At 40.5% G+C, this 70,149-nt stretch overlaps 1 protein-coding gene and 4 long non-coding RNA genes across 6 annotated transcripts in view; 4 read left to right on the plus strand and 1 right to left on the minus strand.

Moving 5' to 3' along the window:
• Nucleotides 1-4,049, plus strand: part of LOC138968341 (iduronate 2-sulfatase-like) — a 43,379-nt gene extending 39,330 nt beyond the window's left edge. Inside the window, exons 7-8 of the mRNA XM_070340898.1 lie at nucleotides 97-223; nucleotides 719-4,049. Of these exons, the coding sequence (XP_070196999.1) occupies nucleotides 97-223; nucleotides 719-1,851 (1,260 nt within the window). The 3' untranslated portion in view covers nucleotides 1,852-4,049. The remainder of the gene's footprint in view (nucleotides 1-96; nucleotides 224-718) is intronic.
• Nucleotides 4,050-27,010: 22,961 nt separating this feature from the next.
• Nucleotides 27,011-33,423, plus strand: LOC138968342 (uncharacterized). 2 transcript variants are annotated; one of them, XR_011456143.1, is made up of 4 exons: nucleotides 27,011-27,531; nucleotides 28,196-28,358; nucleotides 28,836-28,947; nucleotides 32,178-33,423. It is a non-coding gene; the product is annotated as an uncharacterized lncRNA (long non-coding RNA). The 2 variants fall into 2 exon arrangements; XR_011456142.1 differs by having other exon boundaries at nucleotides 27,011-28,358.
• A 3,423-nt stretch (nucleotides 33,424-36,846) lies between these two features.
• Nucleotides 36,847-40,560, plus strand: LOC138968343 (uncharacterized). The gene is made up of 3 exons (XR_011456144.1): nucleotides 36,847-37,022; nucleotides 37,409-37,459; nucleotides 40,116-40,560. It is a non-coding gene; the product is annotated as an uncharacterized lncRNA (long non-coding RNA).
• Nucleotides 40,561-43,220: 2,660 nt separating this feature from the next.
• Nucleotides 43,221-45,487, plus strand: LOC138968344 (uncharacterized). The gene is made up of 3 exons (XR_011456145.1): nucleotides 43,221-43,584; nucleotides 44,726-44,900; nucleotides 45,339-45,487. It is a non-coding gene; the product is annotated as an uncharacterized lncRNA (long non-coding RNA).
• A 94-nt stretch (nucleotides 45,488-45,581) lies between these two features.
• Nucleotides 45,582-49,753, minus strand: LOC138968345 (uncharacterized). Its single transcript, XR_011456146.1, has 3 exons — nucleotides 49,114-49,753; nucleotides 48,351-48,514; nucleotides 45,582-45,721 (listed from the first exon to the last, which is right to left on the minus strand). It is a non-coding gene; the product is annotated as an uncharacterized lncRNA (long non-coding RNA).
• Nucleotides 49,754-70,149: the final 20,396 nt, after the last annotated feature.

The raw sequence follows: 70,149 nt of genomic DNA on the forward strand, positions 1-70,149 counted from the left end.
GGGAGGTTCCACTGTATGAAATTTGTTTTCAATGAAAGCAGAGAGAACAATGGTTTATCAGCAATGGGTTCAACAAGCATAATGTATTTTGTGCAGTTGAAGATGCGGCAGGCATACTACGCAGCGACCAGCTATATGGACGCACAGGTTGGGAAGGTGCTCGCAGCGTTGGACAAACACGGCTTTGCTGACAACACCATCATCACCTTTCTGGGAGACCATGGTATGATGAAGCTGTTTCTGTCTGTTTCTGTCTGTTTCTGTGTGTGCTGGCACGAACACTGGCTGTCTTGACCTGTGTAAAATGTCATATTTTGTTCAAAAATACAAATAACATAACATATGATATGGCTTGATTGCAGGATATTCGGCCAAGAAAATAAAAAGCAGTGTTTGTGATTCCCTGACCGCCCCTGTTTTTCCGTTCGCCCCTTGAATTTTTTTATGATCCTTCACACACAAAAAAAGAACAAAACAAACCCCCAATAAATCAAAATTGTCAACAAGTTAACATTATTGTTGTTGTTGGCCCTATTTTTACAATTCAAAAATAGATTCTCTCAGGGTTTTTTTAACATGCCATTATTGTTTTATTTTATGTATAACAATACAAGTTGGACACCTAAGTTATGACCACACATACAGACAAGTATGCAAGCACTCCTATGGGCACAACTAAAACATTCAAAATTCTCTCAGAGTTTTTATTTTTCTACAGGCTGGTCTTTGGGAGAGCATCAGGAGTGGTCCAAGTATTCCAACTTCGATGTGTCCACCAGGGTACCCCTCTTGTTCTACGTGCCTCGAGTTACTTCCCCTGTCGACACCCCCGGCAACAACTTTCCCTTCCAGGATGTGATCTCCATAAGTAATTTCCCCAAGGCGCAGTCGCTGAGAGAATACAACCCTCATCAAGCGGCACAAATTAAATCACAGATGTTGACACGACTGAAGGGGGTGAGACGATTCAAACGATTCATGGACGCCCATTACGAGATTATGAAAAGAAATGACAGTCTGGGCAGTCCTGCGGCACTCAGCAGCTTCCCTGTAGGTGGAAGCGGTCGGTCGGTGCTCGGCAAACCGCACCCGCAGCAAGACCTGGTTATTGTGAACGGAGGATGGCGAAGAATCTTCCAGGGAAACGTTCTGCCGTTCGTAACGCGCGTCAACACCGGCGAGAAGACTAGAGCAGCTCCCAAAGCGTCGTTAAACTATCGTCTGTCAATGCATGTGGATAAGCATATCTCTCTCCACTCACACCCACAGCGAGAAGAGGAGGCGTCGGATTACCCGCTGTCCACTTCAGCCCTTGTGGAGCTTGTCGACGTTTTCCCCACCCTGGCTGAGCTGGCGGGTCTGCAAGTGCCGGACACATGCCCGCCTGATCCCTTCAATGTTCTCCTTTGCACCGAAGGCTCCAGCCTGGTCCCTGTCATCATGAACGTTACACGGACGTACGCCGCGAGCAATCCCGAAGCCGGAATCCTCTCGGATCCAAGCCTCAACTCGAGAAGTTCTGATCTGACGTCGTGGAAGAAAGCGGCTTTCAGTCAGTTTCCGCGGCCCGATGTGAAACCGCAAAGCAACAGCGACAAGCCGAAACTCAAGGACATCCGCATCATGGGGTACTCCATGTGCACCGACATGTACCGCTACACCGAGTGGATCGAGTTTGACCCCAACAGTTTCCGTGGCAACTGGTCAAACGTGTACGCCAAGGAGTTGTATCTGCACAGATCCGATGCCATGGAGGACCACAACGTGGCGTACTATCCTGAGCAAATGCAGCTGGTCGAAACTTTGTCTGAAACTTTAAGAAACGGTTGGAGATACGCTTTTTCTTCTTGAAGCCTCAAATTAACTGGGTGCAGTCAACTTCGCCAAGTCTGCTTGACGAAGCTGGCCGCGCGAAGCTTTGGCACTGAATTTTGGTAAAGAGACTAAGAGAAGTCGACTTTGGACTTGGTCAAGGACAGCCTTACGGGTTTGGCCGGAGAAGACGGTCAACCTCTTGAACAAGAAACAGCGCTTCCAAAGTTGATTTGTTTTACCAGTGCACATTTCTTTCTGCAGGGATGTTACATTATAGAATTTATTTTGTTTTAAAGGTTTAGGCAGTTCTTAGTGTTGTTACTCCCACTAAAAAAGTTTTCACCGATTTGAAATAAGTTTTGAGACTGCTGACGCCAACGAAATCACTGTTCTGTGAACAGTGTTAGGTGGGGTGATGTTATGAAAATTCACTGTATTTGGTAGAGTCGATGCAAGATAAAGTTGAATTGTGTGTCAGAGAGCGGCTCAGTTTAATCCAGGGTATTATATTTTGCACCAAATTTTACATTCATTGAAAGCAGCCTTGTACTTTTTTTGGTGCGTGTATGTGTGTGTTTGTGTGTGTGTGTGTGTGTTCATGTGTGTGTGTTCGTGTGTGTGTGTGCGTGTGTGTGTGTGTGTGAGAGAGAGAGAAAGATAAACAGTTAGAGAGAGAGCCAGAGAGATAGAGAAATGAGAGAGGTACATTTTTAACTAACAAAAACAAGTTTTACTAATTTTTTCATAACTTACAATGCTGGTTTTGCTCTTGACTAAAAGTTTGGAAGCCATGTATGTATGTGGCACTTCTTCTAAAGCCATTTAAATTCTTGGATGAAAAAAATAATTCACATGTGGGTGAACAAGGCATTGTCATAGTAACCGTAAACTACAATTGATAAAAGTGGAAACAATAGAGAGAAAAAAACTAAAAACACGTTTTCTACATTGAAGGGGAATTCAGACTCATGGTAAAAATTGAATGACCCTTCAATATGATGAAGGCGGTAATCAAATAGACAAACTCTGGAAATAACTCTCTAGTGACTGCATGGCCTATAATGTCACGTGGGAATATTTGACTCAATAAAAGCAAGAGTGTTCACTCTTTCACAACCAATACAAACCCGACAGAGTTATTTCCGAGCATCATCTATTGGCATTACAATTCCTGTTGATCTGACATCCCATGACTAAGATTTATTGTTTCGTGTTGTTGTTGATGTTGATATTGATAATTGTGTGAAATGTATGTGCTTATACATTTCAGTTGATTTTACTGCAATGTTATTCATTGTTTTAATACTGTAGGAAACTTGATAAGACACGAACACAAAATAACATTGTGCCATGGATGTATGTAGTATGAACTCTTGAATGGTACAGTCAAACCTGTCTGAAATAAGCCACCAACCAAGAACGGTCATTCAGACCTGGAACCCATACAATTTCTCCATACTTTGTACACATGATTGTCTAGAATACGACCAGTACGGTCAGTGGCAAAATTACCACAAGAAAAATTCCTAGACTATACTTTTCTTCACTAGCGCATCTCAAAGCCGATCCAGTATTTTGACACATGGTTACAGGTTTTTGGCAGTAATCATTGAAAGAAGCATGTGTTTAAAATGTATTGGTAAACTTAATAAACGGTGCGAAGGACGCGTCTAGGATGTTCAAATGCTGTGTTGAGTACGCTTATTTTTCTGAAAATACACCATGTTTGCTTGAGAAATACTCTAAGTGCAAAACAGGGGTAAAATTCCCAGGTCTGGTTGTCATAGACAGGTGGTTGCTATAGAAAGGTGAATTATTTTGAACAATTACTTGTTTGGGTGGTTGTTGTGGCCGAGTGGTAACGCACTTGCGCTCGGAAGTGAGAGGTTGCGAGTTCGACCCAGGGTCAGGGCGTTAGCAATTTTCTCCCCCCTTTCCTAACCTAGATGGTGGGTTCAAGTGCTATAGTCTTTCGGATGAGATGAAAAACCGAGGTCCCTTCGTGTACACTACATTGGGGTGTGCACGTTAAAGATCCCACGATTGACAAAAGGGTCTTTCCTGGCAAAATTGTATAGGCATAGATAAAAATGTCCACCAAAATACCCGTGTGACTTGGAATAATAGGCCGTGAAAAGTAGGATATATATGCGCCGAAATGGCTGCGATCTGCTGGCCGATGTGAATGCGTGATGTATTGTGTTAAAAAAAAAAATCCATCTCACACGGCATAATTAAATATGTGCGCGATATAAATTGCATAAAATAAAAATAAAAATAACAAAATAAAAAATCCCTGCGCTTAGAACTGTACCCACGGAATACGCGCGATATAAGCCTCATAGTGATTGATTGATTGATTGATTATCAAGGAGTGGTCATCAGGGCAGGTTGGGCTGTACTTTTTATTGGTTTGAATATTCTCTTGTAACTCCATTATTTCAGGAAAACACTTTTTATGCTGTATGTTGCTGAGGCCAGAATTTTACATGCACAATCTGGTTTAGTAGGTTGTGGCACAGTCACGTTTGATAAAGGCAATCATTTTATATTTTCATGTTGAAGTATTATAATGGCAATTGTGTACATAAGTGATATTACTGAAATGGCATTACATAAAAGGTGATTGATGAATTTTATTTCAAGCAAGAGTGTTGTTTGGATACTTTTTTTTTTAAAGGTACTGTATAAGTGATCATAAACTATGAACTTATCAGGCTCAGTGTTTGAAAAGACCGTTGTTGTTTTGTATCATTTTGATAGCTAACTTTAATAGCTTATTTGAATTGGGATTATGAAAATTATGAAAATGTTTTTTTCAAGGATGCATTCCTTCCACTGAAAGCCATCATGAACATGAAATCAGATCTTCCAGGAATGGGACATGAGACACGAGAATCCTTCCACTGAAAGCCATCATGAACATGAAATCAGATCTTCCAGGAATGGGACATGAGACACGAGAATCCTTCCACTGAAAGCCATCATGAACATGAAATCAGATCTTCCAGGAATGGGACATGAGAAGCGAGAATCCTCCACTGTAATACAGTTGGACCCCTTTTCACACCTCCAATAATCCGAAAAAATCAGGTCTTAAAAAAGGGAGATTGTTAAAACGGGGGTACATGATGTACACAGGTTGAACAGAAAATCTTAAAAACTGAGATTTTAAAAAGGGAGAAATCTTAAATGGGGGATGGGGGGGGGGGGGGGGTCTTACAAGGGGGGTTCCACAGTATACCAACAATCTACAGGCTGCCTGTTTTCTGCACAAAATGATCATTTTTCATTGAGTTGATTTTGTAACTGTAACAAGTGTCAATTTGCAGAATTGATTCAGCCAAAATAAAGAGGAAGCAGCCACAGGCACAGTGTTTATATTTGATTTGTGTCCAGATAGATGGATTCTCTAAACCACTCTGAAAGCCTGAAGAGATCTGTGCTGATGAACATAATATGATCATGTATGTGGGAAGGACTGTATTTTTGATGATTTCTTTGATCACTGATTATGTCTGTGTACTAGTTAGTTAGAATTTCATTTAAATGACATTTCATGATTTTTTGTCAAAGAGGTTAATTTTGTTTTATTTTGATTAAAAGAGAAAAACAACCACAACAGTATTATAGTGTGATTGTCAATACAGTAATGTAATGATTTGGTCCTGTTTGACTAATACTTGTGTGTGTGTGTGTGTGTGTGTGTGTGTGTGTGTGTGTGTGTGTGTGTGTGTGTGATCTGTCTGTTTGTCTGTCTGTCTGTATCTAACACACACACACTCACCCCCCCCCCACACACATGCACACACACACGCACGCACACACCCGTGCTTGCACGGACAGAAAGAAATGTGCACTGTAAACACCCCTTTTACGAAATCAGCAGGATAGTTCTATGCTTGAACATCACAATCTAAAACCATTCGTTTTGCATTCACAGTACTTTGACTAGTTTCCTTTGTCATCAAAACACTTAAGAGGGGGGCCTCTTCAAAGTATTCGCCGACGGAACTTCAGAATTGAAAATACATTGTTATCAACATCGCTTTTTTGTTGTGCAAATGGATTCCTGCCTCATTCCAATTAAAGGAACACTCCTTCCCGTGTTAACGATTCATCTCTCAGATGTGGCCAGGGTTTTACAGGGCACAACACCATCCCTCCACTTGGTCACATACCGAAGATCAACATCTGGACTGCTTCCGGTGCAGAGTAAAACGATTTGGATCAACTGCCATCAGAAATGAATGCATTAACAACAACAAAACTCCCACGCTACACAAGAGCACCGAGGTAGTTGGTTGTTGTTCGTACGTGTGGAGGGATGGTCTACACGTGTGGAGGGATGGTCTACACATGTGGAGGGATATGGTCTACACGATTTTTACCCTAAAAGCCCACAAAAAGTGACGCGAAAACAAGCCTTTTTCGGCTTCTGACGTACGTGGCTGACACCAAGCTTCTTCAAAATGGCAAAACAACACTGCCATGGCAGGCACAACAGCTGAATCAAATAAATGTGTATCATGGGTAGAAACTGAGTTGTTCTTCAGTTTGAGATCAAAAACGGGGTCACTCTTGCTTATTTAGCTTGTTTGTGTATTTTAGTGTCTGCAAGTTTGCTTTTGCGATTTTGACTTTGGGGGGTGTCCTAGGTTTCTGGTCCACTGCATAAACACTACTTTATAAGAAAATAAAACTCTTTATTTCATACGGTAGGGACATGAATTACCTTTCTGGCAGTATACTTGGTTTTATTCTAACTGGTCGCATCACAAATATCTGCAGCTAAATTGTAGCTGTGTACTTTTTTTTATGACGGGTGGTGTACATGTATCTTTAAAAGCCTCATACAGTACACCCGAATACCCTATATCTGTACGCGATATACGCTTCTCCCGCAGAATCAATTTGCTTTGATGTAGGTTATTGTTTCTTTTGTAAGACCAAATGGTTTACAGGAAGTCGAGGGGACAAAAAGGTGAATAGGGTGGGTGTTGAGTGAACGAGTGAAGATTTTGCAAATGAATAGTGAGTAAAGGAAGTTACTTTTTACATTTAGTCAAGTTTTGACTAAATGTTTTAACATAGACGGGTAATCGAGACGAGGGTCGTGGTGTATGTGTGTGTGTGTCTGTCTGTCTGTGTGTGTAGAGCGATTCAAACTAAACTACTGGACCGATCTTTATGAAATTTTACATGAGTAACAAGTCGCGTAAGGCGAAAATACAACATTTAGTCAAGCTGTCGAACTCACAGAATGAAACTGAACGCAATGCAATTTTTCAGCAAGACCGTATACTCGTAGCATCGTGAGTCCACCGCTCGTGGCAAAGGCAGTGAAATTGACAAGAAGAGCGGGGTAGTAGTTGCGCTGAGAAGGATAGCACGCTTTTCTGTACCTCTCTTCGTTTTAACTTTCTGAGCGTGTTTTTAATCCAAACATATCATATCTATATGTTTTTGGAATCAGGAACCGACAAGGAATAAGATGAAAGTGTTTTTAAATTGATTTCGACAATTTAATTTTGATAATAATTTTTATATATTTAATTTTCAGAGCTTGTTTTTAATCCAAATATAACATATTTATATGTTTTTGGAATCAGAACATGATGAAGAATAAGATGAACATAAATTTAGATCGTTTTATGAAAAAACATTTTTTTTTACAATTTTCAGATTTTTAATGACCAAAGTCATCAGTTAATTTTTAAGCCACCAAGCTGAAATGCAATACCAAAGTCCGGCCTTCGTCGAAAATTGCTTGGCCAAAATTTCAATCAATTTGATTGAAAAATGAGGGTGTGACAGTGCCGCCTCAACTTTTACAAAAAGCCGGATATGACGTCATCAAAGGTATTTATCGAAAAAAATAAAAAAACGTCCGGGGATATCATTCCCAGGAACTCTCATGTTAAATTTCATAAAGATCGGTCCAGTAGTTTAGTCTGAATCGCTCTACACACACACACGCACAGACAGACAGACAGACAGACACACACACACATACTCCACGACCCTCGTCTCGATTCCCCCTCTACGTTCAGGGCCGGACCAAGTTCGTTTGAGGGGGGGGGGGGGTTCCAACTGAAGGCAGGGGTCCAAAGTCCACTTTTTTTCTTTCTCTGAGAGGTACATTGGATGGCCAGGGGGGGGGGGGGGGGCGTTCCGGAACCCCAGGACCCCCCTCCCCCCCCCAGATCCGGCCCTGACGTTAAAACATTTAGTCAAAACTTGACTAAATGTAAAAAGTAGTCAGGGTTGTGGACACGTAAGACAATGCGTGTGTCACGTTATCTATTCTATTCAGTCGCAAACTATCCCCTGATATCAATTCATGAAATTGGCAGCGTTTGCTGGAATCATGGTTTAATGCTATTTTTACCAGATCTAAGCTTTTGGTGGATGTGCAACCGGTAAGGTAAACAGACACCTGCATGCTAGAGACAAGAAGATTACGAATTGTGCAGTGAATTAATCTTTCTGCATTGACTGAGAGACGCAAAACCAGTCTAATTGCTACAACATGGATACACATCCAGACGACTTCCAGAGGGTGTCTAAATGTTCAGTGTACTGTATAGATGAGAAGCATACTTTCGAATTGATTTATACTCACATTCATTTTCTCTCTTCTTTTACTTCCAGACCTTATTCTAGCTTTGCAAAAAACGAGAAAGTGTCTTTGACAGATACCATCCAAATAATACATTATGAAAACAAGTACAAGTTCATTTCTACTCATGTTAATCGTTTATGCTTTCTGTGCTGAGCGACAAAATTATGGATTGAATTTCTTTCGTAACTCACCTCCCGTCAACCTGCAAAACTATATCTGTAGAAGTAACGTAAAATCCCTAGCAAACGCCCAGTATCTAGCAAACGCCCACCCCCCACTTTGGGCCAAAAGTTGTGCAGATGGGTCGCTACCCCGGTTTTTGGGTGTTTTTTTCGGGAGAGAAACGGACACATTCCACCTCGCGTCCTACCCCAGTTGAGAGTACCCGACAATGTGCGTTTGTATGCATCCACAAATGGATGGATGACGAGGAACACCACCCTGACCTGGATTCAGCGTGTTCTTAGGCCAGCAGACGAGCGTCGCATCCTACTTCTGGACTGCTACAGAGCTAGCTCACAAGACCCAGGAAGTCAGAGAAGCGGTTGCCGCACAGAAAGTTGACTTGGTCTTTGTGCCTGCAGGCAGCACAGCTTTAGCCCAGCCAGTCGATGTCGGTTTTGCCAAACCTTTTAAAGATGGCATCAGAGACTGCTGGGTTGAGTGGACTGAGAGAAGCAAGACCACCGACGGCTGCTGGCATCCCGGCTCAAGCAGCCCAGAAGTCAAGACGTCATCAACTGCGTCAGCAGGGCGTGGGAGAACATACGACCTGAAACGATCGTTACGCGTATACGTCCTTTCTCAGGTGCGCAATTTCAAACGCCATGGACGGTTCCCAAGATGATGAAATACTTAAGTGGTTTCCAGATGAAATCGGCGCTATCATGCCCGCAATCACGGCAATGGAGATGCTCCAGAAGAAACTGAGAGTGGAGACGACAGTGAAGACGATGATGTTGACTTCCAAGGACTAGAATGAGCCCACGATCATCAACCCTACCAGATCTCCAAACAAGAGAAGAAGCTGTGTTTGTGCTGACGTTATTCTGAGAATTTAAAGAATCAAGGTCACTTGTGTTCTTCTTTTTTACATTTAGTCAAGTTTTGACTAAATGTTTTAACATAGAGGGGGAATCGAGACGAGAGTCGTGGTGTATGTGTGTGTGTGTGTGTGTGTGTGTGTGTGTGTGTGTGTGTGTGTGTGTGTGTGTGTGTGTGTGTGTGTGTGTGTGTGTGTGTGTGCGCGTGCGTGTGTTTGTGTGTAGAGCGATTCAGACTAAACTACTGGACCGATCTTTCTGAAATTTGACATGAAAGTTTCTGGGAATGATATTCCCGGACGTTTTTTTCTTTTTTGCGATAAATGTCTTTGATGACGTCATATCCGGCTTTTTGTAAAAGTTGAGGCGGCACTGTCACACCCTCATTTTTCAATCAAATTGATTGACATTTTGGCCAAGCAATCTTCGACGAAGGCCGGACTTCGGTATTGCATTTCAGTTTGGTGGCTTAAAAATTAATTAATGACTTTGGTCATTAAAAATCTGAAAATTGTAAAAAAAAAATTAAAAAAAAATAAAACGATCCAAATTTACGTTCATCTTATTCTTCATCATTTTCTGATTCCAAAAACATATAAATATGTTAATTGGGATTAAAAACAAGCTCTGAAAATTAAAGAAATTAAAACTTATGATCAAAATTAAATTTCCAAAAAAATCGTTGCAAAAACTATTTCATCTTATTGCTTGTCGGTTCCTGATTCCAAAAACATATAGATATGATATGTTTGGTTTAAAAACACGCTCAGAAACTTAAAATGAATAGAGGTACAGTAAAGCGTGCTATGAAGCACAGCGCAACCGCTGCCGCGCCAAACAGGCTCGTCACTTTCACTGCCTTTTGTACTAGCGGCTGACTACGTTCAGTTTCATTCTGTGAGTTCCACAGCTTGACTAAATGTAGTAATTTCGCCTTACGCGACTTGTTTACATTTAGTCAAGTTTTGACTAAATGTTTTAACATAGAGGGGGAATCGAGACGAGGGTCGTGGTGTCTGTGTGTGTGTGTGTGTGTGTGTGTGTGTGTGTGTGTGTGTTTGTGTGTGTGTGTGTGTGTGTGTGTGGAGAGCGATTCAGACTAAACTACTGGACCGATCTTTATGAAATTTTACATGAGAGTTCCTCGATATGATATCCCCAGACTTTTTTTCATTTTTTCGATAAATGTCTTTGATGACATCATATCCGGCTTTTTGTAAAACTGAGGCGGCACTGTCACACCTTCATTTTTCAATCAAATTGATTGAAATTTTGGCCAAGCAATCTTCGACGAAGGCCGGACTTCGGTATTGCATTTCAGCATGGAGGCTTAAAAATTAATTAATGACTTTTGTCATTAAAAATCTGAAAATTGTAAATAAAATTATTTATTTATAAACCGATCCAAAATTACTTTTATTTTATTCTTCATCATTTTCTCATTCCAAAATCATATAAATATGTTATATTCGGATTAAAAACAAGCTCTGAAAATTAAAAATATAAAAATTATGATTAAAATTAAATTTCCGAAATCGTTTTAAAAACAATTCCATCTTATTCCTTGTCGGTTCCTAATTCCAAAAACATATAGATAGGATATGTTTGGAATAAAAACACGCCCAGAAAGTTAAAACGAAGAGAGGTACAGTAAAGCGTGCTATGCAGCACAGCGAAACCGCTACCGCGCTAAACAGGCTCGTCACTTTCACTGCCTTTTGCACTAGCGGCGGACTACGGTCATTGTGAAAAAATGCAGAGCGTTCAGTTTCATTCTGTGAGTTCCACAGCTTGACTAAATGTAGTAATTTCGCCTTACGCAACTTGTCTTCTTTTTTTCTATCACATATGTGACCCTCCACTACGAAATGAGTCGCATGTCACCTCGCGCGGTTCTGCGCTAGGCGTAATATAAGTCCGGGGAGTGTCTGGTAACAGAGTGAGGGTCACCTTAGTCACAGGCTTATAACTCAAACAGTTTTCGCTCTTTTGTAACACGGTTTTCACCACTGGATAGAGCATAAAAAACTCTGTAGAAAAATGTAAAAATGTGAAAATCATGCAAAGATGACATGCGACTGATTCCGTGGTGGCGGGTCACATATCGTTGATCTTAAGTTGTGTAAACAAATGGTGTGTTTATTTTTCATTAAAATTGCACAAATCACATGGTTGTATCACCTTTTTTTTTCTCGTGAAAATGTGATGACACTTTATCTTGCAAAGGGGTGTATACCTAGCAAACGCCTACCCCTTACTTGTACCCGAAATCTGTGCGGAGGTGGTGGGGGGGTGGGCGTTTGCAAGGGATGTTACGGTAGTTTCAAATAAAGTTAGTATGCTTCCGAATAAAAAATATGAAAGCATTTTCTGAAATGTTCAATTATAGACCAAAACGATACATTCACGAGTGTGTTGTTGACCTGATGGTCTTTATGGTAGACAGCAAGAGTTGCATGTTCAAGAAGTTTAACTTTAAGCAGTAGATTTGAAAGAGCAAGGTAATTTAAGGTGGTATAATTTTAATGGTAGGTTCCATTGTAAGGCGACATGGAGGGTATCTTTGACGGACTCAGTCATTCAACATTCATACCCATGCACATCACCTCAAACACATAAGCTTAGTTCTTGAGTCAAATTTATTGGCTTCATAAAATAATAATGTGAATTTTTGTCCGTTTGCAGATTGGCTTATCTATGAATTTTTTCGAAAATATCTTGCGATCTACGTACGCATAATGTAACACGTGAAGCAGAACATAAAAAGTTCGTCAAGAGAAATCTAATTTGCATTTGCCTTCCTTATTGTTAATTTTTTCTTCATCATCAGTAAAGACTACTCGAAATAAACAAAATGTTTAACCATTTCAAGGCCTCTGAACACGTTTAAAAAAAATGCAGGTCTTTGCTCACTATATCAGATCTGTCAAGGCTCAGTTTACACAGGAAAAATCATCTGTCGACTTGAACACATACCAATAATCAACAGCCTCACTGCTTCTTGGAGCTGGAGTTTGTGTGTGGAATGAATTACACATGTGGCGTTTTATAAATTAATTCATAGAAGATGTACCTTCGTGCAGAAAGGCTTTAATTTAATAATTAGGTCTTCGTGATGTTCTGTTAAAATAACTAACATGTGTTCCCTTTACCGGGCCTCTGAACCAGTTTTGTGAATATGCAGGTTAAACTCGTGCCTTTTCTGTGTTATCAGTGTATTTCTCATCCAGGCATGGATGCGTCCTCTTAAATGGACAGCCCTTCGACAGCCCTTTCCGTGTAAACGATTGGGTTAAAAATCTCAAATCTTACCAGGCTTTTACATGGGATATGGACATCCTTCCGTTTTGAAAAATACCAGAACTGAACACCCTGTATGGGTACTCTCTTTGCGAATGTAGAATGTTATGAATTAACTTCTTAAACGCCACACGTGTAAAACATTCCCTAAAAAATCCAGCTCCAAAAACCAGTCAGGATGTTGATTCCTGGTATATGTTCAAGTCAAGAGATTTTTTTTCTATGTAAAAGTCTTCGCAGATCTGTGTAGTGAGCAATCCTGTTTTGGAGAAGGACGTGCCTTTAAGCCTGTATAGACGGTTTGATTGTTGAGATACCTGGTGGCAATGACCGCACGGGTGGCAGGAGGTAGTAATGCACAGATGACAACAAACCGACATGCATTTTTAAAAAAAAGTTAGGAGGCAATTGAGAGGGGTAACTATTTTGTTAATTTCCAGAATCTTCATGAAGAAATAATGAACGAGAAGAAAGTCTGGCCTTTAAGTAAACTATGTTTACTTTTGACAAACTGTTTCCGTTCTTATTCACATGTTAAAAATGTGTGCAGAGATCGTGACTTACTTCCAAAAAACCATGTTTGAGGCAACAGGCAAACGGACAATACTGGACACAGGCTATGCTGACCGGCTCATGGACTGACTACCTGATGCTGGAGTACACCAACAGTGGAAAATATCTGGAACAAAATGTTGCAGCATGTGAACCATGCACCGGACCACGTGACAACCCAGTATCATCTTCAAACCATGCAGGAAGCTGTTCAACCAAAGATACTTGTTCAACACAGTCACACGATTTGTAAAAGTATATTTCAGCCTTATGTAGCTCAGGGAGTTTGAACCCCACTCTTCATCCGTTTGGGAAAGTATTTCTGATTGTTTTGACTGCACAGGTTGGTAATTGTACGCTGATGATTCCGCTGAGAAACCCCACTCGCTCAGGGGTGTCATTTGGGTCGGCCCTTCGCCGATTTTTTTGTTTACTTTGGCCGAAACTTTCATGTCCCTATCGGCCAAATGTCCGAAGAGTATTCGCCTGAATCGGCCAAAGTTTGTCCAGTTTTTTGTATTGGTCAGGCTTTGATTGCTAAAACTGCTACCGATGTACTTAGTCAACTGACTGACGTTTATTTCCTTCGCGAATACCAAAAACGAAACATCAATGTTTTGAACAGAAGCCATTGACGAAAATTATAGATGCAAGAGTGGTTTCCCTTGGACAAGGAAAACCACACTCTCAGCGTTTGCGTTCGCCGGTTCGCGATAGTTTATCAGTCAGTCAGTGCTTTCGATTTGGATTTGAACATCATGTCGCAACCAAAATGAAAAAAACTAAATTGGCTAAGGTTTGCTACCATTCGCCAAGGTAAGTGATTCCTGACAAAATGACAGGAACACCGCGAATGTGGACAGTGTCAGTGTGAGTGGTAGTAGTGTCGTCGAGTCGATCGAAACAGACGACATAGCAGACGATAGTCACCGCGAATCGCAATCTGCTGAGCCAGAGAATAACGAGTCGCGTTGGGCAAAATTAACAACATTTAGTCAAGCTGTCGAACGCACTGCATTTTTTCACCAAGACCGCATACTCGTAGTTTCGTCAGTCCACCGCTCGTGGCAAAGGCAGTGAAATCGACAAGCCAGAATAGTGCGGTAATGGTCGCGCTTTTCTGTATCTCTATTCTTTTTAGCGTACTGAGTTTGTTTTTAATCCAAACATATCATATCTATATGTTTTTGGAATCAGGGACCGACAAGGAATAAGATGAAATTGTTTCTAAATCGATTTCGGACAATTCATTTTAATCATAATTTTCATATTTTTACTGATTTTCAGAGCTTGTTTGTAAATCCAAATATAACATATATATATGTTTTTAGAATCAGAAAAGACGAAAAATAAGATGAAATTTTTTGGATCGTTAAAAAAAAAACAAATTAATGACAAGTTTCCGATTTTTAATGGCCAAATTCATTAATTATTTTTTAAGCCACCAAGCTGAAATGCAATACCAAAGTCCGGCCTTTGTCGAAGATTGCTTTGCCAAAATTTCAATCAATTTGATTGAAAAATGAGGGTGTGACAGTGCCGCCTCAATGTTTACAAAAAGCCGGATATGACGTCATCAAAGGTATTTATCAAAAAAATAGAAAAACCATCCGGGGATATCATTCCCAGGAACTGTCATGTCAAATTTCATAAAGATCGGTCCAGTAGTTTAGTCTGAATTGCTCTACACACACACACACACACACACACATACACCACGACCCTCGTCTCGATTCCCCCTCTATGTTAAAACATTTAGTCAAAACTTGACAAATTGTAAAAAGGAAGAAAGAAAGAAAGAACAAGAAAATAAATTAAAACAGATAGCAAAGACGAATGGGGAAAACCACACGAGAAATGCGTAAATGTTTTTTTGGGAAAAAATAACAACTATGGACAGCAAACAACAACTCGCGCAAGGCGAAATTACAACATTTAGTCAATCTGTGGAACTCACAGAATGAAACTGAACGCACTGCGTTTTTTTTTTTACAAGGACTGTAGTCGGCCCTTAGTGCAAAAGGCAGTGAAAGTGACACGCCTTTTTAGCGCGGTAGCGGTTGCGCTGTGCTGCATAGCACGCTTTACTGTACCTCTCTTCGTTTTAACTTTCTGAGCGTGTTTTTAATCCAAACATATCATATCTATATGTTTTTGGAATCAGGAACCGACAAGGAATAAGATGAAATTGTTTTTAAATCGATTTCGGACATTTTATTTTAATCATAATTTTGGGCGGGGATGTAGCTCAGTCGGTAGCGCGCTGGATTTGTATCCAGTTGGCCGCTGTCAGCGTGAGTTCGTCCCCACGTTCGGCGAGAGATTTATTTCTCAGAGTCAACTTTGTGTGCAGACTCTCCTCGGTGTCCGAACACCCCCGTGTGTACACGCAAGCACAAGACCAAGTGCGCACGAAAAAGATCCTGTAATCCATGTCAGAGTTCGGTGGGTTATAGAAACACGAAAATACCCAGCATGCTTCCTCCGAAAACGGCGTATGGCTGCCTAAATGGCGGGGTAAAAAACGGTCATACACGTAAAATTCCACTCGTGCAAAAAACACGAGTGTACGTGGGAGTTTCAGCCCACGAACGCAGAAGAAGAAGAAGAATCCAAATATAACATATTTATATGTTTTTGGAATCAGAACATGATGAAGAATAAAATAAAAGTAATTTTGGATCGTTTTATAAAAAAATAATTTTAATTACAATTTTCAGATTTTTAATGACCAAAGTCATAAATTAATTTTTAAGCCACCAAGCTGTTGCGGCCCTATGCTCCACAGGGCGTCTACAGGAATAAGTCAAGCTGAAATGCAATACCGAAGTCCGGCCTTTGTCGAAGATTGCTTGGCCAAAATTTCAATCAATTTGATTGAAAAATGAGGGTGTGACAGTGCCGCCTCAACTTTTACAAAAAGCCGGATATGACGTCATCAAAGACATTTATCGAAAAAATGAAAAAATCATCTGAGGATATCATATCCAGGAACTCTCGTAAAATTTCATAAAGATCGGTCCAGTAGTTTACTCTGAATCGCTCTACACACACACACACACACACACACACACACACACACACACACACACACACACACACACACACACACACACACACACACACACACACACACACACACACACACACACACACAAGTAACCACCAAAAAAACCCAAAAAAAACAAAAACAGACCGTGATTAAAATCGCATTCCACGTTTTTACATTTAGTCAAGTTTTTTTCCTTTTTTTCGATAAATGTCTTTGATGACGTCACATCCGGCTTTTTGTAAAGGTTGAGGCGGCACTGTCACACCCTCATTTTGATTGACATTTTTGTAAAGCAATCTTCGACGAAGGCCGGACTTCGGTACTGCATTTCAGCTTGGTGGCTTAAAATCTAATTAATGACTTTGCTCATTAAAAACCTGAAAGTTGTAATAAACATTTTTTTTTTATAAAACGATCCAAATTTACGTTCATCTTATTCTGCATCATTTCCTGATTCCAAAAACATATAAATATGTTTTATTTGGATTAAAAACAAGCTCTGAAAATTAAAAATATAAAATTTATGATCAAAATTAAATTTCCGAAATCGATTTAAAAACAATTTCATCTTATTCCTTGTCGGTTCCTGATTCCAAAAACATATAGATATGATATGTTTGGATTAAAAACACGCTCAGAAAGTTAAAACGAAGAGAGGTACAGAAATGCGTGCTATGCAGCACAGCGAAACCACTACCGCGCTAAACAGGCTCGTCAGTTTCACTCCGTTTTGCACAAGCGGCGGACTACGGTCATTGTGAAAAAATGCAGTGCGTTCAGTTTCATTCTGTGAGTTCCACAGCTTGACTAAATGTAGTAATTTCGCCTTACGCGACTTGTTTTTGTTTGGCGGAGAGGACAGTGTCAGCTGATAAGCAATTATTGAGCGACAGTGCCAACGCGGGATTGAAACAAAGGGTAGTGATGCGAAATGTGCATGACTTGATGCGATATTGAAAGGGATAAGCCCCATCACATAGGGCTGTCGCCACTCAAGTGTTAATGGCAACAAGAAAAGCACGTCTCCATATCCCTCTTTTCCACAGGTGTATTGTGTGCCCAGTGCACGCCCGTTTCAACCCTGTGCACGGATTTTGACGGATTAGCTCGAAGACGCCGCCTGAATGTTGCCAATTAGGCCAGGTAATGCTTGAACTGCGGTTTACCTTGACTACTTTTAGGCTTGTTTTTCTACTCTCTGTTCCAATGTATAGGCTTTTTGAAGGGAAACACGTACGGCCGTGGATTTCCTTGCGAGGGGTTATAAGCTTACTTATTTCTTTTTTTGTCCTTGATGGTAAGGATGTATGTTGCATGATGACTAAGTGGGAAGGGGGGAGGGGCGTGAGGTCTAAGGGGTGGGGTGGTTATAGGGGGGGGGGGTGAGAATACAATAGGGTGGCAAAAGAGGTGGGGAGGGATGGGGGATAGTAGGGGTGTGTGAAAGAGAGAGAAAGAGGGAGGATCGAATCAAATCAAATCAAATCAAATCAAATTTTATTTTTCGAGGGTTGTGGCATAAGCAATACAACGAGCTTTTTTTCAACCAGCCCTCGCCCAGAGAGGGGACTAATCTAATCACATATTTACACGGATATTAACGTAGAAAAAAAAGGTAGAAAAAAACAACAACATATTAATATTTACACATTACATATTATACACAAATATAAAGCGTCGTATATGTAACGTAGTGAAAACAATGCTGAATACACATGCATGAGTAAATGTGTTATTAATTTGAGTGTTTTTGTGTGGATATAATGAACACTGATGCTTTGGACAAATGAAAATATAACCAAACGAAGTCTTCCATCACTGTGATTTTTCGTAATTTAACATTAAATACAGTGAAAGGTGTTTTTTGAAAGTATTGAGACTCATTGGGAGGGGTAAGAGAGAGAGAGAGAGAGAGACAGAGACAGAGACAGAGAGAGAATGAGAGACAGAGAGAGACAGCGACACTGACAGACAGACACATAAGACAAACTCAAGACTCAAGTCTCCAAGACTCAAAGATGCAGACATATAGACATACAGAAAGAGATACACAGACAGAGACACAGAGAGGAGAAAACAGGTGGCGTAAGGCGAAATAACAACATTTAGTCAAGCTGTCGAACTCACAGAATGAAACTGAACGCACTGCATTTTTTCACCAAGACCGCATACTCGTAGTTTCGTCAGTCTACCGCTCGTGGGAAAGGCAATGAAATCGACACGCCAGAATAGTGCGGTAATGGTCGCGCTGAGCAGGATAACACGCGTTTCTGTATCTCTATTCTTTTTAGCGTACTGAGTTTGTTTTTAATCCAAACATATCATATCTATATGTTTTTGAAATCAGAGACCGACAAGGAATACTATGAAATTGTTTCTAAATCGATTTCGGACAACTAATTTTAATCATAATTTTCATATTTTTAATTTTTAAAGCTTGTTTGTTATCCAAATATAACATATGTATATGTTTTTGGAATCAGAAAATCACGAAAAATAAGATGAAATTGTTTTTGGATCGTTCAATAAAAATTAATTTTAATGACAAGTTTTCGATTTTTAATGACCAAATTCATTAATTATTTTTTAAGCCACCAAGCTGAAATGCAATAAAAAAAAAGTCCGGCCTTCGTCGAAGATTGCTTTGCCAAAATTTCAATCAATTTGATTGAAAAATGAGGGTGTGACAGTGCCGCCTCAACTTTTACAAAAAGCCGGATATGACGTCATCAAAGGTATTTATCGAAAAAATTAAAAAAACTGTCCGGGGATATCATTCCCAGGAACTCTCATGTCAAATTTCATAAAGATCGGTCCAGCATACAGTGTTTTGCGCGTTTATCTCCCTTCCTTCGTGCGGTGCGCCGGCGAAGCCGGCGTACACCCGGCAAAGCCGGGTCCCCGGCGCAGCCGGGTATTCGGCTCGACTTTTTCCCGGCGAAGCCGTACCAGGCGAAGCGGGTATTCATCTAGTATATGAGCCTGTGCCAAAACGTGCTTGCCAAAATGGGACATTTGGGGTTGAAAACCAAACTGGAAATAATACTGTCTTATCTTTATACACTAATTGACTTTGTATAGTGTAACTATTTCCATAACCAAAAAGATAACTTGGGCTTTACTTTTTGCGAAAAAACAAAAAAACGCATCAACATAGCTGTGTGTCAACTATAACGCAAGACACAGCATTTTCATAAGTATCTTTATAAGTTCTTAACTGATTTGCTTCAAATTTACTCAGCAAGTAAGATTTACATCCCAAAAGAGATTCATTGAGGAACTTCTAAAATGGACCTTGTATTTTGAAAAATAAGACACCCATCACTGTGTCCTGAGTTACAGTTGACACACTCCAGTCACAAGAAATCCTGTAAAAAAATTAAAAACAGAGAAGATGTTTCAAAGACTAGAATATTTTATTAAAACCATCATTTGCAACTCAAACAAACCTCAAAATCACATGAAAAAGAAAGCAAAGTAGAAAAACTAGTCCCTGCTGTGTCAACTGTAACGGGGTCAAGGAAGACATGAAAATGGCACTGTGTCTCATGTTACGGTTGACACACAAAGTCAGGAACAGACACTGTATGATAGCAGATAACAACAATACAGTGCTGAGTGGAAACCGACAAACCTGAAACATCTGCGAGCACGTCGGCTGACGTGACAGTAGCGGACAGTTGCAGCCGAGAAAGGGAGCGAGAGTCACCCACTCCGGGAGGCAGAGCAAGCTGTAACGCGCTCAAAAGCGAGCAAGTCTTACACTTCCGTCTTGAATGTAGAAAACATAGAAAACAAGGAACTTAGTCGATAAATATCGACAGGGGGCCGACAAATGGTTTAAATGGGAAATGTGTGTATATGGGTGTGGGTTTGAAACAAACAAACAAACCAACCCATGTGAACCCCGGGCCGCAGGCCTTCGATGTAGTGATTGAAAAAAAAGGATGTTCTCAAATGGTTCAATTCTCATTTGGTCTGATTCTCAAATGGTACCGGTATACTCCCCCCCCCCCTGGCCGCAAGCCTAGGAGTAAAATTTTATAGACACTGACCTTCTTCCCAGGGGTCATTGACCCAGTTTTAGCTATGAGAGGTGGTTCGCCCAGAGGCTGTAGAGTATACTGGGGCGGTCTCTTTGATGTCTTGAGAGGAAACTTGGCCAGGGTAGTACATGCACCAGAACTGGTGGACACCAAGGACAAACATGAAATCGAAGCAGTTTGCTTTCAGAGAGAACGGTCGTCAGCAACTCAAACTTCTCTGTTTTCTTTTTTTTTTAAATCTGACTGTCTTTGTGGCCCCCTGACTCCGCCCCCCTCCCTCTGTAAGGACCCCCCTCCACAAGGACCGATTTTTGTCAACATTTTAAAGGTCGCTAGAGAGGGGTTCCACTGTATGACCTAACCGCTACTGGCAGACGGCCTCAATCTTCACGCGCAAAGACGAGATTAATAGGTGCTCGGTTTTGGTATTTTGAATTACATTACATTAAACCTTTGTTGGGTTTCATGGTCATGGCAACAGCCATAATAATATTACATGATGTATAATATCATATTTCAGCATATGTGAATTACATGTCATCATACTAAACTGTCATACATTTTTATTCCTACATTATTGTGATTGATCACAACCAAACCTACTATCATTGGACACATCCAAATGCAAGCGCCTGTTCTTGACAATTTCCCTCTAATCTAAATATAAAATCAGTGCAATTTCCTGGGTCGGGCTTTGCCACAGACACTCACGGTTTGGCCTGTAGGTAAAATGTACAATGTATTTTCTGATTTGTGCACAAAAGCTTTTTTTCTTTTTTCTTTTTTTTAACATAACAATGTTTAATGTCACTGTATGTTTAAAAGACCATGGTCATATTTGTAAAAAAAATGTTAAATTAGAAAATAAATAACATTTTGGTTCATGATTTTTCCTACACCTGTGCTAAAAATAAGAAATAAAAATGTCGGGTATATAAGTCACTCAAATACAGCTAGGTATGAATGGCTCGGTTTGAGTTTGTTGCAGTTGACCCTGCACAATGCGACATATCATGTTTTTGTTGAACAATTTTGACGTCACCCCTCCCATAGGGTGACGTATTTCAGAACTTCCTGTGTTACACAAACTCTGTGATGACCAATTTTGACGTCACCCCTCCCATAGGGTGACGGATTTCACAACTTTCTACAGATGAACAATTTTGACGTCACCCCTCCCATAGGGTGACGGATGTCACAACTTCCTGTGTACACAAACTGATGACGTATTTCACAACAAAATGGCGCTGCCCATGGTCAACCTCGAAACTATCCGTATAGAATGGGGGCGTCCTCGCCCCCATAATCACGGCTTAAGCTTTGCTTGGCTGGAGACAAGGGTGTAGCATAAACAGAACTCGCCACACTAGTGGCAGCGGTAGAGTCGATAGAAACTCTCACTGACTCTTTAGTTGCTGGGTTAAATATGCTGACGATAGAAGGTTTATCACTCTGAGGTGTGCTTTTAACCTTAGGTTTGCTTTTCGCTTTTTTGCCTGGCGGAGTAGCTGGAGCAAACATATGCAACTAATACTAAAATGCTACATAAAGAGTTGGTTTGAATACCTTTTATGAAAAGAATACTCACACAGCAAACGATATCTACGTGTCAACTGTAACGCGAGATACAACATTTTCATAAATATCTTTATAAGTTCTTTACCGATTTGCTTCAAATTTTCTGTGCAAGTTAGATTTACACACCAACAGAGATAAAATATGGTATCTCTGATGTAGACATTGCATTTAGAAAAATATGACTCAAGTCACTGTGTCCTGCGTTAACTTTTTTATTTTCTTTCTTTATTTGGTGTTTAACGTCGTTTTCACCCATTCAAGGTTATATCGCGACGGGGAAAGGGGGGATATGGGATAGGGGAAAGGGGGAAGATAATAACAATAACAATAACAGCACTTTATTGTCCATTAAAATATTACATAAAAATGGAAATTTTTCTTCGGCACACCCTGCCTGCCTGTAAACGATTATAACAACAATTGTATAGGACGACACACATAAAACATAAAACATAAAACATAGGTTCACAATCACAAGCACACATCATATTTCTAATAACACTAACCTAAAGTGCTGTCCTTGTCATCTTAAAATTGAGTAATTTTACAGATAATATCTAATAAGGTAAAAAAAAAACGTCTTTAAGACTATCACAATCAAATATGATATTGCACTATGTAAATTTACCCTCTCATATCACAGGAGTTGGGTTTCACAGCAGAGTAATCACATTACAAATATTTCACACACACCTTCACACATTGTTTGTGTTTGTGATGGGATAGAGCCACTTGTTAATTGTTTCTTGTTCACAAAAGCACTAATCAAAAAATTGCTCCAGGGGCTTGCAACGTAGTACAATATATGACCTTACTGGGAGAATGCAAGTTTTCAGTACAAAGGACTTAACAATTCTTATATACTGCTTGACTAAAATCTTTACAAACATTGACTATATTCTATACAAGAAACACTTAACAGGGGTAAAAGGAGAAACAGAATCTGTTAGTCGCCTCTTACGACATGCTGGGTATCATCGGGTAAATTCTTTCTTGTCCCAACCAATATGGGACTCCCCCTAACCCGCGGGGGGCTCCTGCGTTAACCGATCACCGGGAATGTTGTAAGGAAAGAAAATACAAACAAGATTTACCAAGGACTAGAAATTTGTTTTAAAACCATCATTTGCAACTCAAACAAACCTTAAAATCAAAAGAAAAAGAAATCAAAGTAGAAAAACTAGTCCATGATGTGTCAACTGTAACGGGGTCAAGGAAGACATGAAAATGGCACTGTGTCTCATGTTCCGGTTGACACACAAAGTCAGGAACACACACTGTAATGTGACAAGAGAATAAGAAATGCCAAAATGCCAGGTGTTACATGCAGGAAGTGCAAAATAAGGATAAGATGTCTTCAAATGTACAAATTCATTGGAAAATGGATGGCAAGAATCTCAAAAACACAACAGAAAACTAACCAAAACATTCCCAAATAGTGGTATATTTACACCATCAGCTTATACAGAAAGTTCCTGCAGTTAATGTTCGTGAACATTACATTCCACAAACAATTTTGCACTCAAAACTGGTTAAATAAAAATGAAAAATTAAAACGCAAGTTCATGGAGAAAACAAGGTAAAATTACAAACGCCCAAGGGAAATGTCAATCTCATGAATATCCTCCACAGCCACACATTAAGTGTCACTTGCACTCTCAAATAGTCATGCACATAATCAAAGAAACACATGGCACACTAGCACCCTACAAAGGTAAATACAAGACTTGATCAATCACAAATTGGTAATCAGAGATTTAAAAAAAATGTGCACCTCTACCAATAAATACACACAAGCATTCAAAGTACCACAATGTACAAGACTAGATAAAATCACAGATCAGCTTTCACACATAGCTTTAGCTGCCAATGCCTACATGTAAAATAATATGATAATGATAACTGCAAAGTTCGTAAAATTGGCTTCCCCCATCAAATAAATTAATCTACTCGGGCTATGCATGATCAGCAAACTTGCCAGACTGTCACTGTCAGAAGGGAGTCAGACCAAACCAGATGCAGACCTGTTTACACTAAACCCGAGGCAAGAGTACTTTCCCAAAACGTTGAGTGTATTTTTCAAAAAGTTGGTGTACTTTGCAAGCAAAGCCATACGCGTGGGTGCAAACGTGTTTGTGTAAGAATAGCATGTCTTCTGTTCCTCTCCAAAGTTCGTTCATGGCAGACATCGTAGCGTTCAGGGTCCAGCTTTAGCCGTTGTCTGTACTCTTTGGATCGCTCGTTGTTCTGCTTCCGGACTCGTTCAGCCTGGGGTGACAATCTGACTTGCAGTCGCAGACCTTACAATCACGAAAAAGAAATGAGGCTCAAGTACAAGACAGAAAAATATTTGCCCACAGCACATCTAGAATTTAATGACATGTTCAAGTGCAGTTTCTACAGCACTGACCCCTGTCTCTTCTACCTCTCCCAGATAAATGTAACATTTCACTTTTAAGAGCAACAATACCACTTCTAACATCAGTCCTAAGAACTAAGACTGTACTGGATTTCCTACAAAGAGATGTGTCTAAGTTGACACAATCACCATAAATTAATATGCTTTCATCTGCAGAGTCATTTATTTACAAGGCTGGTAATTGAGGTAACTAAAAAAACAAGTAACAAAGGACATAAAACAATACTGTGTCCTTCCCAAGAAAAGTTACGGTCGACATGCATTCCTCGTAAATCAAAGCTACAAACATTAAAAAAAAACCCACACAACCCTAAACTCTCAATTCCAAAAGTTAAAAGTAAAACGCAGACCTTAAATAGAAAAGAAAGGCATACGTATGTAAATGCATAGCTGTCCAAAAATACTTTGTGTCATTCGTAACCGAGACACAGTGAGAGTTACATGTCTTGCGTTACGATTGACGCAAGAAGATCCCCGAGTGGCCTTCTCGAAAAATATTTCACAACCAAACCAAGAACAAGTCGCTTAAGGCGAAAATACAACATTTAGTCAAGTAGCTGTCGAACTCACAGAATGAAACTGAACGCAATGCAATTTTTCAGCAAGACCGTATACTCGTAGCATCGTCAGTCCACCGCTCATGACAAAGGCAGGGAAATTGACAAGAAGAGCGGGGTAGTAGTTGCGCTAAGAAGGATAGCACGCTTTTCTGTACCACTCTTCGTTTGAACTTTCTGAGCGTGTTTTTAATCCAAACATATCATATCTATATGTTTTTGGAATCAGGAACCGACAAGGAATAAGATGAAAGTGTTTTTAAATTGATTTCGACAATTTAATTTTGATTATAATTTTTATATTGTTAATTTTCAGAGCTTGTTTTAATCCAACTATAACATATTTATATGTTTTTAGAATCAGAAAATGATGAAGAATAAGATGAACGTAAATTTGGATCGTTTTATAAAAAAAATGTTGTTTTTACAATTTTCAGATTTTTAATGACCAAAGTCATTAATTAATTTTTAAGCCACCAAGCTGAAATGCAATACCGAAGTCCGGCCTTCGTCGAAGATTGCTTGGCCAAAATTTCAATCAATTTGATTGAAAAATGAGGGTGTGACAGTGCCGCCTCAACTTTTACAAAAATCCGGATATGACGTCATCAAAGGTATTTATCGAAAAAAAGAAAAAAACGTTCGGGGATATCATTCCCAGGATCTTTCATGTAAAATTTCATAAAGATCGGTCCAGTAGTTTGGTTTGAATCGCTCTACACGCACGCACACACACACGCACACACTCACACACACACATACACCACGACCCTCGTTTCGATTCCCCCTCTATGTTAAAACATTTAGTCAAAACTTGACTAAATGTAAAAACAAGTCCGAAAGCTCATACATTACTTGCTAATCCAAGCGGAACCATTGTTTGCTGTTGCTATTGCTAGCCGTGAAAATGTTCAGTCGATCGTAACAAAGACATCACAGAATATGGACCGATCGTAACGAAGACCCAAACTGTCCCTGTGTCTTAATTCAACAAAAAAACAACCAGCGTGCTTCAACGAACTTTTTCAGTCCAGACAAATGCTTAAAATATGAAAGGAAGAATCACCCAGAACATATTCTTTGCTACTAGCTATAACACAGCGAATAAGTAAAAAACTTGAAGAATTTTGAGTCGATCGTAACTTTATGTCGATCGTAACGCTCATCAAACAGGAGACATGAAACGAAAACTTACCTTCCCTGCGAAAGTCGGCCATCCGTGTAGCAAAATGGAGTCCAACTGCGTGCGTGTAACGTTTTTGCTATTTATAACAGCAGCCCCGATACTTCCGCGGTCATTTAAAATAAGTTATTGAATTGAATATTGAGCGATCGTAACAAAAAGACATGAAAATTGCATTCAACCTAAAAACTTCTCAAAACTACTTAAAATACTTTTATTTTAAATCAATTGTTTGCAAATCAAATAAAACTTTTTTATTTACTGCTGCTTACAACTTTCGGTTGCGATAATGACGTTCGTAGATTCGAAAATCCAGGGACGTATCGTGAGTTCGCTGGAGACACAGGGAGTTACGATCGCTATGGACGTTTTTGACGTCAAATATTTTGCCAATAAACATCTTTTTTTTCGTAGACATCATCTTTTCGTGGTAATTTAGGGTATATTTATCAATATTATGGGCACTGTTTCTAACTTGCCGACGGAGATTTCTGGGCCGCGGACGAACAAAACACCATGTACGGAATGTCCCACTTTTAAGTCGCCGGATTTGCTCGCTTCGGCTAACATTTTTATTTTTTTCATGTAGGTGTAATGCATGCAAGCTTCTGAAACTGTCTTTGCTATGTCTTTAACATACATGCTTTCAAACTGTTCAGTGCTTTTTGCGATTGAAAGTGCGGTTGATGAACAGTAATGCATGAACATGTCGGCTCTTTCGGCAGACCACGTTTTGGCACAGGCTCATATCTATATACGGCATGTGTGTGTGTGTGTGTGTGTGTGTGTGTGTGTGTGTGTGTGTGTGTGTGTGTGTGTGTGTGTGTGTGTGTGTGTGTGTGTGTGTCTGTCTGTCTGTGTCACTTCGCGATGCACGGTCAAAGTTCTCGATGGATCTGCTTCAAATTTGGTGGGCATATTCAGGTAGACCCCGGACACAATCTGGTCGATGACAATTTTCAACACGTGCTCTCAGCGCGCAGCGCTCAACCGATTTTGGTTTTTCTGTACATCCATTCCCAGTAACTCTTCCTTATCTTCTCCAGTGTTTTGCGCGTTTATCTCCCTTCCTTCGTGTGGCGTCAATCGCGTACAATGCGCCGGCGAAGCCGGGTATTCGGCTCTACTTCTTCCCGGCGAAGCCGGGTACTCGGCGAAGCGGGTATTCATCTAGTATTCAATATCTAGGTCTATGCGACTACGGACTAGTGTGTCAACATCACAACAAAGAGAATCATATACCATTTCGTATTGTTGCTTATGCTGGCTCTGTTTCAAGCAGTTCCTTGTGGCCTCGCAAGCATTTTGACGACGAAGAGGCTCAAACGGGCACGGTAAAACCTCAGGCTGGCTGAAAACCGGTCCGTATTCCACTTGTCTTCCTCGATCGCTTACATTTGTCTTTGTAACGTTAGGTTCTGTCTGTCCTCTTCAATACTGATTGGCTTTGTTGTTTTTCTCTCTTTCTGTCAACTACTCTTCCTTTAACGTCAGTTTACCATTTGTATTGCTGATTAAGTCTTCCGTCGAAACCGATACGGGTTTTTTCTTCTGGTCAGTACATTTGTTTTATTATCTTGGTTTAGTTCTTCTGGTCAGTACATTTGTTTTATTATCTTGGTTTAGTTCTTCTCACGTGCAGTCTCTTCTTCCTTCGCTGTTAACTTTTTCTTAATTTGAATGGTTAACTAGTGTGTAGTTAACTGTTTCACACATTTCACACACAGACTCAAGTTTCACCAAGGAACCGTTCTCTAACTTGTACAGTGGGACACACCTTTTAAGACCTTCACAAATCTGAGAAAATCAGGTCTTAAAAAGGAGGGAGTCTTAAAAAGGAGGGAGTCTTAAAAAGGAGGGAGTCTTAAAAAGGAGGGAGTCTTAAAAAGGAGGGAGTCTTTAATTGGGGCTAAATTTAAAGAAGTAATGAATATAAAATGTGAAAAATCAAGATCTTCAAAAAGTCTCACATTGGGAGGCGTGAAAGAGGTGTTCCACTGTATTGTTTATCTTGTGAATGTTCAGAATGTGTGAGGGTACCGTTCGCCCCGCGACGTTGCTACCAGTACTTTAGTGACCAGAAGAACTGGGCAGAGTCCAGTCTGGATTGCGAGAGTCGTGGTCAGCGGCTGGCCAGCGTAGAGAACCAGCAGCTTATGGACTTCGTGGATAACACTTTCCCCAGATCGTGAGTAATGAATGGATGAATTAATGAATGAGTCAGTCAATCAATGCATCAAACCATCCATCCATCCATCTCTCCCTCCATCCATCCGTCTGTCAGTCTGTCAATTAACAAAACTGACAACCCCTTTCATCATGGCCACAGATGTCATCACCCTTGAATCAATTTAAAGTAAAAAACAAAAACAAAAAAACACCACCCAAGAATTATAGGTTATCGGAACGTTTAATTATTGACAAAACAAAACAAAACAAAACAAAACAAAACAAAACGTTACATTTACACTACGTCGACCAAGTGGTCTTTAAGTAGACACAGTCAAACACTTATGGTACAAACAATGATGGTACAAACACTTATGGTACAAACAATGATGGTACAAACAATGATGGTACAAACAATGATGGTACAAACAATGCAATGTTCTCAAAATCGTCGATGAACGTAGGCTGTCTATCTGTATTTCAATTTCAATTTCAGGTCAGTTCGTGCGAGGACGGTGCGAGCCGGGCAAAACACGGGGCTCCGGACAAGTGGACCAATGGTCAAGTTCTCCAAGAGAAGGCTTTCACGAGCAGACCGGTCGTGGGCAGTGAGTGGGACCAGTTGTGCACGCGACTGTTGGATCAGACTGGTTATCTAGATGACACCCAGTGCAGATCCCAGATGGCTCGCCTCTGTGAGACTTAAGGGAAAGTCGCCAATCCCGGAACAGTCGGCCAACTTGGAACACCTCAATATGCGATCAACGGGGAACAATTCATGAATAATTGTTTTGCAGAAATGTCCAGTGACATTCCTTGATATTATTCCAGCAAAAAAAAAATGACTACCGCGGCAAAACAAAAAAATGGTACGTTTTTTAAACTTTTCTTCCTTCCTCTTCTTAGTTTTACCGTTTACAATTCGTATTATTACTCTTCATCTACATACGTTCACGTAAAATGTTGATTGCTGTGATAAACCTTCATAGATTTGCAATAACTTGAACGGAAAAAAAGATTTGAAACGTCACGTGTATCCAACAGAAAAACGCGAAATCCATGCAGGTGCCATGCGGCAATGATGGAACACATAAGAGGCAAACATGGAACAGTGTTCCAGCTTTGCCGCATTCTGTTCCATCTTACCCTCATCAAACAATAAACAGAACACTGCTGTTTTATTCACGTATTCAATTCTCTTTTCAGTTTTGTTGTGTTTTTCCTTTCTATAAGTTTTATTGAATGATTGATTGATTTGTTTGACAGTATTATGAGACCCGAACGGCGGTGGTTACCAGAAGAAATGGGCTGCGCTTTGTCGGCAGTGAAAAACGGAGATATGGGTTTGCGTTGCGCATCAAGAGCATATGGTGTTACTGTCACAACTCTTAAAAGTCATTTAGAAGGAAACAAACAAATTTGCAAAAGAAGAAGTAAAGTTCACAGGAAGACCTTCTACGTTAACACCAGAGATAGAACAAGAACTAATCAATAGCATTCTTGAAGCTGAAATAAATTTGCCAACGTCACCCCCATCGTTGTTTTGTACACTGTACATGGAGATTATGGTCATTATGATTGCTTGGTGTCAGCAGCAAATGTAAGCTTACCTGCTGCCGATGTCCTGCAACGCACAACCACAAGCTCGTCGAAGAGATCATCACGAAAAAAACAATCTTCTCCTTACAAGCAAAAGCTGGAGATTTCACTTGCAAAAAGGCATGCAGGTCAACAGAAAAGAGGAAAGAATGAAGCTACAAAATCGTCTGCTCAGAGAAACAAGAGGGGAATATCTTCTGATCAGAGGGGGAAAAGGAGAACATTCTCGACGATGCGTTCTATCCCGGGGGAAAGCACTTGGTACTGCTTCATGTGTGGCACCAACTCCCCTGAGAACATGATACAGTGCCAGAGGTGCACACAGTGGGCACACGAGGACTGCGCTGACAGCAGCGGACAAAAAGACTTCGAAATCTGTACTTAGCAATTTCTGTGTGTCTGCAAAATCAGTTCTTAAATCTGTTCTTAGTTATTTGCTTTGAGACTTTATGCGTAATAATTTTTACATTTAGTCAATTGGGCAGGTAGCCCTTTTATATCTATTTGTCAGCAGAAGAGGGGTACAAATGAAGGTGCAAAATTTCGTGGTCCTGCTTCATGTGTGGCACCAACTCCCCTGAGGATATGTTATAGTGTCAGAAGTGCACACAGTAATCACACGATGACTGCGCTGACAGTAGAAGACAAAAGAACATTGTCTGCAAAATCGGTTTTTTGCCTATTTTTTCCCCCTTTTTTTTAAGGTTTTGTTTTTCAGTCCTTTTTAGACCTAGCCCTTATTTATCTTTTTGTTTTACATTTAAGGCTTAAATTGTTATCCGATTTGTTATTTCCTTGGTAAAAATCAAAATATGATGTTGAAAAAAAGACATTTACATAAATTGGCTTAATCAAAATGTTATGACGTATTTATTTATCTTGTGTGTGTGGCAAAGTGTGCTTGTTTGTGTGTGAATGAGAGTGTGTGGGTGTATATGTGTGTGTGTGAGACACAGACAGAGCTAGAAAGAGAGTCATGGTGTGTTTGTATGTGTTCCGAGTTTGACAACACAGTGTTCCACTTTACACACCCATGCGTCCAACCTGGAACAAATGCAGACATTTTTTATTATGATCAGTCTGATGAGTTGCGTGACTTTTATTTTATTTTTTGTGGTTCGTTTATTTACTGATAGAGTCTAGTATGTAACAATATGAAGAACGCTTTGCAATATCCATTTTTTTGGTCTGGTACGGCTGTTTCTCCTTTACTGTTCCAGGTTTAGCGGCTTTCCCCTACACTGAAGGGTAAGGATTAGGCTACGCGGCGAGCTTTGTTTGTTTGTGCAAGCCCCTCCTCCCACCCAAACATTAAATACAGCCATGCGCTGGGCTGTCTGTTTTTTTTTTCTTGAAGCTAATTAATTTTGGGAAGGAAAATTATTTCATACCCGCCCGCAAATACGCACTCACCGTGAAACACACACACGCACACACACACACACACACACACACACACACACACACACACACACACACACACACACAAACACACACACACACACACACACACACACACACACAGTCTGTCTGTCTGTCTGTCTGTCTGGATAACCGTCTGCATGTTTGTCTATCCGTCGTTGTCTCTCAGTTTTCCTGTCTGGCTGCCGCTCTCTGCCTCTCGCCCGGGTCAGTCTATCTGCCCGGCTGCCAGTCTGTCTGTCTGTCTGTCTGTCTGTCTGTCTGTCTTTGTCCGTCTCTCTCCCACGCTTCCGTCAGACCTTTGCAGGTAAACTTTCAGGTGCAGTGGAAGGATCTCTCTGTCTCTTTCTCTGTTTCTCTCTGTCTGTCTCTGTCTCTGTCTCTGTCTTTGTCTCTGTCTCTGTCTCTCTCTCTCTCTCTCTCTCTCTGTCTCTGTCTCTGTCTCTGTCTCTCTCTCTCTCTCTCTCTCTCCAGTTCTGCCCGTCTATTTTCTTTTTCTGCCTATCTGTTTATCTGTCTCTCATCTGTTATATCTAAGTTTGTTTGTGTCATCCGCTATAGCTTTTTATATTGCAATCGAAATAGGGCCTGCATAAAATAGATAGGCACTGAGGGGTATGTTAATCAGTAAGTCATTGATTCAGTCAGTCATTCAGTTAGTTAGTTAGTTATTCTGTTGGTTAGTTAACGTGATATTGAGTGAATTAGTCCTCATCATTGGGTCTCTCATTCGTAGACTGACTGTAGGATATATTGTTTGTCTGCGTGGGGTCATTTTGCTTTCCCTTTAACTCTTTTCGTTTTTCTCTCAACACAGCACCGACGTTCAAACTGCGACGTCCCGGGTTTGTGTTCAGAAACGTCACTGCGGGACAGGAAGTGATCTCTGACACGGCCTTGACCCTGCTACAATGCACGCGCTCTTGTGACGTCATTTGGGACTGCGCAGTGATTGGTTACAAAGACGGGAAGTGCTGGTTACACATGTTTCCGGCGGAAGAGGATTTTGTCGTAACGGACACTGCTATGGCAACTTATCAGCGCATCGACATTTTTACATAGAAACATAGTCGCGTGAAGCGATATTCATTACATTTAGTCACCCCGTCGAACTCACAGAATGAAATTGACTGCACCAAAGTTTTTCACTATTATATATGTGAACAGCTCAGATCATGGGTCAATAAAGTGTTACACAGATGGTCAAAATTAAAGTACAAGATATTGCACTGGAAGTGGTACTACACTGTTGCTTAGTGTCTGTATGAAACTACAAGGTGAAAATAGAAAAAGAAAAACACGATTCTTGACTTTGATGCGCTTTTTTCTGCTCGTAAACACACATTCTTCTACTCATCACAGCATGCCCCATTATTGAGTTTAAAACACCAATTAAATTTGTTTTGAATAAAACTCACAATTTTACAATAAGAATTTAGAGACCTGAATCAATTAGGTATATCATACTTAGTTTGACTTTTGCAAAACTAAGTAATTACACATTTAATTGAATCAGTCAGACAGACGGAGACATAGAGAGACAGACAGAGGGCAAACACAAATCTGAGAAAGAAACCCCTTTAAAAATGTTACCATGTTTGAAATGAAACATCGCAAGGTGAAGCCATAATTCATCACCTTTCAGTATGACGTCATGAGCGTGTTCCACACTTGAAATGACGTGCTTTTGGAGCTTGGAAGTATAATTTCCATTCAACGATCCGAGTTTGTTAAGTTTGAGCATATTTTCAACGTCAAACACCATGAAACTATATATATTTGGAATCAGAAAATGATAAGGAATAGATAGAAGTTGTTTTTAAGTGTCTTTTTTCATAAATAAAGATAGTGGTTATTTATCGGTTTTCTTCATTTTTAAGCATAATTATCAATACAAAACAACAAAACTATATAGTTTTAGATACAGGACGCAATAGGGAATACACCAATATAAATTTTCTGTTTCAAATATTAGTTTTTAAAAATGTAAAAAAATGACATATTTCGAACAAACATTTCAATAACAAAACTTTAAGTGACCAAGCTGAAATGCAATCCCATAATCCGGCCAAGATCTGAGATTATGTGATAAGAAATTCGATCAAATTGATGAAAAACTGTAACTGTGAAAGTGCTGCCTCGACCTTTTGGCAAACGATAAAATATGACGTCATCAAACTGTCCTATCAATAAACGGAAAAAACCTTCTATGAGAAAATCCAATCAAAAATATCCATATCAAATTTCATAAAGATCCACTCAGTATATTATGATCTGCAGTGTGAAAAAAAACAATCTCACGCCCATAACGCAACTTATTTGGTCGTGTTCTGCCGATACTATAATGTTTTTCTTTCCTAAAACACACTATAATAGTAGCCCTTCCCAATGTCTATGCTAAAACTGACTTGTCTGTGTTGTCAATGATTTTGCAACAGTGTGAGAACAAAAAGTTTAACAAATCTCACGCCCATAACGTTGTGACACAAAAACTCATTTGGTCGTGTTCTGCCGATACTATAATGTTTTTCTTTCTTAAAACACACTATAATAGTAGCCCTTCCCAAATGCAATGCTAAAAATGACTGGTCTGTGTTGTCAATGATTTTCTGCGAGAATGCGATCTATCTGTTTGTCGCAAAGACCGTGTGACACGAAAGTTATGAGCGGAAGACAAATCTGCTGAGTGCAATTACGTTTCAGAAGATAGTTGGTTAAAACAGTTTATCACTCAGACACGCAAAGGAACACTATAACTTTATTATTCAGGCCATATATTTGCTTTCCTTTGTCATGTATGAAAGCACTGGCCTTGGTTGAAGAAAGTGACCTGACGCTGTGCAACAAATGTGTCGCCATTTTCCGCCGTGTTTTGTAAATAAAACGTGTTTACTACCCACACATAAAAAAACGATGCTGTTGGTTCTTTTTATTTTCTTATTGTTTGATTCATGCTTAGCAGTTTAGTATGCTTTGTTTTCTTCTCAATTCAATGGATGGCTATAAAATAAGCATTTAAATGTGAAGGTGTTAACATTACCCATGATCTGAGCTGTTCACATATACTCAATAGTCGTGTCAGTTTTATACCCCGCGGCAGCGCTGTTGCGGCGTTCTAATTTTTTCGATTTCGCTCCAATTACAACGACCTTGTTTTTTTTCAATTCATGGTTTTGCTATTCAGGTTGACTGATGTAAAAACAATCAACAGAGTCCGAAGGGAAGTTTCATTTTGCAGTCTCTAGATCATACAAGAAGAGTTATGTGCCTTCAAGGGTCTAGTCAAGAGGTTCCATGCAGAGGAAATTGATGCAATAAATCTGCCACCATGGTACTTCTCAGGACAGGTGAAAGCGTGTCCGTGTTTTGTGTGTGTGTGTGTGTGTGTGTGTGTGTGTGTGCGCGCGCGTGTGTGTATGTGTGTGTGTGCGTGTGCGTGTGTGTCAGTGTGTTCGTGCTTGTGTGCGTATCAGTGTATGTGTGTCGACTGTCTGTGTCTGTGTGTACATAGGTGCCTTCGCACACTCTTTGCGTTTATTTGTGTATGATTGTTCACTTGCCCAAGCATGTAAGCCCCAATCAACCACAGGCGCATTAAAAAAGAAACTTAACCAGGATTTTCTGCAAACAGAATTAGACAAATTCTCTATGGAGTTACTGTGCTAAAAAATGTGTCTTAACGAAAGCGCCACTTGCTCCTTTCTGAACATCCGGACCGACTTCAACTTTTAACGCTGCGAAAAGGAAAGTTTGGCTGGTTTTCACTGTATTGCAACTGCTGCGATATATGCATTCAGTTTGATATTTCTCTTTTCTATCCTTGGCACAAAGGGTCAAAAATCAAAAAAATAAGCCCTTAAAAAAATAAGGCCTTATTTTTGAAAATATGCCCATATTTTTGAAAATAAGCCCTTATTTCTAAAATAAGGCCTTATTTTCCATTATCAAGGCCTTAAATCTTTAAGCCCTTAAAATAATATGGGCATAAAAAAATAAGCCTGTATTTGAAAATAAGGCCTTACGACAAATAAGGCCTTACGAGAAATAAGGCCTTATTTCTGTAAGACCTTAATAAAAATAAGGGCATAAAAAATATGGGCATAAAAAAATAAGGGCATAAAAAAATAAGGCCTTATTTTTTTGAGGGCCAATCATGAAGCTGAATAGAATTCGGCTGCGCCGCTCATGGGCGCAGAGATCTCATAAGAAACATGGCGAATGGGGGGTTCAGAGATCGTGATGAATTTTTGAGAAGAATTTGTGCTGAAATTGCAAAGTGCGAGAGAATTGGGGTTTTGGCGAGTTTGTGCGCGCTTTCGAATGCGTGAAGCCATGCTGTATCCGCTCGATGTTGTGACGGATTGTTTGAACGAGAGGCGAGTTTGTGCGCGCTTTCGAATGTCCGGATGCGCAGTATCGATGCGCAGAAAAATATGGGCATATCTTTTTTTAAGGGCTTATTTTTTCATGGGCATATTTTTTTAAGGGCTTATTTTTTTAAGGTCATAACAGAAATAAGGCCTTATTTCATTATGCCCTTATTTCCTTATGGCTGTAAATATTTAAGGCCTTATTTCTAAAATAATAGAAATAAGGGCTTATTTTCAAAAGTATGGGCATACAGTAGAATCCGCTTAATAAGCCCACCTCCGTGCAGGACAAAGGTGGCTTTATTAAGCGGGTGGACTTATTAAAAGGATCTCAGGCAAACAGAGCAAATAAAGCAAATAAAGCGAAAAAGCACTCAAATCCAAGAGGATTTAATACAAATAAGCAAATAAAGCAAAGCGCTGAAATCCGAGAAGAAAATACATGTATCTGATACGGTATGGTCATGGAGACGTCATCATCAGTCTTTTCCAAGGAATCTGTCCATGGACAACTGCTGGAGAGGCTGAACTTCTCTAGGATTGCCATCTTTTCCACAGTTGTCATGTCTGTCCTCTTGCGTTTGGTGGCCATGGTTGCTTGTGTCCGGATTTCAAACTAAACCCCTTTCTATCCAAGAATTGTTGGCAGTGACAGAAATGCGATCATGAACATTCACTCACATGAACAAAAACTTCTGTTTGAAGTTGTTTACGACCACTGACTTGCACTTAACGTGATTAACGTGATTTCAAACTCACAAGAGGCTGGCCAAAACGTCTCAGGTTGTTTTGAAAACCATTCATGGATTAGCTGTGAGTGATCAGACAGCGATTACAGACTCACTGTTACTGCTTTTCACATCTAACGCGAGCCCAAAAGTGGCTTTATTAAGCGGGTTGGTGGCCTTATAAAGCGGGGTTTTTTTAAGCATAAAACATAGGTGAAAATCCGTGCAGCCAGAAATTGGCCTTAAAAAGCGGGTGGCTTTATTAAACGTGGACTTATTAAGCGGATTCTACTGTATTTTCAAAAATATGCGCATGTTTTTTTAAGGGCTTTTTTGGGGGATTTTTGACCCTTTGTGCCAAGGATACTTTTCAGTGAGTGGTATTTAGCCGGGCATTTTTACCCATTCTGCCAGAGGAACTTCCTAGGTCTGTGCGCTTGTGTCTAAAATCCTATCAAATTGGTAAACGCGATTGAGGAATTGTTGTTGAGATTAATCTGCTTGTAAAAAATGGCGCAGGTGCAGGTATCAGCGAAAACGACGTGGCCTGAGCTCGTAGGAAAAGTGAGTTGATATTGTGTGTGTTTGTGTGTGTGTGTGCATGTGTGAGTGTGTGTGTGTGTGTGTGTGTGTGTGTGTGTTTTAACTTTTTATTTGCGTGTGTATGTAGGTGTGTGTGCGCGCGCTTGTGTGTGTGTGTGTGTGTGCGTATAAGCGTGCGTGCGCTTGTGTGCTTGTGTGTTTGTTTGTTTGTTTGTTTGTTTGTTTGCTTAACGCCCAGTCCACCACGAAGGGTGATATCAGGGCGGTTTGTGTGTTTGTGAGTGGTTGTAAGTATGTGTGAACATTCTCAAAGACGACAAGATTAGATTAACTTGGGAGAGAGAAGTAAATTATATCAACCTTGTGACAATATTAAACACGTACACGGTTTCTTCCTCTGTTCACAGTCATACGAAGAAGCTGCTGCAAGCATCAGAAAGGAAAACCCAGAACTACAGGTAACATAACTCCATTCATTCTGTCTTGTGTTTTTTCTTAATTTGTTTTGAACAAGAGAACCCGTAGATTGACAATTTAACCCTTTCGCTGCCTAGGACTTCAGCTTAAAAGGCAAACCCTATTTGCCTAGGAGTTTTGCCGAAAAATGGGTAATCATTTGCAAAAGATTCTGGAGACTTTGTTATTGCACAAACACCAATAAAAGTATATATATTCTGAAAGGTAAATGAATAAACAACACAAATAAAGCATTGAATTCCACTTTTGCTTTTATTCCAAGACTTGCAGCTGCTTTGAAATCAATGTTTTGTTTTGTTTTTCTCATTTTCAAAGTAGTCATGTTGATCACAGGTCTTCTCATTTGCACAAAGATACCATGTTGATGATAAAATGATACACATTATCACACACACATTTCAGTAAAACACCCAAAAAACCCAAAAGTGAATACATGATCAATGTGACACCTTATAATGATAAAAATAATTGACCAATTATGACAGTCAAATCACCTCGGCTAAAGAAAAAAAACATACCACTCACTGACACAGTTCACTGCCAATCAGTCTTTCTCTCATTCACCTGTTGCTGTCCACAGTTACACACACTTGAAAAAAGTCAACTTACAGTTTTGCAGCACATCAAAAAAATCAACACTGGTAGATGGGTGACACCCACAGGTGAACAAAATCAGAATTTTTGCTAAATTGACCGAACAAAGGATTCCCGTATGACGTAGATGGGGTTTCCGCCTATAAATAGACTCTAGAGATATTTTTGTACCCAAATGGATCAGTTTTGTTGTCAGTGAACTGAATGAGAACGAATGAAAAATCGGTATAAGTCAGCGACGAGATATCTCGTCGAGCATTGCAGCGAAGGGTACGTAACTTCGCTGACGAGATATCTCGTCATGCAGGCAGTCTAAGGGTTAAGCAGTGTGTGTGTGTGTGTGTGTGTGTGTGTGTGTGTGTGTGTGTGTGTGTGTGTGTGTGTGTGTGTGTGTGTGTGTGTGTGTGTGTGTGTGTGTGTGTGTGTGTGTGTGTGTGGGTGTGTGGGTGTGTATATGTGAGTGTACGTTTGCGTGTTTGTGTGTGTGTGTGTGTGGGTGTGTACGTGTGTGTGTGCGTGTGTGTGTGTATGGATGTTTCACGGTGAGTGTGTGTGCCGCACCCCCCCCCCCCCCGTCAGATTCAGCCTTGTACATGTGATTAGAATCCTACTTGCATGCGGCAGAGAAAACAGCAATGTAAATACCGTTCGCGGAACCAGAAACCAGCAGCAGTACTATATATTACACGTAATAGAGTGTAGATATTTGTGAGGATGCTGCTTAATCTAAAAACAGTTATAGGACTTGAAAGATAATTCATTCCCCTACCAGCAATCAGCTTGATTTTACATGAGGTAGTGTCTGAGGTGGAGAGGAAAACACAGATATCTCGGAAAATCCAAATACAGAAAATTTGTTGTTTTCTTCTGTGACGTCACAAATTGTTTAGTTTTAGCTGTTCTAAAGTTTTGTCGATTTTGAACCGGGGAAAATGTGTAATGTTGGGCGTTGTTTCCGAATCAGTATCCGATCAACGATATTAGCACTTGGACGTAACTTCGTAAGTAAGCTTTTTGTTGGAAACTGTATGGGAATAAATGTCTTTTCGTTAAGCCCTGTACTTACTGAACGGGTTTTGATATCAACAACTTCATAAAAAAAAACCACTGAACCCAAACACATCTGCCTATAGTTTAAAAAAAAAGTGTTATATTTTATGACGGGCAATAAGGTGAGCGACAGCGACAATATTGAATCGGTGACGAAGATATCTCGAGACTAGTTTAGAATTTATTGCCTTTAAAAAAAAAAATTAAGATAGTTTACCAGGCGCCATTTTGGAAAGTTTTCTGACGATTTAGACCTTAACAAGTTCAAGGGACATTCGCTGTACTGTAATTTAGAAACACATGCAATGATTGGCTCCAAACTGCTCCAAAACTAAGCCTAATAATTAAATAAATTGTTATCACAGAGCTGCGGTTTGCTTCGCCCAGCTTTACTGTCAGGAGTCCGGACTTCCGGTCGTCATCATTATTTATTTAGTTTTCATAGATACACATTCGTCAAAGCAGATCCAGACCGTTGGATTGAGGAAGTCAAACCTACAGTGTAGCTTACGCATGCAATTTCCGTGCAATACAGGGCTAAAACGCTTCGCATAACAGAAACAAACACAATGCCCGTTGGGGAATATCACGGTCTGCAATGACTGCCAAACACAGCATTCAGATTTGAAAAAAAGATTATTATACACTTATTCTAAGACCTTCCTTGTGTGTGTTGTCATCTATTCAACTCCCAAAACGAACTCTGTAGCTTTCGGTTCAATTTCAAATCTGTATCTCTAGGAATAGCACATGAAATACTCGCGCAAAAAGGCGTCACAATGAGAATGACAGTCTAGGATTCCCACTCAAAACACAGCCGTTTTCAATTTGAGTGACTCAGCGCTCAAAAGTTTCCTGGTGTGAGGTCACATAATTACAACTCCCAACCGGAACTGTTCATAGCTATTGGGACGATTTGAGACAGTTTTAGTGTTAGATATTATCCCTTTAAACAGATGTGATTTATGATATTTTTGTGTGACTTTTGGACAGGTGTCAAAAGTGGCTCCAGGGCAACCAATGACGCGAGATTTTCGTCATGACCGAGTGCGCATCATGGTTGACGAAAATGACGTCATCATACAAGCCCCTTCTGTTGGGTGACTGAATTGCGTCACTGCGTCGTTGGAGTGCGAGTGACGTCATCAGTAACTTGTGCCATGCTGTTGAACTTTGAATAAATACACTACGAAAGTAATATTTCTTTCTTTGTTGTTTTAAAAAAGGAAAATGTCAAATTGTTGAGAATGTATAAAGAGTACGTGGGGTCGATCACGGCCGATGTTATCGTTTAGTTTAAATTAGACTAATTTGTGAAATTTTTATTTTGACTTTGAATTAAGATTGAAAATATCTTGCCTGGTGGAACTCGGATTAAAGCGAAATGCTCAATAAAATATTTGTTTTCTGTTTGCGGTAAGCTTACAGTAACTTGGCAGTTATTGTCTCAGTTGTGATGAGATTGTCTGTACGGATGAGTAATTACGATTTGATAATGACTGAGCATTACTTGCTTCCGCGCATCAATTGTTGAGAGAGAGAGAGAGAGAGAGAGAGAGAGAGAGAGAGAGAGAGAGAGAGAGAGAGAGAGAGAGAGAGAGAGAGAGAGAGAGAGAGAGAGAGAGAGAGAGAGAGAGAGAGAGAGAGAGAGAGAGAGAGAGAGAGAGAGAGAGAGAGAGAGAGAGAGAACGTACGAACGAACTTTATTACTCAAGGATGGAGATTTTAGGCTCACGCCTAGTCTTACAATCTGTCCCTGCTAAACTAAGACATAAAAATAAAGACAATAAAAGGACAATTGTCAATCGCAATCATACAGTATAAGAAATAACAACATTACCTATACGAATACATAATGCATGATAGAACATTGAAATGTACATGTATGTCAATATAATACAAAGGAACAGAGAAGTCGACTCGCACACACACCCGCGCCGCATGCCTGCAATCACGTTCGCACTCAATACAACACACACACTCACACACACACACACACACACACACACACACACACACACAGACACACACAGACACACACACACACTCACACATACACATATGCGCACACACACACACAGACATAATATACGCACGCACACACACATACACACGCACACACACACGCAGACACACACACACTCACACACACACACACACACACACACACACACACACACACACACACACACACACACACACACCAACCTCATCATCATCATCATCATCATCATGATCATCGTCGACATCATTATCATCATCAACAAAATATATAGATGTTAGTTCTTCTTCTTCTTCTGCGTTCGATGTTGATGGCCGGGCTACATGTCAATACGTCCCAGTACCATTACGTCCCAGTACCATTACGTCCCAGTACCATTACGTCCCAGTACCATTGCGTCCCAGTACCATTGCGTCCCAATACCATTGGGTCCCAGTACCATTGCGTCCCAGTGCCATTAGGTCCCAATACAATTACGTGCCATTGCGTCCCCATACCATTAGGTCCCAATACTAGTGAATTTAATTTCTGAGATGTTACTGTAGCAGTGTAGCGACACGTTTTGTAATAAAAGTGCGACTTTTGTCTGTCTGTATGTTCTGGCATTTGAGAAGCCATAACAGATAATATCACACCGGTGACACTGTGACGGTTCCCCTACGCTTTGTGTCCGGTGCCCTGACCCTTTGTGTTCGGTTCCCACTCGGTTCCCACACGCCAAAATTCGCGGACAAAACATCCATTTATGGTAGTATTACGCAATGTTGCTCTCTGAGAATGGTCTTGTTAGATCTGTGAGTGTTTACACTACATGCCTAGGTGCTGTTGGATTGAAGGTTTTTGATATTTTAGCCGTTATTAGGTAGAATGCCTTCCACTTTACTGCAAAACTGCATAATTCGTAGCATCGGCAAGAAATATCCTACCAAAAAATGCCTGCTTGGAACTGTCGTTGGTCCAGCAAAAAGTTCAACATGTCTGTAGCAGACAGCCCAAGTTTCAAGATTGTAGGGCCATCCAAACAGCCGTAATAATAAAAACAACAAAAGTAGTCAGTGAAATTGGCTGTGTTCGGTCCCCACACACTTTTGTGACGTAGGCGTGACGGTTCCCATAATTCATTGTGTCGGTCCCCACTTTCTGTGTCGGACCCCACTTTCGACCTAATTTCTCTGTGACGGACCCCACAACCAGCCTATTTTGTGTCGGTCCCCACACCTTCTTGGATTTATGACTTGCCGGTTACTTGTATCATTGTATTCATTGAATCTAATTGTCTCGGAGTTATTTTTCAGCAAAAACCGGCAAGGCAGCACCTTTTGTGATACCAAGTAAGTCAGATGACATCAGTATGTGTGTGTATGTGTGTGTGAGAGAGAGAGAGAGAGAGAGAGAGAGAGAGAGAGAGAGAGAGAGAGAGAGAGAGAGAGAGAGAGAGAGAGAGAGAGAGAGAGAGAGAGAGAGAGAGACTAACTTTATTAGTTTATGCCACAAATAATATATAACATTATTTATCTCTGGGACGGTTCCCAGTATACCAGCAAATTATGTGTTGATCCACCCACACCTTCTTGAACTGGCCTTCCCAATATCTACTCTTAGTCTTAAGGCCTTGGAGATATGCAATTTGGCACATTTTTAAAATAATTGATCCACCTGTCGTATGTGAGATTCAGTTTTCAGAGCAAAATGCTGCCCAGGGACTTCTAGTGGTGATTGAAAAAAAAAAAAGAGTACTTGCCTGTGTCAAGTATGTGTCTTTATCCACGCTTGTTGTAAGAGGCAACTTTTCCCAGCTCCTTGTGTTCATGACTGCTTTCTCTTAAAATTAATCCAAGCGGAGCGCGGGCGTAGCGAGGTAGTTTTTTTTTTCATCTCCCAGCACTGAAAAATTTTTTGCCAAGTGGTGTCTGTCTGTGAACATTGTTCTAGAATTCATCTTTTAGCACAATATTAGCGACACTGTTTGGACAATTCTATTAAAATTAGGCGTACAAACTGATTTTGTTTCGGGGAATCCTCTCAGAGGATCAGAATTTTCATATAATATCATCGGAAGCTGTTACAACGGGAAAATGTGAAACTTTTGTCACTTTTTAAAGGAAAAGTCCAAGGTTTAGGGTCACTTTTGATATGTTGACCCTCTTAATTCATCAACCACAAATGCGTGTGTAAAAATGAACACAGAAATCCAAAAAGTATACTTTGACTCGTTTTTGGTTGTTCTGAATCGTTCCATCGCGCGCGCAGTCTTGGCTCATGACCTTGTGCACATACGTGTGCTACGTCACGAGCCTTGAACAACAAACATGGCCGGCTCAAGCAGTGAGGAAGACAAGTGGAATACGGACCGGTTTTCAGCCAGCCTGAGGTTTTAGCGTGCCCGTTTGAGCCTCTTCGTCGTCAAAATGCTGGCGAGGCCACAAGGAACAGAGCCAGCATAAGCGGCAATACGAAATGGTATGTGATTCTCTTTGTTGTGATGTTGACACACTACTACTACTAGTCCGTAGTCGCTACCTCTTGCATGCTAGATCGAAGTCAGGTGTGTTTTTCACAGATCAGTTGATGTGCTTCCACAGATCTGTAAGCATGTAAAGATAATTGATTTATGCTATTATTTCAGGCATCTGGTGTTGTTTATTTTCCTATCTTTAATCAAGGATTTCGTCCTTGAACTGCCCAGTTTAGAATAAATGTTTCCACAGTGATGTTCACACGCGACTAAGCTATCCTTATTTTCTCTTGGAATTCTGAGTAATTCTTCAGTCACACAACGAAACATGTAGACAGCAAGTTAACAGTGCGCAAAGCCTGTTTCTTGCGGACAAAACTGCAATTATCCTGGTATTTTTATTTGCGACAGTAAGACACTACATGACATCGACACCATTAAACAGTGAAACTTTTTGAAATGGCAGTGGGCTGCTTTCATGTGCTAATACTAATAGTGATCCTGACATTTTTCTTGCGAAACGGTCAAAGGGAAGTAATAAATGAATTTCGTTTGTTAAACGAGCACACGTGATTTCCGATCTCAAACTAGATCTGAAATCATAAGATTTTCTGAGCAGTGGCGAAACGCTGATGGCTAGTAGTAGTGATATCGCAAGCCGTTTTGGAAGCAAATAAGCACTGTCAGACATATGCTGAAACACGATTACAGCAGTTCAAACTTTTTGATCATTGATTTTTAGGAGTACGCAATATCGGACAGTCACACTACAAAAAGACAATGCGTTAGTGCATAGATCGGTATTCTCAAACGTCACGAACAGACAGTACGTTGCTACTATATTATTTTACTGTATTAACAAAACCTCACAGTCCCATTAAAAATGTGTGGTGTGTGCCGAAAAACAACCATATGAGATTCAGTCAGTGGGACCCTGAATCTACCTGGGGTTAAATCGGGTTATAGACTCTCATTGCATGAATTTTTAAACTGAATATACATTACATGTACTACTGTTCGTGTTGTTTTTGTGATCCAGTGCAATTTCTGTGTATACCTTAGAATCTCAAGGTAATTTTTGAACGGGGCATACAGATGATACATGTTGCCATGATCACAGAGTGATACGTGTATTATGCTTATCAGGTGTCAGTGCAGAAACTCCAAGAGGGAACGAAATTCAAATATCTGGAAAACCTGGATGAGGAGATAGACAGCCTAACAGCACATATTCCTATGTTTGCTCGGACATCTACTACCTTCAAACTGCATACTATGCGTACACACAGGAATATGGACGACTCAACCTTGATCAAAATGGGTAAGTAACACAACACAAACAGATGATTTCCATTATGATAGATTTATTTATCTGAAAGTAAAATTGACAACAGAGTGTACAATTTGTTTTCAAATACGAAAATATCACATTGGGTTAAAAAAAACAACAACACCATCATATAATATATCATTAAAACTATTCTTTATTTCTAAACACATACATATCAGCATAGTTTATTCATGTAAACATCCTCATTTCGGTTCCCAGTCTATCTGAAATCAAGGTAAGATATGCCAACAAAAATAGCGATCACACAGTGCTTCAGCATGAATTTGAAAACCTGCTCTACGTCACATAGACACAGCATGTCTTATGATTCTATCCACCCTCTCCAAACAAACACGTACACGTTTTCTCTTGTACGAATGTCTTAAAAGCTCAAACTAAGCTGCTGTTTTATTCTGTCTTGCTTTGCAGGAAATACAGGCACGTCGCTTACCCATAACAGGCAGCTGGTGCGCTAGCGAGTGGGGTTTCTCAGCAGAAGCATCAGAGTACCATTACCAACCTGTGCAGTCAAAACAATCAGAAATACCTTCCCAAACGGATGAAGAGTGGGGTTCAAACTCCCTGAGCTACAGAAGGCTGAAATATACTTTTACAAATCGTGTGACTGTGTTGAACAGATTCCTGCATGGTTTGAAGATGATACTGGGTTGTCACGTGGTCCGGTACATGGTTCACATTCTGCAACATTTTGTTCCAGACTTTTTTCACTGTTGGTCTACTCCTGCATCAGGTAGTCAGTCCATGAGCCGGTCAGCATAGCCTGTGTCCAGTATTGTCCGTTTGCCTGTTGCCTCAAACATGGTTGTTTGGAAGTAACTAACGATCTCTGCACACATTTTAACATGTGAATAATAACAGAAAAAGTTTGTCAAAAGTATACATAGTTTAATTTGCATTTACTTCAAGGCCAGACTTTCTTCTCGTTCATTATTTCTTCATAAAGATTCTGGAAATTAACAAAATGTTTCCCCTATCAAGGCCTCCTAACTTTTTTTTTTAAATGCAGGTCGGTTTGTTGTCATCTGTGCATTACTACCTCTTGCCACCCGTGCGGTCATTGCCACCAGGTATCTCAACAATCAAACCGTCTATACAGGCTTAAAGGCACGTCCTTTTTCAAAACAGGATTGCTCACTACACAGATCTGCGAAGACTTTTACATAGAAAAAAAATCTCTTGACTTGAACATATACCAGGAATAAACATCCTGACTGGTTTTTGGAGCTGGATTTTCTTAGGGAATATTTTACACGTGTGGCGTTAAAGAAATTAATTCATAAAATTCTACATTCGCAAAGAGAGTACCCATACAGAGTGTTCAGTTCTGGTATTTTTCAAAACGGAAGGATGGCCATATCCCATGTAAAAGCCTGGTAAGATTTGAGATTTTGAACCCAATCGTTTACACGGGAAGGGCTGTCCATTTAAGAGGACGCATCCATGCCTGGATGAGAAATACACTGATAACACAGAAAAAGCACGAGTTTAACCTGCATATTCACAAAACTGGTTCAGAGGCCCGGTAAAGGGAACACATGTTAGTTATTTTAAGAGAACATCACGAAGACCTAATTATTAAATTAAAGCCTTTCTGCACGAATGTACATCTTCTATGAATTATATTCTAAAACGCCACATGTGTAATTCATTCCACACACAAAATCCAGCTCCAAGAAACAGTGAGGCTGTTGATCATTGGTATGTGTTCAAGTCGACAGATGATTTTTCCTGTGTAAACTGAGCCTTGGCAGATCTGATATAGTGAGCAAAGACCTGCATTCTTTTAAACGTGTTCAGAGGCCTTGAAATGGTTAAACATTTTGTTTATAAATTTAAAGTAGTCTTTATGAAGAAAAAATTAACAATAAGGAAGGCAAATGGGTTGAAATGCAAATTAGATTCCTTTTGACGAACTTTTTATGTTCTTCTTCACGTGCTACATTATGCGTACGTAGATCACAAGATATTTTCGAAAAAAATTCATAGATAAGCCAATCTGCAAACGGACAAAAATTCACAATATTTATGAAGCCAATAAATTTGACTCAAGAACAAAGCTTATGTGTTTGAGGTGATGTGCATGGGTATGAATGTTGAATGAGTCCGTCAAAGATACCCTCCATGTCGCCTTACAGTGGAACCTACCATTAAAATTATACCACCTTAAATTACCTTGCTCTTTCAAATGTACTGCTTAAAGTTAAACTTCTTGAACATGCAACTCTTGCTGTCTACCATAAAGACCATCAGGTCAACAACTACATACTCGTGAATGTTTCGTGATGGTCTATAATTAAAAATTTCAGAAAATACCCTTTTTGACTCACATGCGAAGCAAAAGTGAGTCTATGTACTCACCCGAGTCGTCCCTCCGTCCGTCCGTCCGTCCGTCCGTCGTTGAAAACTTTAACGTTGGATATTTCTTGGACACTATTCAGTCTATCAGTACCAAATTTGGCAAGATGGTGTATGATGACAAGGCCCCAAAAAACATACATAGCATCTTGACCTTGCTTCAAGGTCAAGGTCGCAGGGGCCATAAATGTTGTCTAAAAAACAGCTATTTTTCACATTTTCCCCATTTTCTCTGAAGTTTTTGAGATTGAATACCTCACCTATATATGATATATAGGGCAAAGTAAGCCCCATCTTTTGATACCAGTTTGGTTTACCTTGCGTCAAGGTCACAGGAGCTCTTCAAAGTTGGATTGTATACATATTTTGAAGTGACCTTGACCCTGAACTATGGAAGATAACTGTTTCAAACTTAAAAATTATGTGGGGCACATGTTATGCTTTTATCATGAGACACATTTGGTCACATATGATCAAGGTCAAGGTCACTTTGACCCTTATGAAATGTGACCAAAATAAGGTAGTGAACCACTAAAAGTGACCATATCTCATGGTAGAAAGAGCCAATAAGCACCATTGTACTTCCTATGTCTTGAAGTAACAGCTTTGTGTTGCATGACCTTGGATGACCTTGACCTTGGGTCAAGGTCACATGTATTTTGGTAGGAAAAATGTGTAAAGCAGTTCTTAGTGTATGATGTCATTGCTAGGTTTAGTTATTTGACCTTGACCCTAAAGGTCAAGGTCATGTAAAGGTCAAGGTCAAGCATGTGAGTCGTATGGGCTTTGCCCTTCTTGTTTATATTTTTTATTCGGAAGCATACTAACTTTATTTGAAACTACTTCGACAGATATAGTTTTGCATGTTGACGGGAGGTGAGTTACGAAAGAAATTCAATCCATATGTCGCTCAGCACAGAAAGCATAAACGATTAACATGAGTAGAAATGAACTTGTACTTGTTTTCATAATGTATTATTTGGATGGTATCTGTCAAAGACACTTTCTAGTTTTTTGCAAAGCTAGAATAAGGCACTCATTTTCAAAACAAAACAAAAATCTTACGATGAATGGCACGTTGGTTTTCTCCTGTGGTGATTCTGGACGGTAGGAACAGGACTGGTCAACAGTTGCGTTGTGATCACGGAGAACCGGGAAATCTGGAATGGTCACGGTGTCTGTGTCTAGTGACCTGTTCTGACCAGTGGCCGTGAGTGATGATGAAAGGTCTGGAAGTAAAAGAAGAGAGAAAATGAGTGTGAGTATAAATCAATTCGAAAGTATGCTTCTGATCTATACAGTACACTGAACATTTAGACACCCTCTGGAAGTCGTCTGGATGTGTATCCATGTTGTAGCAATTAGACTGGTTTTGCGTCTCTCAGTCAATGCAGAAAGATTAATTCCCTGCACAATTCGTAATCTTCTTGTCTCTAGCATGCAGGTGTCTGTTTACCTTACCGGTTGCACATCCACCAAAAGTTTAGATCTGGTAAAAATAGCATTAAACCATGATTCCAGCAAACGCTGCCAATTTCGTGAATTGATATCAGGGGATAGTTTGTGACTGAATGGAATAGATAACGTGACACACGCATTGTCTTACGTGTCCACAACCCTGACTACTTTTTACATTTAGTCAAGTTTTGTTACTCTTACTCTTAGCTCAGCTCAGACCGTTCTGTAACTCTGTAGATCTAGCCTGTGGCGCATCTGTACTCCAGCGAATATCAGCCGGACCCAGACACACTGTTCTGCACCAATTCGTATTCGCTGCGCAGCAAAACAATGTTTACGTATGCATGAAAATAAAAGCATGTACTCTGACCTTCAACGCATTCCTTCTTGTGAGATAATCCGCTGTTCGTATGTCGCCTCGGGGTTTCGATGGCTTGTCGTAATACTGCCCTCTCCGGACTTTTATGAAGGGAAGACACTGCCAGTGGTCAACACATTTGTTTCAGGGATGAAACGCCAACTTTTGTGCTGCAGAAAAATGGCGAAATCTGTGTCCAGAAAGTGCCCGACACTTTGAAATCTGCACGCTTGTGCTGCACACATCTCTTCCATTTCCACAAGAGACTCAGAGTTTTATGAGGGAAAGTTAGTGTGCTATGAAATGCCTGGAGACATTGACGAGTTGTTGCAGTTTGCGGCTGCTCTCCACCGAGGCATTCTTTTCGGGCATACAGTGGTGACTTTTCTGTGTGAAAATCAAGCTGGTACTAGTGGTAGAATCAACACAATAACTTGTGACGTCACAGTGCACCGACGTCACAGTGCACCGAAAACCACGTGACCACTACTTGACCCCAGGCGACTTGTCTTGGTTAGCCCCGCAACACTAAATCTTCAACTACAACAACAACAATTTTTTTTCAATTTTTAAAATATTTTTCCAGAGATGTTTGTAACATTTGGCATTCGATTTTCAAGTTTTTGGAGATACTTAAAAACCTTGGACTTTTTCTTTAACATGGAATTTCATCTTTGAGCGTTTCAAGCGGACTTTAATAAAATAGTTATTTGCGAATTAAGCAGCGGAAGACACTCACCGGTTCAACATGTGTATGGTCATTAAACCTCAAAACATTTCAGTAAGTGGTTTAGACAAACACCTCCGACATGTGAGGGTGACTGGTTTGTAGCTGAAGAGTTTTTTCTAAAGTGTGTTCTAAATACAAATGACGTACTGGTAATGATGTAATGAGTTGTTCTAATCTTGTTCTTGGAACTCTTGCTGTTCCAAGCTTGTTCTTAGCAAGTCTTGGTGACGAGAACAAAGACTATCAATGAAATCTTTAGAAATAACCTCTGACAACGACGACGATGACGACGACGACGACGATAACAACAACAACAACAAATGACATCGACGACGACGACGACAACAACAACAACAACAACAACAACAACAACAACAAAAACAACAACACGAGAACAACAACAATCACGACAACGAACATGACAACAACAACACCAACAACTACGACGACAACTACAACGACTGGGTTATGATGACATCACCAATGATTTAAAGGCCGTTAAAAAATCGTTAAATCCTATTTCTTCACTGATTCTTATGAAATTTTAAAGGTAGGTTTGTTGTCCCCAACTTATTTTCACTCCATACTTTTCCAGAAGAAAAACATAATTTTGGCAGTTAAAAACCGTTAAATTTCAATTCTTCACCGATATTTATGAAATTTTGTGGGTAGGTTCGTTGTCCCCAACTGATTTTCACTCTATACTTTTCCAGAAGAAAGACATAATTTTGGCAGTTAAAAAACGTTAAATTTCAATTCTTCACCTATCTTTATGAAATTTAGTGGGTGGGTCCGTTGTCCCAAACTGAATTTTAAGACATACTTTTCCAGACAAAAAACCTTATTTTTGGCAGTTAAAAACCGTTAAATCTCAATTCTTCATCGATATTTGGGTGTTTTTCAAAAATGTACGAAAAACGTGTCTTTGATTTTTAAATTAATTCAGAAAGAAACATGTCCTATCTATCTTAGTATAATACATATTTTTTTCTACAAAAATGAATAGACAACAACATGAACATTCATTAAAGTACATTCTTGACACTTGAAAGTTAGTTTTGCATGGTTTAAACATGTAGGGGTATCTAAAAATGCCTGTCTTTTTGAAGGCACTCAAAACTTCCACCACCTCTACAAAGAAGAAAAAAAATTGTAGACCATTAAAAAAATATCCAAAAAATCGCTTTCGGGAGCACCTTTGGAGTATTGCAACAGATTTTGATTGTAAGGTTGACCCAGACTCTGAATGTGGACTTAAACTCTCAAAAATGAGTGTCTCTCACTTTTTTGTCAGTGGTGTTACCAGAACAGTTAAACAGACCTAAACAATGAGTACTCCAGTTTTTTAAAACCATTTTGGGCCTGTAGTTATCCCCCATCCTTCAGCAGCTTCCTGCAGCGGGAACAGCTAAGCGAGTTTGATCGCTTGTGTATGGTGGACCCGACAAGTGTAGAAAGGTAAGATGTGTTTTTTTAACGAATCAGTTGTGTTACTGTGTGTCTCTGGCGATCTGAAGGAATTTACATTCTTCTGTTACTTTTTTATTGTTTCATGTAAGGATCAAAACTACTGGGACACGTGTTTGTTCAGAACGCATGGCCTGGGGAGTGATCATTATTTTCTCAAATGAATTCTATCAGTCGTGTTACTTTCAGTCGTGTTACCTTGTGCCTGGTAACACTACTGACGAAGAGGTAACACGACTGATCTTAGATTCTTTCCTGGTTTTATTTTCATTCTTCTGCCTGCCACATACTTCTTTTGCGTGTATAATTGTTGATTATACGTGTGTCCCTGTGGGGAGGCAGAGAGAGAGTGAAAGGGGAGGGGGTTGGGGTTGGTGTGTAGGGGTGTGCCAGAGAGAGAATGCAAGACTTTTTACGGGATCATTTCTTATAAAAAGACAACTCTGTTATGATTATCAAATATTACTGTTTTTCAGGTAATCTTATGTCATGGCTCTTTCTGCTGCGGAAATACCCAATGCACAAACGTATCCTGTTGTTGTGAGAGCAGATGGTGATTGTCTACCGGCATGTGGCAGTGTCTACGCTTTTGGCCATGATCAGCGACCAGCAGAACTTTAAGAGCCCGCATTGTCCATGAACTCGCGTGTCATTCTGAATACTATTATACATTTTATGTGGGCGCCCAGTCATATGGGCATACAAGGCAACGAAGCTGCTGACAAGGCAGCAAAGGATGGTCCGGAGATGGCGGTTCCACCTCTTCCTGAGCAATTTGTTTTTTTCACCGACCTTCGTCGGAAGACCCTTTTTTACAGTTTAAAACTCTGGCGTGACGTTCCTAATTTTGTTTAGTAACATTGTTTTATTTCAAATATTTGTAATGTTAAACTTGTGGGGTCCTGATTTGGCCAATATGGTCCGCTGGACCCAAAAAGCAACAACTAACTAACTAACTATTCTGAATACTACTTGAAAGAAGAAAACCTGAGGAAATGCTTCGAGACCAGCAAATAACGCCGAGGACACATCATCAAGAGCTTTGCAATGTATTCTGACGAATACCTTCCTGGAATGTCCCTGGAGGAGAACACCGTAAAACGAATATAGGAAGCGGAAGGGATGAAGATAATAAAGCAAAAAACATTCATGGGTATATATGGACGTCTGCACGTGTTGACATGAACATGACGCACTGGATCCCAAACCACTTCACACCGGGTCTACCATATTCACCAACTGCTGACTGCACTCCTAATCAAGTTCCTGAGTAGTTGAATGTGCTAGAGTCCAGCTAGGTCACTGTACTGTTCGTGCCAGAACGTTGGGGATTCCACTGCTGGTCTGTTTCAGAACGTTTTATTGTTTGTCGAAACATCTAAAGGCAATTTGGTGTCAGTGGTGTTACCATGCCTGTAATGTTACTGTTTAAAAAAACTGTGTAGCTTTGGTTGTTTTAAAGATAATCCTGTTTATGCTTTGTCTTCACCGTTTGAGGAAAAGAATTGTATTTCTGTCAAACAGTAAGTAAACACTGCTGATTGTTTTTGTACGTGTAACTTCTGTCGAAACCAGCCAAGGCAATTTGGTCTCAGTGCTGTTACCATCTGTCAGTAATTTTGCTGTTAGAATCAATAATGTTACAGTGCAAAATGTTTGCAGTACATTTCTGTAGTAATGCTGAAAATAAATAAGATTTTGTTCTTTCCTTGAATCATATAAAATTGCGATTTTGCTAGGCCTGTGCAAATTCACGGCGCTATCATTGTTTATTTTGTGACAAGTTTGCATTTGTTTGGTCAAATTGTGGAGTTAGGCTTAAAAAGTGGAAATAAAGTAAAAATGTCTTACTATAAGCAAATTTGTTTGTTCCATTTAATTAACTTTACGTTTAAAGTTAAAATCAGTTCATAAATCAAAGTTAGCTAAGGATGGTCAGTTGTGTTAAGAGACGTCAGTCATGTTACTCAGTCGTGTTACTCACATGTCATTGGTGTTACTGAGGCTTCTGAATGCAGAATTTCCAGGAAGATATAATTCTTTTCAGTCTGTTTATCTTTTGCTCAATGCTCTCATAATACTTGATTCGAGAAAAATACAATTGCAAGAAATGTACAAGTTTCAAGCTGCTGGCGATGTTTGACATTTTTCAAAAATGATTTTTATTCATTTGAATGACAATTTCTTTAATTTTTATCGCTTTCTTTCACTTTAAGGTATATATTTTTCTTCAGAAAGTGAAAAGTGTATTGTTTTTGTCATACTGGAGGCAAACTAGTCATCTGTCAACATTTCTTTCAACCTAAAAAAAAATAAAAGAAAGAGTAACACGACTGACCACTGCAACAAAATATTTTTTGTTTATTTATTTTTTTGGCAAAACCATTCTTTATTAAGAGTACATATCTTATGTTAACATTGCACTGGGTGTGCTGAATAATGTCAACGCATTTGTTAAGAGTTTGGAATAAATTCACTTTTAACCATACACTAGTCTCATTTTTCGTTCTTTTTTGAAAAACACCCATTTATGAAATTTTGTGGGTAGGTTCGTTGTCCCCAACTGATTTTCACTCCATACTTTTCCAGAAGAAAAACATAATTTTGGCAGTTAAAAACCGTTACATTTAAATTTTCACCTATCTTTATGAAATTTAGTGGGTGGGTCCGTTGTCCCAAACTGAATTTCAAGACAAACTATTCCAGTCAAAAAAACTTATTTTTGGCAGTTAAAAACCGTTAAGTCTCAATTCTACACCGATATTTATGACATTTTGTGGGTAGGTTTGTTGTCAGATTTGACATGATGGCAGAATTGAAAGTGTGAGATATCCTGATGTTTCACAATTTATGCTGCATAATTCAGCCCCATAGGCGCTTGAATTTTAGGTGGAGTTGGGTTTTTTTTCAGCCCAAACTAGTAACCCCCACATGGTTTTCATGTCCCTTTCTGAGAGACTTCAAGAAGTTTCAATTTGACGTCATGATTAGCCTGCCGCATTAGCAAGTATGAAAACACGTCATCGATGACACATTTTAAGACAGAGAGAGAGAGAGAGAGAGAGAGAGAGAGAGAGAGAGAGAGAGAGAGAGAGAGAGAGAGAGAGAATCATGTACACACAGATGGACGACTTCGCTTGGGGTATGTACTGCCCGGCAGTACACATCTACTTTATTACTTTATGACAGTCAGAATACAATGGAACAAGTCTACATAAACCCTGACAGCCTACGACAACGGCCCGACTAAGGCTCAACACCGCGCCAATAAATTCAGCATTGGGCCAATGTTGGGCCATGATTGCTCCGTTTTCGTAGGCTATCAGGGTCAAAGATACATATTGGTAAACTAGTAAAATACATGTTCAGCATCATCAGCAATACCACAAAAGGATTAAAACAAGAAATTCCTCCGATAGGAACTACACCCCCGTCAAAGGGAAATAACCTTCTCAGTTGGTGGCAGTGAGAATGGTTATTTCCCTTTGACCAACGGGGGTGTCCGTCTATACCAGGCCTTGTATAATTTTAATCCACCAATAACTCCCTAACCGTGTGTTTGACTGGTCCCAATTTTTGTAAGGACCGTCTCAGGAATGTATAGAACCTGTTCACCAAGTTTGGTGACGATCGGTCCGTTCATTCTTGAGATCTACTTGCGAACACAAACACATCGAGTGAAACCTATACACACCCCTATACCGGGGGTGTAAAAATCCTATTAGCTGTATGTCAGCGGCACAATGCAACCAGAACCAGCGTTTATGTGGAGTGATCGGGTACTGGTCACTACCGCGAGCGTCACTACCGCGAGTACCACTACCGCGTCTCACACTAAAGTTGTGTTTCCGTACCCGCGATAGCGTTTTTCCAGCGGTGCGACGAAAATCAAGCACATAGAAAATGACCAGGAGTGTTTCCACACGCGCGACGCGTTAGCGGCGCGACAAGCGGCAAGCGACGCGATTTTTTTGAAAGGGTCCTGGAGCGATTTTTTCGCGTTGTCGCGCGGCAACGCGGGAGTTTACAGATTTTACCGCATGTTTAAAACGCAAGTACGGAAACACGTCACGCGTTTGCGCGCGTTTTCTTTTGTCGCTGCCGCTGTCGCGGGTACGGAAACAGAACTTACCGCGAGTACGACACTACCGCGAGTACGACACTACCGCGAGTATAACACTACCGCGTGTCACACTACCGCGAGTATAACATTACCGCGTGTCATTTTATGACTTCCATGGCTGAAGGCAAAGGTTGAAATGTTTCCTTGAAATATAAAACAAAAAGGCCTGGTCTGTTCTCTGAACACTAATTCAATGTTTGTCATGCTAACCAAGAACTCAAAACGATCAGAACACACTATCAGAATACATATAGAATGGGTTGCTTCCAATCAAAGCCGTTAGAACACAAACTCACAAGAAGTAAGTTTGCATGCGTTCTCTCTACGGTTATGGTACTCGCGGTTGTGGTACGCGCGGTAGTGTGACACGCGGCAGTGTTATACTCGCGGTAGTGTCGTACTCGCGGTAGTGTGACACGCGGTAGTGTTACACGCGGTAGTGTCGTACTCGCCGTAGTGTGACACGCGGTAGTGACGCTCGCGGTAGTGTCGCATAACCGGAGTGATCTGGAAAGGTGTCAATCTCTCTCTCTCTCTCTCTCTCTCTCACTCTCTCTCTCTCTCTCTCTCTCTCTCTCTCTCTCTCTCTCTCACACATACACACACACACACACACACACACACACACACATACTGATGTCATCTGACTTACTTGGTATCACAAAAGGTGCTGCCTTGCCGGTTTTTGCTGAAAAATAACTCCGAGACAATTAGATTCAATGAATACAATGATACAAGTAACCGGCAAGTCATAAATCCAAGAAGGTGTGGGGACCGACACAAAATAGGCTGGTTGTGGGGTCCGTCACAGAGAAATTAGGTCGAAAGTGGGGTCCGACACAGAAAGTGGGGACCGACACAATGAATTATGGGAACCGTCACGCCTACGTCACAAAAGTGTGTGGGGACCGAACACAGCCAATTTCACTGACTACTTTTGTTGTTTTTATTATTACGGCTGTTTGGATGGCCCTACAATCTTGAAACTTGGGCTGTCTGCTACAGACATGTTGAACTTTTTGCTGGACCAACGACAGTTCCAAGCAGGCATTTTTTGGTAGGATATTTCTTGCCGATGCTACGAATTATGCAGTTTTGCAGTAAAGTGGAAGGCATTCTACCTAATAACGGCTAAAATATCAAAAACCTTCAATCCAACAGCACCTAGGCATGTAGTGTAAACACTCACAGATCTAACAAGACCATTCTCAGAGAGCAACATTGCGTAATACTACCATAAATGGATGTTTTGTCCGCGAATTTTGGCGTGTGGGAACCGAGTGGGAACCGAACACAAAGGGTCAGGGCACCGGACACAAAGCGTAGGGGAACCGTCACAGTGTCACCGGTGTGAATATAGGGCTTAGAAATAAGCTCTAAAATTCTCAATCCCGTTTGACAGGACTTCGCCTTCAAAGGTGATTGTGGTGAACCGCCACGCTGTCTGTCTCTGTCTCGCGATTCACCCCGGCGAAGCCGGGTATTCCTCTAGTCATTAATAAATGAAGCACAATGATGCAAGTTGCTTACTAGCAAAATATTAGTGTACCCACTTCATATCTATCTATACATATATACGACTTGTGTCTGTGTGTGTGTGTGTGTGCGTGTGTGTGTGTGTGTGTGTGTGTGTGTGTGTGTGTGTGTCCGCGATGCACGGCCAAAGTTCTCGATGGATCTCTTTCAAATTTGGTGGCCATATTCAGGTACACCCCGGACACAACCTGGTCGATGAGATATTTCAACACGTGCTCTCAGCGCGCAGCGCTGAACCGATTTTGGTTTTTCTCTGGATCCATTCCCAGTAACTCTTCCTTATCTTATCCAGTGTTTTCAGCGTTTATCTCCCTTCCTCCGTGTGGCGTCAATCCATATTCCCGTTTCTATTTTTAGAAGGTCACTGTCGACAACGCGCGACGCTCAATCCATATTCCCGTTATACTATTTTTAGACGGTCACTGTTCCGGCGAAGCCGGGTATTACTCTTCTCCAGTGTTTTGCGCGTTTATCTCCGTTCCTTCGTGCGGGGTCCCCGGCGCAGCCGGGTATTCGGCTCAACTTCTTCCCGGCGAAGCCGTACCCGGCGAAGCGGGTATTCATCTAGTTTCGGCATACATTACCAGAAGCTAAGCTTAACCCATTAGGATGTCCAGTTTGTTTTGCAAGTCGGTACTCGTACATGTATTTTCAATGATTTTTTTTATAACAAAACTAGCATTCAGGACCCGGCTTTGCCCAGGTGTTTCCCAGATAAGATTCACCCTGTCGAGACGAGATACAACGCGATTTCATGGATAAATCGGTGGTGAAACGTACATATCCCATGACCCATCAAAGCCAATGTTACGTTTTCAGCGGATTGTTAGGTGCCAGGCTGTCTACAGCAACAATACACTTACAAATACTTTTCGTTGTGTGCCAGTAGCTGTCGGATCAAATGTCTGTGACAACGCCACCCAGATGTCTCGTCTTACCTGTAGCGGGGAAAAGCTGAGACTGCGTGCTGTGATTTGGGATCCCAGGTGTTACGTACGAGTTGTGCAGAAGAAAGAAATCGTGATACCAGAAACATGGCTGTTATATTTAATTTCAGACAATTGTCAAAGGTGCACATAGACCTGAACAATCTTGACGCGGGTTGTTGTCTGTGTGTCTTCCAACCGTACGTCTGTGTTTGTCTGCCTGTGTCTGTCTGTCTGTCTGTCCAGCAGTTAGGACCCGGCTTCGCCCACATGTGCCCAAGTAACTATCACATGGGAGCTTTGTAAATTTATGAAAGAATGACTCATAAAAGACAAAAGTGCTCACCTACTTTTGACAAGTGAGAACGGTTAATCGTACAAGCATTCGCCGGTTTGTCATGATACCAAGAGTTACCTCCTTCAAAGTTCCTGAATATTCTACAAGTTTTTTGTTGTGAAGTTGCTTATACATTGAACAACAGGTTGTGAGACAATTTAAAAACTTAGAATCAACATAATTTGATCGTTTAACACCTGAACGTACATCCGTCCATCTGTCATTGGGTTTTAGACTTTCTCTTAGACCGTCCACAGGTAGTCAAGGTGAACGGTTCATACTCTTGCTCAGCCACGCTGAACCAAGGGGCACCCCAGGGGTGTGTGCTTTCTCCACTTTTATTCACACTTTTCACGAACGACTGTGTATCATCAGATCCATCTGTGCTGGTTCTGAAGTTTTCAGATGACACGACAGTTGAGGGGCTGATTTCCAACGATGATGAAAGTGTGTATAGAGAGGAGGTGGAACAGTTGGTTGGCTGGTGCTCTGACAACAACTTAGAGCTCAATGTCTCTAAAACCAAAGAAATGATTGTAGATTTTAGAAAGAACAAACTCGCACTCACCCCTTTAGAGATCAACGGTGTAAGTGTTGAGCAGGTCGACTCCTTTAGATTTTTAGGCACAATCATCTCGAGCGACCTCACATGGGACAAAAACACAGAGCCCATTATCAAGAAGTGTCAGCAGAGGCTTCACTTCCTTAGACAGCTGAAGAAATTTAGACTGAACCAAGCCATCCAAAAGCAGTTCTATAGGGCCACTGTAGAAAGCATTCTGTGTTTTTCAGTCACCGTGTGGTTTAGCGGTGCCAGTGCTAGGAACAAGGAAGAGCTGGAGCGCATTGTCAGACAAGCGTCTCGTATTGTGGGTTGCGAACTTCCGTCAGTCGCCTCACTGTACAGCTCACGTTTTGCAAAGAGAGTTAGGGGTATAGTGGCAGACTCATCTCACCCAGCCAGCCATCTGTTCGAGCTCCTCCCGTCAGGCAAGCGCTTCGGCGCTCTGAAGAGCAGGACTTCTCGTTTCAGAAACAGTTTCTTTCCTGAGGCAGTCCTTGCGGCCTCAATGGTGGATCGTTCTTAGATCTGTTAGATTTGTGATATGTGTCAGTTAAAGTTTTGAAATGGATCGAGTATCCTTAAATGAAATATCTTAATAGATGTAAGGGTTGTGTCCTTTAAATAACTGTGTTAGCATGTACTCGGATTTATTATATTGATGACTATATTTTTAGATATGATTTTTAGGGAATTCATTTATCTTTATCCATGCAACCTGTGATTACTCCTGTCAAATTGGTGCTAAAAGAACAACCAGTCCGTTTTGAACTGTCTTGTTGATGTACACACGTAAATAGGCCCAGTGAAATTGAACACTTTATCTGTACATAGTTATTATGATATATGCGTGTGGAAGGAGTGTGAAGTTTTATGCATACACCATAACAAAATCCTGTGCTTTGCATTTGGTAAATAAACTGTTTGACTTGACTTTGAAGAAAATTTCAAATTTGGTTCATATGCCATGAGTTACCTCCAATCCTTGAGAAAGTTCCAGATAAGTGTGCAGCAGTTTCAACTTCATCATTTTACATCCTTTCAGGATGAACTTCTCTTTGAAAACAACAGAATTAAACCAAACATCAAATACATATCTTTAGTCTCGTTCTGCCTGCAGCTGATCTTTAATAACAAATAAGACACAGCTATGCAGCAGTAGCAAGGGGTAAACTTTTAATTTTATGAACTGAAGTTGTCTACCAACTTTGTTCATCTTAAATAATTATGCCACACATTCAGAAAAGTGAGCTTGCCCAGTGGCTACTTTTACTTCTTTTTATTTAAACTGAAACGCACACAAACAGAAAAGCAAATTTGTCATGGCCAACAGCAATACGCAAGTAAGCTCTGAAGTCAGTAATGACACGTAACAGTTTTAATATGACTATAAAACACTTGTATATCATTATTTTTAAGCTGCAACTCTCACCTTAAAGCTGTCCCAAAACAATGAAAGTAGGGGAGGGGTTGAAAAAAAGCGGGAGTGGGTGTAATATTGTTTTTTGTAGCTCACCCACAACAACAAAAGACAAGAAACTAAGTCCATCTCACGATGAACACGAGCCGAAATCATATGCACTCGACTTATGAAATAGAAAGAAATCAAATACGACAAAGAGAAGATGAGTTTGAAAGTACCATTGAGCTTCCATGTCGGCGTGTGGCTGAGCTTAAAGGCATATGTACGCGCTCCCGTGTTTACAAAGTGTAGTTTGCCCACAATCGATGTCAAACGCACCATAAGACCATATAATGACGATATGTCACCATGTGCGGACCATAATACATGCATTACAGCTTGTTCTAGCCTCTGAAAAAGTGAGGATGTCAACAAAGCCGCGGTGTTAGCTCCCTTGCATCAACGTTACATGTGTTGCCAAATCTATAAATAGGACCATCTAGATCAAAATAAAAATTCAAATATCTCAACATTTAAGGGCTCCTAGACCACAATATTTTGCAGGGAACTTAATTTAGCATGTCTCCAGCTGTTGGTAAAGCAATTAGCGTGTATATTCATCGAGTTAATATGCCTTTAAAATAGGAATGTTGTTGCAATCTGTTTTTGTTGAAATTTGTGGTAGTTGTTATGTATTATTTTAAGAGCAAAGGAGTCGTTTTTTTAAATGACACTTTAATTTCTTTAGTAGAAGTGAGTGATCTACTAGGTCAAAGGCTTTCTTAAAGTCCAGAAACAACGCTCCCGTTATTTCTGCTTTGTTTATTGCTGAGAGCCAAGTCTCGCATAAAGAGCTTAAGGCGGTGTGGCAGGAATGCTGAGAGCGGAATCCAGACTGAAAAGGATGAAACAGATTCATTTGTTCCATATATGCCAGTAAATGTTTTTGTATGTGCTTTTCTAAGGGTTTAAATAAAACAGGTAAGAGGGAAATAGGTCTAACGTTGTTTGGGTCTGTAAGATCCTTATTTTTTGGAAGTGGTAATACCTTTGCACACTTTAAAATAGAAGGGAACACGTTTTGTTGTATGCTCAGGTTATAAACATAAGTTGGGGAATCGACAATGTAAGGTAAAGCAAGTTTCAGCAACTTGACTGGAATCTTATCTGGACTCATTGATTTCTTATTCGCCATTTGTTCTATCAGTTTTCCTACCTCGTGCACTGAGATTGGAGGAATAGAAAACGTGTCAGTTTGATTCAACTTTTGTCCACAGAATGTTTTTAATTTTTCAAGACAATCATCCGTATCAAGGGAATCATTCTGATTGAGACAAGATTTTAGGTTGTCTGCTAGAGAAATGAAGTGTTTGTTAAAATCAGTTTGAGATATTTGTGAATGAGAATTGGTTGATCCCTTCCTAGACTTATCAAGAATTTCATTCACTGCTCGCCAGATTGTAGCTGTATTCTTTTTTTCAGAGATTAGTTTATTAAAATATTCTGTCTTTGCTTGTCTCACTGTGTCCAAAACTGTATTTTTTTGCAGTTTATACTCTGTTTTCATGTTGCGCTCTTTGAAATGATCACGCATCGCCATAGCCTCGATAATGTCTGAGGTTAACCAAGGGGGAAGCTGGGGATGTTTCACTCTATGCTGACGTAGTGGTGCGTGTTTATCAATTATAGAACACGAAATATCGTGAAAAATATTGCAAGCGCCCTCTGCGTCACTGCAATTGAATACGCTATAAAATGGGGCTTGGTTAAGGTCAAAGAAAAGGGCAGATTCATCAAAATACTTGAAACTTCTGTATTCGATTGTTGTGTGGCCTTTATGACGTGATTTTGGCAATCTAAGAGAAACCGAGCAAAAAACAGAATGATGGTCACTAAAACTGGAATGCACTACTTGCGCATTTGCAACGATACTTACTATCAGTATAGATATGATCAATCAGGGTTGATGAAGGATTTGTTTCTCTTGTAGGGGTTTTAACCAGCTGATGAAGACCAAACAGAGCAGTGGTTGAGCACAAAGTTGTTTGAGGCCTGAGTAGGTTAATGTTAAAATCGTCAAGCAATACAACATTCTCGTCACGAGCCTAATTCACTCTGTCCATCATAGAAACAAAATCATCAATCCACCTTGACGTTTCAGCAGGGTTACGATACAGATAGCCAATAAGCAAGGGAGACGATTTGTCCTGTTTCAGTTCCAACCACAAACATTCAACATTGTCATCTTCAAGATCGGTTCTACGTTTGACAATGCCAGCAATGGACTGATGAACATTAAGAGCGATGCCTGTTTGGCCTACTCGTGCATTGTCCCGTCGTAAAACCGAATAATTCGGAATGTTAACAAGGCTGTCTAATATACGCGAATCTAGACGCGTTTCACTTACACCGAAGAGTTGTACCAGCTCTGGTTGCTGGTTTAGCAATACACAGACATCATGTACTTTGTTGACTAAATGATAAATATTTACATGCCCTATACGGAGAACAGTGTTTGATGTTGTTGACATTAGGACGAAGTGCAATATTGTAACAAACAGCAGTAAATAATAAAGCAAGCAAAATCCGGAAATATGAGTATCAGGAGCAGTCAAGACAACAGTTCTAATATATCATAAACGCACAAGGATTTCTCCAAGTAAATGTCAAGATTCCCACAACACAAAGCGAGCGCTGACAATGCACATTCAGACACACAAGCTTTCACTTCAGGCCTGCACGGCAGACAAAACGTCACACAATTCGGATTAAGTGGCATTCACCACTTACACTCCCGGGATAGATCAGAGTAACTATAGTTGCTATTTAGAACAGGATGATACAGGATACGATAGCAGCACACAAAGGTATGCTATCAAAAATAAAGAAACAAATTGTTGCTTAAAAATGAAGGGTGATCGAAAAAAAGGTAAAGCAACTCCCACAACAAACACAGGATACTAGATAGTGTAAGCTTAAAGACAAGATGAACAAAATGTTCACAGAAAACAAGGAGACACAAGGTTAAAAGCAGTTTATGCTGAACAGTCCTGGTGAAATTCAGTCAGTTAAGGCTGAACAGTTCACAAACTCGGCCCAAAGCCGGTAGTTCATGCAAATATTTAGCTCACAGTCAAAGTTAATGCTGTAAAGGATTCTAAGTCTTGCACAGAGAAGTAGAATCTCATTTATGCATCGCGTGGTCAGACTATAATATCGTCCAAACACCAGCCGCTTTTCATGCGGATGAAAAAAACCTATGGAACAATGCCGTCCATATAGCGTGACCGACCTGAGGCAATTATAAGAAGCGAGCACGTTCAAGTCAGGTCACGAAATTAGCTGTTGCAGCTCAGTGTAGAACAAACAGTTAACAAAGTTAGTTTGAAGATTCCTCAAAATGATGAAGGCGAGAGAGAGAGAGAGAGAGAGAGAGAGAGAGAGAGAGAGAGAGAGAGAGAGAGAGAGAGAGAGAGAGAGAGAGAGAGAGAGAGAGAGAGAGAGAGACTCAGAGAGAGAGAGAGAGAGAGAGAGAGAGAGAGAGAGAGAGAGAGAGAGAGAGAGAGAGAGAGAGAGAGAGAGAGAGAGAGAGAGAATTATTTCTGTATTAACGAGGCTAATGGTATACGCAAAATTATTAAACAGTTTTATTTACAATCAGCCCTCGCAGTAGTTAGGACTTTTACCAATTATTTTGACAAACAGATGAGCGGTAAAGTTGACAAGTTTTGAGAAATTGTCTGGTTTTGGTCGTTACAGAATAAGGGAGGCTACCCCAGGCTGAAATCGACTTGTTTTGCTCTGATCCTGCAGTTACTTCCCTTAGACTGTTGTCTTTTTTTCCAGCCACACGGATGCGATAAAAGGGTTGTTTAACACGATCGTTTCATCATCATCATCATCATCATCATCATCATCATCATCATCATCATCATCATCATCATCATCATCATCATCATCATCATCATCACCACCATCATCACAGAATACAACAACATCAACAACTGTTCTCAGTTTTGAAAAAATAATAATGTAACTGTGTGTAATGGGGCACTAAGGAGCCTCTATCCACCTCAAGGATATAGACTCCAGGGGATGAATGTGTGCTTGGTGTGTGCGGGTAGTGGGGTATCAATAGGATGCCCTCCCTTGGACCACCCTAGTCTAGGGTTGTAGGCTGTGTCATGGGGGTTGGTTGCATACAGCCTGTACCTGCTTGCTGCTCTGCCTGCGCTTGTCTGTGTTGTATGTGATGGCTGTTATGACATTAGCTGCAGTCTAAGCGAGGTATCCATTGTGGTGTAATCCCTCCGGACTAGATAAGTACTGCTTGTCTCAAGACCGACCTTGCGCCTCCACGCTGGCAGCCCTGGAAACTGGGTAGCGCGAGCCCCCAGGCTAAGCAAGGCGGATCGGGGAGGAGGATCTGCCCCCATGACGTGCGACCTGGTGTCCACGAACAGATCTCCCAGCTATGGGCAAATAGCACCTTCAGGGCATCCCAACGGTGGAACAGGCGGATGAGGAAGAGAATTCCCAACGGCTGTGAAGGCGGAGGAGGATGTCCTACTGAGTAGACCAGACTCAGATTGTAGCCATGGCAGGCAACTGGTCTAGGAGAAGCAAACTCCAAAGTCAAATCCCTGCACCGGCAGGATATCCGGGCCTCAACGGCAAGGCAGGCGGAAGAGGAGATTTATTTATTTACTTTTTCTCCCAACGGTTGCAATGGCGGACGAAGGCATTCCAGCTATGGGGAACTAGCCGGGCAGAATGGACTCGTCAGCCCAGTAAGGCAGCTATTCTTGGGGAGGGAGCAACCCGAGTAAAAGCTTCAACCGGGGTGGGATCCTCGGAGAAACAATCCCCCTTGTGCTCCCAGGGTAGGACCACAGAGATATAGAATATTCTATATCTCTGTGGGTAGGACATACGGGCCAGGAGCTAAGGGTGGGGCAACCCCTACAGAAAACCTAGAGGGCTGAAGACGGAGGTATGGAGCCTGCATGGCGCTTCTCGAACAAATCACTGTACCACGCATTATCTGCCATCACATTGGCGAACGACAAGAAGAAGACTGTGTGTAATCATCATCATCATCATCATCATCATCATCATCTTCATCATCATCATCATCATCATCATCATCATCATCACCACCATCATCACAGAATACAACAACATCAACAACTGTTCTCAGTTTTGAAAAAATAATAATGTAACTGTGTGTAATCATCATCATCATCATCATCATCATCTTCATCATCATCATCATCATCATCATCATCATCATCATCATCATCATCATCATCATGATCCTACTTGGGTTTTTTGGGAGGCTAGTCAGTAAACCCCATTGACACCATCCTGGGTTCTATCAATAATGAGCGGCCAAGCTGAGAAAAGGCGCCTAGAAAAGGTAGTTCAAAGCACCGGTTTTGTAGACTCGATAACTATATTTTTTTAGGACTTGAAAGCTTAATGTCTATAGATTCCAATGAGGCAGATCGTCAGTGTGTCACCTGTCAGCGGCTATGCGTAATTTTAGGTCAAACGGCAGACCCACTAAATACCAAAAACATGCTTCCTCGAAACAATAGTTATCTCACAATCAGTACAGTACATTGCAAGTATTGACATGTAAAGACAAACAAATACTTTCCAGTGACAAGCCAGATAAATGCTGTAAAAGAAACACCAATACTGACCGTATTCGGGCTAATTTTTTTCGCAATGCTATTTTAAAAACTGACCAAAAACCAAACGGCTGAGAAAATGGGCTTGCAATACTATCGCCGATGCTCAGGACTACTATGCAATAGTTATCGAGCAAACCGTAAAACTAAGATTAAAACGGATACAATGACAATTTGTCACCGTCGAAAAGCGGTGATGCACAAGTTAGAGGTCGCATCATAAAGCCAACTATTTCCGGATGCCACTGGCAGATAATGCAGTTTTCTTGTGTCTTAGGAAAATCAACAATTTGTTTTCGAGACAAAGATTGAAATGTGGGCCACGTGAAAAAAACGTAAGCTGGCCTGCATCGCAAAACATCTAGATTGCGTTCGTGTCTATAAATAGACTGCTCTACATTTGAAAGAGAAATGCTCTAATTCATTGAAGGGCTAATCTTACAGGTACCGTGTATATGTGTGTGTGTGTGTGTGTGTGTGTGTGTGTGTGTGTGTGTGTGAGTGTGTATGTGTTTGTGCCGGTGTGAGTGTGTGCGTGCTTGCGTACATGCGTGCGTGTGTGCTTGTGTGTGTGTGTGTGTGTGTGTGTGTAAATGTGTAGGTGTCTGTGTGTCTTTATAATGCATGCTCGTTTTAAAGGTACTGAACTTTGTAAATCCAGGTGCACGGAGCCCCTGGGGCTTTTAGTCATACCTCAGGCAGCTATCCGTTAGAAGAACTACCAAGTTTCATTGACTTGCACCCAAAGAGTCAAGAACTGCGATTTTTTTTACGAATTAATTTCGTACTCGGACACGGCTGGTCTTGACCTATTTTTGGATCTAAATTTAGATCAGGTATATCACCACATCATGCACAAAAAGACACGTCACTAAGCAAACTATGTCAGACATCATCATGAGTTTGTGTAAAACAAAATGGAGGCCGGAATCACTCAGTTGAATCGAACTCCGACCAAGTTTGATCGATTCCAAAGTTATACCATAAGATTCTGCGTCGCAATTAATACTACCGCGCAGGAGGACTGCCTTCACTTAGCAACAGCAAGTTGTTTTGAAAGATTAATTCAATGTCGTAAAATGTGACCCTCCACCACGAAATGAGTCGCATGTCACCTCGCGAGGTTCTGCGCAAGGCTTAATAAAAATCCGGGGAGTGTCTGGTAACAGTGTGAGGGTCACCTTAGTCACAGGCTTATAGTTATAACTCAAACTCTTTTCTAAAACGGTTTTCACCACTGGATAGAGCATAAAAAACTCTTTAGAAAAATGTAAAAATATGAAAATCATGCAAAGGTGACATGCGACTCATTCCGTGGTGAAGGGTCACAAATAGGCTAAACAAAGAGCACTTTTTTTTTAAGAGTTACTTCCACTGAGTTACTTCCCTTGTTTGTGTACGTGCATGACACTTGTTAATACGGGGCCGCGTTATAGATAAGAGTGCTGCAAATGCGTATACACACTATTTTCTTTGCTGAAAACTACGCATTGGCATTGGCATGACGAAATGCTTTTTATTGTAAAACCCATGCACCCAGGCATTAGGACTAAGCATAATTATCAGTATCAGCAGTATAACTAACAGCTAGCCTATCGTGTTTTCAGCGTAGCGATAGGATCGGATATTTTGACGAGAACAAGAGAGACAGAGAGACAGAAATAGAGAAAGAGAGGTCATGGACCAAAGATAAACTTGAGCTGAAACGAATTCCGAAGGTAAGTATAGCCCGACTCTTTACAATTTCTGTCTATCTTACAACGCGAGCCGCATTTTTCTGGTTCTCACTTCCACTAAAAAGTAAAGCGCATGTGTGTGTAAGTGTGCGCGTCATTTTCCCCCGTTCGCCAGCAAAGCAAGCAGCGAAGAAGATTTCCAGGCAGCTACGTGACAATCGCAGGCACTCGCAGACAATAATGCCACAGATCTTTCCGCCCTCGTTCCTGTCTGGAAATATCACTTGAGCAGATGGTCAGCTTGTATTGACGACCGGCCGCTTTCCATTTCTGGCATTCGTAAGGCAATACCGGGCTATTTTTACCCCTCCCAATGGCAGAAATAGCACTGATATGTTTACCTTCTTCTGCAATCACGCTCGGTGACACCTCCCTCCCCACTCTTCCTCCCTCTCTCTCTCTCTCTCTCTCTTGTGCCTTTATCTTGCCGCGTCCCCTGTTTTGTCTTTGAGTTTTTGTTGTTGTTGCGTTGTTTGTCCCACCTCCGCTCTCTCTCTTCCCTTCTCTCTCTTTTTTTCTCTCTCTCTCTCTCTCTCTCTCTCTCTCTCTCTCTCTCTCTCTCTCTCTCTCTCTCTTAACATGTGCAAGTAGCTGTCAACAATTGACAAAGCTTTATGAATTACAAAAATATGTTCTTTTTACATGTATTATGTGGAATTTATGTTGCGATTTTCCATCATCATCATCATCATCATCATCATCATCATCATCATTATCATCATCAATCATCATCATCATCATCATCTTCATCATCTTCATCATCAACATTTACAACATATATTCATTGTAAGCATTAGTGTAAACGTTGGTATTGTGTGAATTTTACCGTCGATCACTTTACATGTGTAACCTCAATTAACATGTTGCATGTTTCGCTTTTGTTTGCTTACTTTGTCATTTTGTTGTTTATGTTTATTTGCTTGTTTGCTTACTTGTCGATTGTTTGCTGGATCGTTCGTTTAATTTGTTTATTTGTCATGTTGCTTTACTTGTTTATCATTTATTAGACATTTGTATCAGAAGTAAGGACCGGTTGTAAGAAAAAGCGTCGCCTTAAACCTCTATCCTTGAAAAATAAAGTTCCATCATCTCTCTCTCTCTCTCTCTCTCTCTCTCTCTCTCTCTCACCCCCTCTCTCTATCTATCTCTCTCTCTTTCTCTCTCTCGCTCTCTCTTTCTCTATCTCTCTCTCTCTCTCTCTCTCTCTCTCTCTCTCTCTCTCTCTCTCTCTCTCTCTCTCTCATTTATTATAAAATGTATTATCATTAGATTAGTCCCTCTCATGGGCGAGGGCTGGATGTCAAAAAGCACCTGCTTGCTTATGCTATTACCTTCGATAATAAAGAGTTTGCCTTGTCTTGTCTCTCTCTTCCTCTCTCTCTATCTTTCTCTCTCTCTCTCTCTCTAACCCCCCCCCCCCCCCGCCCCCCCCCCTCCCGCCCTTTCCCCATCCCCTTCCTATCTCTTTTGTCTTTTGTTGCAACCTTTCTCGTGATTTCTGGATGTAGCGGTTTTCCACCGTTGTCGAGAGTCTGCGAGGGAGTAAGTTTTTCCAGAGTGCGATTGTTGTTGAAATTGGATCCCTTTGGCGATTTTCTTAACTCCCTCTCGTCCAATTTGACTTGTTTACCAGCCAGCGTTGAACTAAAAAAATGTTGTTTTAATATTTCCTTGAATTTGACTTGCGCCTGCGCGCCGCAGATTTTGCAATGCATTTCCCTCTTATGGTCATGCATTGTCATGTTGCCATTTTTTTGTTTTCTCTCTTGTAAAATTTGCAAAGGATTTCATCATATGGTTGTGTATCATAATGCGCGGCCTGCTTAATTCTTTCTCCATATTTGGAGGTTGGATCCACATCTTTTCCTGTGTGTCTGGATTTTGCAACCAACTTGACATACTTACATTCAGGTTTGAACAAATAGATTTATTCGAGCACTCCTCTGAAATGAAATTGTGAAATTGCACAAAGCCTGGCATGCCATTTCCTCGAATAAGGTATTGTTTGAAATGCGTTTGCACATTTACATTATGACAGTACTGCCAGTACTGATAATCATGCTAACTCGTAATGCCTGGTGTGGGTTTTTTTCTCTCTCGAAAAAATGCATTTCTTCACTCAAATGCGAATGGCGTAGTTTTTAGCAAAGAAATTACTGTGAAGGCCTATTTGTAGTAGCTCGACTGCGGAGTCAAAACTGACACAGTCCACAGTAGTGTTAGATTTTGATTGTGTTGCTGATAATTATTGATACGTGAAAACCATGCATGCAATTCCCAAAGACTGGTGCGGGTTTGTTTCGAAAAATCTATTTCTTTATACAAATGCGACTGAATGCGCAGTTGTTGTTGTTGTTTTTTTTATCGAGTGTAGGCCCACTTAGAGGAGTTCCACTGCGGAGACACACTCCTGCATTACTTTGAAATCAAGAAAATAATGCAGATGTTAATTTCTAAAGATGTTGCAATTCATGCAGATGGGTGCGGCCTTATTTTGAAAAAAAACCTTGTTTCTTCTAGCTTGCTGCGCCCA

This window comes from Littorina saxatilis, linkage group LG6, assembly GCF_037325665.1.
Source record: "Littorina saxatilis isolate snail1 linkage group LG6, US_GU_Lsax_2.0, whole genome shotgun sequence".
Taxonomy (NCBI): domain Eukaryota; kingdom Metazoa; phylum Mollusca; class Gastropoda; order Littorinimorpha; family Littorinidae; genus Littorina; species Littorina saxatilis.